This window comes from Elaeis guineensis, chromosome 9 (genome assembly GCF_000442705.2).
Source record: "Elaeis guineensis isolate ETL-2024a chromosome 9, EG11, whole genome shotgun sequence".
In the NCBI taxonomy this organism is placed as follows: domain Eukaryota; kingdom Viridiplantae; phylum Streptophyta; class Magnoliopsida; order Arecales; family Arecaceae; genus Elaeis; species Elaeis guineensis.
In genome coordinates, this window is record NC_026001.2 from 97,063,614 (window position 1) to 97,135,702 (window position 72,089).

The window sequence follows — 72,089 nt, forward strand, 5'->3', positions numbered from 1 at the left end:
AAAACTCCAAGGTGCCAAGTGGCCTGTTCGTAAAGTATGAATACAAAATCTGGAGCCAAATATCATTTTATTGAGAGTCCAAAGAGTTTAAAATAAACTTCCTTAGCGAGAAAAAGAAAAATCATGATGGATTAATTGCCAATAGTGATATGAGAAAACTAGCTAGGACCGAACATCATGCATCTTAACTACATATTTGGAGGTTACAGAGTTTGGGACAAATTCTATCAAGAAAAATGGAAAAATTTCGTGATGGATTATTGTTAGGTGTTCCATATTCACTTTTTTGACATCTAATTGTCAGCTTAATACAGAAGACACATGTGGAGAAATATTTAATTAAAAAACTATATAAAGAACATTTTAATTTGTTGCTGTCTCATTCAAAACCGGAACCAAAGCCGCAAGCAATGAATGGATCTGAAGATATTTGAAGCTTTGTCACCGGCAACCAGAAAAATGTGGGCGTGGTTTGCTCTATGATACCGCCACCTTTAACGCTTTATTTTCAATCACCGAGGCCATTAAAAAAAAGAAAGATTCTCTGTACTTAACGCATGCAAGAAAGAAAAAGGATGGTGCGTACATAGAGAAAGCAACTCCCCACTAATTAACTCAAGAAGCTCGTAACCATCCAAACTGAACCAAGAGGCCAAAAGGCTGGTTTTCTAGCTTGCTATTAAGGATCTTGCGGTGTACAGTATATGTAAGAATGTAAACCAACCGGCGAACAACAGAGGATCGTTATTAAGGATGACTCTATTGTTATGATAGGATATATCTTCGTGATTTTACTATGATCTCTATTCAGCATATTTTTCAGAAGATAAACAATGATGCTGGCTGGATTGTCTTCTATGTAGCTGAGCACACTAATGACTGAATTTAATTTTAAAATCAAATTTATTTACGAACTATACAGGATATGGGATATACTTATGTTAGATCAATGTGAGCACCCATTTATACAAAAATAATAATAATAATAATAATAATAATAGTTAGAAAAATAAAAGAAATTCGAACAAAAATGATCACTCTCACCTATATAAATCAAACAGAAGGAAAAAAAGAAAGTCAATTGACTCACTTATCTATGAAAAAAAAAAAAAAAGGGAGAGAGTGGGGGGGAGAAATTATATAAAAGCGACATCCTAACTTGTCCCAATAACACGGTCCCATTCATTAGAATCATCTTGTTTTGCCTCCTCGTTTGATAGACATTTTGAAAAATTGATAGACATCGGTATTATTATCCTAAAATCTGCATACATGCCATCAAAGCCTGATACTTCGCGTTGGTGAAGCGTTTATATATAAGGGATGGGTCCACATACAAATATTACATAGAGAAAATAAAATACTGATTGTTAGTGAATTTTATTGAAAAAAATCCATCTGTTTACTTGCTAAACTATTCCACCTATTTAGTTCTCTCGTCTGAGAGACCGATTTCTACGAATATTATAGCACATCAAAAAAAAAAGGAAAAAAAAAAATCTATTCAAACCACGTTTAACATATAATCTTTTCTTAAAGCCGGCCGCCAAAGAGAAAGATATGCCATCATTGGAGCAACTTGCAGGATATTTTCTATGGTGGTCGAACTTTTTCCAATTTGCAAGCAATCTATTTTTTCCAAACAAAATATCTTTGATGAAACTGCTTTGGAACACCCCTGGATTTGCCACATTTCACTTTGCCAGCGACCAAACACCTTTCCGCTATTCCTAACTTGCCCTATCGATCTTTTTCTTTGAAGGAGCTGGCTTCCGCAATTGACCTATAAGCTAAAGCTAAAGCCCCAGCCCCTATTTCTCACGTTTGTGCTCCCCGAATTGGCGCCTTTTTAAGTGGGTGGAAGAGGACAAGGATCTACGAAGCTCTTTTGCACGCACAACCACCCTTTAGATGGGAGCGTGTTCCGGGCGTGCGGAAAAAAAAAAATTTTTCCTTTTTGATGGAGACATGGCCGCGTTTGACCTGTCAATCGTCATGGCTAATAAATATTGGGCCCAAGAAATCCATAATCCTTCATTCCCAAGAGAAATTATATTTCGAATCCGAATGCACCGCCATGCACCATCCTAATCATACCATCTAATGCCTATGTAGTTATCCATCATGCACTCATCTCGGTATTTAATCTATAGGAATGAGATGGTGTAATTGGTGCAATGTACAGTACATGCGGTCAGAATATAATTTCTCAATCCTCAGTTTGAGGAAGCGGAGAGTGCCACACCAGCCCTGATGATATTTAACTAAAAGTCCGGTTTATGTTTTGCTTAACTAAAAGTTATTATATATATATATATATATATATATATATATATATATATATATATATATATATATGATATGCTAGTTGTAAATATAATACGTTTTTCCTTCGTGACTCCAAAGTTCAGACCTAAAAATATCAACACATAATAACCATAGTCTTTCAAAGCTTTTGTAAATATATTTACAACTAGCATATCATATATATATATATATATATATATGATATGCTAGTTGTAAATATAATACGTTTTTCCTTCGTGACTTCAAAGTTCAGACCTAAAAATATCAACACATAATAACCATAGTCTTTCAAAACTTTTTCCCACACCTTGAAGCCATCAAAAAACAGAGAAGAATCTGCATGCCAATAAATCCATACTTAGGGTTCTTATTATTAGTCATGCTATAGAACAATATGCTATTCGAGATAGATCGATTGTACTGGCCAAAGATCCTAAATAAGCATCAAACAAGAAAAATATTTATAAAGAATTGAGAGTAGAAAAAAATAATTATGAAAGAAAAAAATTTTGAAAAAAAATATTTCTTAAAAAAAAATAAGAAGACCAAAATATTAAATTTGGCTCTCCTCAAAAAAAAAACCTCACAAAAGAAGCTCTATACATTAAGTTAATTTGTCATTTTTTTTCTTCCCACACCTTCCACAGTACAAAAGAGTCATCGAAGATTTTTTTATATATAGAGAGTACCCTGTAGATGGGATGTTTAAATCCTATCTAAACTGAAAAATCAAAAACCAACTAAAATATAAATTTTAAAAATTTTTATAAAAAAATAATTAAATAAAATAATACTAAAAATAGAGTCTTATGATCATTAATTTGTCCAACTAAAAATAGAATTCTAATTAAAGTAGGACTTAATAATGAATCTCAAGCAAACTCTGGCCTTTGTGGAATCAAAGCTAAATAACCAACATGAAGTTCTCCAATAAACTATTGTCACGTGGTAGAAAACAATCACCAAAAAGTATGGCAGATCACGTCTGGTCAATTTGAGGGTTAAAATGTGATGGTAAAGTTTGTGTTGAAATGGCTGGTGGAGGCAAAGCAAATAGCTTCTTCAGATTAGAGAGCAACGGAGATAGCCCCCTATTGGGCCTTCAAAGCCCTAGTTTATATTTAAATGAGAAATGTTTTATGCACCGTGAGCGGTGCAGACACTTATACGGTGGTTAGGCCACGCATAAGGTTGGAGCACGATGTGCGAGTAAAAAAAATTTTTTTTTTCAATCTCGCATGCGAGCCAATTATCACAGGTGATAGGTATGATTCTGCACCACCCATGATGCACAAAAAAAATTTTCTATTTATATTTCTTTCTCTATTGCCCTAACAAATCATGGTAGGTCCAAAATCAAAATATTGGGCTAACATTTTAATGAAAACGTCATCTATTCGATTGACTAAGCATCGTGATGGTTCAAACTTTTTTATGTAATTCCTATTGTTCCTGATAAGGTGTTTTTGGTGTCAGGTCAGGCAGCTTTTTCTTGCTACTTGCGCCGTTATTTATTTCCAAATGATGTGGATGCTCGGGTTTTAATTAAGATCGATAAAATATAATCTCACCATTCGATTCGTGTTCGATCCATCATAAATAAATTTAAATTTAGACTAAACAGATTTAAATCATAAATGAATTGATCTATTTAACCGATTTAATAACTGAATCGAATTTAAGTTTTAGATATTTGACCCGTTTAACTCGTTAATATTCAGATTTGGTCAAATCAAATAATCCATTTAACCTATTTAATCTATTTTTGATCAATTTAACTCGATCTGTTTAACCTGTTTAATCCATTTAAGAACCATTTAATCTGTTTAAAACATGTTTAACATGTTTCTGATCCATTTAATCCGACTTGTTTAACCTGTTTAATCCGTTTAACCCATTTAATCTAATTTGATCTATTTAATAAATGAGTTAAACGGATCATATCGGATTACTTATTTAATAAACAGATTAGATTTGAGTTGATGATTTTTTGATCCAATCTGTATTGTTTCGATCCATTTATAATTTAATCTGACTCGATTGTCATCCCTAATTTTAGTAGTGAAATTTCCTACAGAGATGAAATATTATTATCTCATAAGGAAGCTCGATAACTGTCTCACTAGTTAAGCACTAAGCTGCTTTCTTTTTCACGAGTTCCCTGGAAAAGAAAACCTCCTGTAGATTCAATATTTGTGCCCATATATCCAAATTGGAAGCTTAATTTATTTTGCCAAAAGTGCACAAATTGATATTTTATTAAGTCATATCAATATCACATTTGATTCATTAATTCAAAATATCAGGATTTGAACACTTGCTATGAGGAGCTATTTGTAGTTTATGTAATGTTTAAAATGACTAACTAAATTCTAGAATGGTCTTGAGAAATTTTTTGAACAAAAACAGTCTTGAGAATTCATATTTACAGTTTCCGTGGGAACCCGCCCAATAACAAGAAAAAATATTAATCGAGTGCAAGAATAAAAAATTAAAATAATTATTGAACGTCGTCAGTGTTCCATGCAACTTAGCAAAGTCTACAAACCATGTGTTACCAAAAAAAAAAAAAAGTCTATAAACCATGCAGAGAGAAGAATATGGAAAAATAAGGATACATTGGAATCCGATCAAGAACAAGATCTCCAATGTGGGGATTATAAGTAACTATTTCTTTTGTTTTAAAAAAAAAAAGGGCAAATCAGAAGTGAGTTTAGAAAAAAGACAGCAAACTGGCATTGCAGTGGGAAAATACCTGGAAGCTACCAGAGGTATATATTAATTTCCATGAGATACTTCGATGAAGAGGGATGACCTAAACTTTTTCACGCCAGCTCTCGAGCGGGCCTCCTTTCCGACGGTCAAAACAATTGAAAAGGTCGCCTAACACAACTGTCACGCAAGGAGTGTTCCGAAACAAACCTTGAGTTCAGTGCCCAACCCCACCCAGACCAAGGCTGGCACCCATCATATGTTGACAAGTGTCATATATGACTACACTTTACCTCCACGTTGGTTTCCTTCTCACGTCGTATTGCCGTGCTCCTTCCGTCTTTTCCTGCTTTTTGGCTTTTTTACTTTGTGCTTTCAAGCTATTCCCTGCTTAGTCTAATCACCACTCACATGAGCTGAACTTGCGCACCACCTTCATCCCCACTCTCCATAAATATCCATCAATCCGCACGGGACGACCTCCATGCCAAACCAACCACCTCTTGTATCTCTCTAGTTTGCATTGACCCATCACCCCTCTTTCGCCTTGCACGCCAGAACCATATCTCTTCCTATTCCACACTAAACGATGGAACCACTATCACTGTCGCTACATTTGACATAAATTCAGCAAACTCGCTTTCTTGTCCTTCTATAAATATCACCACTACTCTTTGAGCCTCTTTTCTCATCCATATAAGTTTGTCATCTCTCTCTCAATCCACATTTCATGAATGAACACTTAAATTCTGGACTTCTGTTTGACAGACTTCATCTCTTCCTCCGTGCATCTTCTCCCACCTCAGTGCTGCAAGGATGAAGAACAAGGCTTCCACCTTTCTGAAGCAGGCATTCTCTGCTATTGTCGCCATGGTCAAGGCCAAGTCATTGGCAGTGAAGAGCAAAACTAGTGCTATGAAAAGCCGGGTCCTTATCTTTGGGATCCTTCGGCACAAGAAACTCCTGATGAGTGCAATCAACCACAAGATCCATGCACTTGTGGGCCAGGAGAAAGGTGGTGAAAGTCTCAGCAGCCCCGAGGACTACAGCAAGGCAATAGTGCTCTATAATGCAGAAAAGAATGAGGCTCTGCCAAGCTTCACTAGTGCCGAGTCAGTCAACTATGACTTAGATGATGATGACTATCCAGACCTCACACATTCACTATTAGAAGACGAGGATGATGATGATGGACTTGGTGAGACCACCGGATCGGTAATCGATCTGGTTAGGAATTCCAAGGAGGATGGTAAGGAATTCAGCCTCGAGGACGAGATCGACCATGTAGCTGATGTCTTCATAAAGAGGTTCCATAGGCGGATGAGGATGCAGAAGCTGGAGTCCTTCAAGAGGTACCAAGAGATGTTGGAAAGGAGTGCGTAGGAGATCAAGGGAAGGTTAAAAAGCCCTTTTGTTTCTGCAAGTAGGCCTTGGAGATGAGCTTGACCCAGAGACTGAACAAAGGAACTGTAGATTCTGGCCACCTGGGTTCGATCAATCCAGGTAGGTTTAATCGTCTGGCTTGGTGCTTAATCTCTGGTATGTTTCGGCTTCTAAGCACTCCTCCGGTGGAGCTGTGTTTAGTAGTAGAACTTTGCTGTTCCACAGAGAAAAAGACGCATGCTTCCATGCGTGGAATCATAATATAACAAAATGGCTATGTAATATTTATTTTTGAGGAATGCATGGTCCTTAAAGCTGTTTGCCTATCTTTCCTAAAAATGTAGTAATGGAAAGCAATGTTTCCTCGCAAGTTATCGGGAGGATCTGACATCTATTTGGATCCCAATAATCCTAAATTCTTAAGATACGATATAACTGAGTAAAATGTGTTGCATAAGAACTAGCATGTCACAGAAATAAATTTAATCTCCTAGTCAGGATCTGAAAATATTGTTTATCCATATCTATGAGAATTCCATCAAAAGAAAACAAATCTATACTATAAGAAAGCAATAAAAAGTTTTCTTCAGTCAAAATCATAACAACGGACAAATGCGAGCCTACATGAATCGCGTCCAGGAGTCCATAGCTTAACTCCTAAGGAAGTGCAGGACGTATATTTAACTTGTATCCTTTCCTTTCAGCATATAATAAGATGCCCAGCTTTCACAGACATCGTGCATCAGATTCCCGTGCTTAGTAACGTATCAGCTTTTTTACCTGAAGCAGAATATAAGAAGGTACTTAGATACCGTGCATTGTTAACAGGAGATACAGAGACAACAGATATGCCTTGGGCTAAAAAGCAACTCATGGTACAACCATAATGTTGGAATACCTTTAACAACCAGGCGAGGTACGTGCGATCCTTGAACAATATAATATCAAGCGAGGCAACTATTTTTGCAGGTTTTGGAATAAGACCATAGAATTAAGAAACTTCTTAATAGCATATACACACACTTCCACAAGAATTAAGAATCATGTCGGAAACCAAAGTACCATGACGAAAATATTATTTTCAGTCTACTGGAAACAAAATAAAAGCTTAGCTCGAAATAGAAATGGTATTAGACAAGTAGCATAAGGCATTTTACAGGATGTTTTAGTTGGCTGGTCAGTCTAGATCCTCTTGAGAACTCTGGAAATATAAATTTGGTGGCTCTTGTTTCGGATGACTCAGTAAATACAGGGCCAACTGCACTTCATCTGGCAAGTGGGTGTTTAATCACCCCACGTCCTTCATCAAGAATGAAGTTGCTATTTCTGAAATGTGTGCTGGAGAAGAATGGCTTCAAATCATAGATTTCATACTCCTGGGCCTGTCCAGACCAAAATTCAACTTAGAAGACAAGGAAATCTTCTCATCAGCTTGCAAGACAGACTGTATAGAAGGGGTGGTAATTCCATTACTCTTACCTTGCACCGCAGCTCCTCCACCTTCACCTCAATATGTGTGAGACGGCTAGTTGTTCCTGATACAATTTCTTCAAAATGCAATGCATCCTTCACAAGAACACGTAGAAGATGCAAGAGCAATTCATTGTAATCCTTCTTGAATGTCATGTACTTCTTGAAGCTCTGCAACAACCATTGAAACATGTCAGCTGTCCTTTAATGGTATCTTCTTTCTAAGACCAGCATCGAAATTAACAGATTAGTCAAACCTGTGCTAGAAGAAGCTCAATAAACTTGTTACAGAAATTAGACAAAGAACTCAGAATAGCAGAATGTGTTTGGTTTAGCGGAATGGATGAGCTAGTTGGTTTCTCAGTCTAAAAAAAATTATTTTATGCCTGAAGGGCTAGAATTTCAGGATGCATTGTGGCTGAAAATGGACTCGACACATTCTTTTTGGTAGGCAAAATCATTCCAGAATATCTGAGCTGCATAACTGCCAGGGATTCAATAACCCACATTCATCCATGCAATGATCCTTGAGCAGTTCCAACAACCTTGGGCAGCAAAAGATAGAAGAGGTGGCTTTAAAAAAAAAAAAAAAATAGTTTTTTCTCTTTTTTTAGTAGAAACCAGTAGGGATATCAAATGGTAGTCAACTAATTTATAAACAAAAATAAAAAACATAGGATAAAAGATGATCATTTGCATGTGATCTCCACCACCAGTCAGGTGCTTGCTACACCCCCCCCACCCCCAATAACAACCCAAAAAAAAAAGAAACAATGGGGTGCTCCAAATCTAGCAAATATATTCCCATTCAAGAATTAAGCAAAAATGGCCCACCAACCTATTAAAACTGGGAAAGGCAACCATACAAGGAGAACAACATAGGAATAACAAGATGACTGAAAATCAAGAGTGGTTGATTAGAAAATGCAACTCATTTATTTTAATCCAAAATGTGGCTTCGAAATTAACCAGGTTTATAGCCCTTAAAAAAAAGGAAAGAGTGCGGGTGCTGCGGGTATTAACATGTCTGAAGAAGAGTTAGGATTGAAGGAATTCAACTTCCACCAAAAAAATGCTTGGGGAGAACAATGTGGATACAAAGACTACAGAAGATCAGGAAGCTTACAGGTGACTTCATTTTTAAGGAGACAACTTTGATTAGTGACTTTTGCTCTTGAACAACTGAAAAAGGAAATAGAAGATTGCACTAGCCATACCTTCTGGAGAGCTTTCTGGACTCCAAATTTCTGGGTCGATATAAAAGAATCAAGTAAGACACGTATCGCCATGTCCACATCTTCTTGCGTCACATAACTTCTCAGGTGCATTCTTGCATGTGCCTCTGACATCCGAATCATTGATTCAATATGCCTTACGGCTATTGGAACCCCTTGCCCATGCTGCATCAAACATTCAACGAAAACATGTTTAGGATTAAAGAGACATGCTATATGCTGCTTTTAAGATATCTAACAATCCTTTAAATGGCACCATGAAAAAAGCAGAGTTGTCAAAGTTCTCACAGATGACTCTCGACGTAGCTCAGCATAAACATGTGTAAGCTTGTCCAGGTCAGCATCATGTAATTTGGGAAAGACATTTAGCTTGGCATATGTTATGTACTTCTTGAGCATGTCTTGAGAAAGTATCTAATCATAAAGAACATCATTAGCTCTGCTCAAATTCAAATGTCTTTTGTTTACTTAAGTGTAGAGCAATCAAATATGGCACCTCTGGGTCAGCGGATCTGGCAGAGGCCAGTAAGTCATCCTGCGAGTTGCTCGCAGGCTGATCTTCTAGATTAACCCCCTTTGGTTGTGATCTGGCATGACTATCCACAACAAATCTTGCAAGCATTTCATCTGTGACTGGATCAACAACATCCTGCACATAAAGATTCCCCATGCATATAGTTAATTCGATTAAATAAGACCAAAATCCATTAAGACAAAAAAGAATAACATAAAAACTCATAATATGCACGGTAATTTAAACAAAACAGGAAAAGAAGGGATGGAATAGTGACCTTAACAACACAGAGGACATCAAATCGTGATAAGATAGGATCAGTCAATTCCACATTTTGGGAGAAAGTCTTTGAGGAGTCGTATCTGATATACAAATTTGTCATACACATAGGATCAGTTACTTCCACATTTTGGAAGAAAGTATTTGAGGGGTCATTCTGATGTATAAATTTGTCATATTTCTATCTTACAAAAGAAAGATTCATACAGAGATAAAATAAGTGCATATCTTTACTTAATACCTTCCTCCTATTGGATTTGCTGCAGCAATGACACTGCAGCGCGCTTGGAGAGATGTAACAATTCCTGCCTTTGATATGCTGATGCTTTGTTGTTCCATGGCTTCATGAATACTAACCCTGCGATTAGGAAAATGACATCCTGAGTCAGAGGAAATAAGGTTGAAGGACATTTGGCAAAGAATCTGACAAGTAAAACATTCTCCAACCTATCCTGATCATTCATTTTGTCAAACTCATCTATCAGGCAAATTCCTCGGTCAGCTAGGACAAGAGCACCTCCTTCAAGGGTCCACTCCCTTGTCACAGGGTCCTTGTGCACAGCTGCCGTGAGCCCAACTGCAGAAGCTCCTTTACCTGTTGTATAAACAGCTCTATGTCCCGTCTTTTCAACATACCTATGCAACAAGAAGTTAGCACATTGGCACGTTTTTTCAGTATATGAAAATAGAACCAATTCCAAATCACGTCACTCTTACTTAAGGAATTGGGATTTAGCAGTCCCTGGATCTCCAAGGAGGAGAACATTTATATCTCCCCTTAGACGATGTTTCCCTTTGACGTTCTTCTCTTGTCCCCCAAACATGGCAAGTGCAATTGCTGTCTTGATGTCTTCATGGCCATAGATTGATGGTGCAATAGACCTGATAATCTGTGGATTCATCGTAGGCATTTAACACAATGGTGTTCCTCAGAAAAGGATAAAGAAAAGGCAAACAAAAAGAAAAGTTCAAATCAAACCCTTTCTCCGATCCTTGGATCCTTGGCCAATCTCTCAATCTCTGCCTTGTCCTCATCAGTAAGTTTATAGGCAGAGAAGAGGTCCTGTTTTTTGGTGACATAGTTGGCCTCGACCACTGTTGCGAACACAGGAAACCCATTTTTCGTATTCAGAGATAAGTCAAAGTTGTTGGTGTATATGCCTGTAACCTCCTGCAAAGGAACAGATGGAACAGATCAGGATAAATAGTCTATTTCAAGGACTAAAACATAAGGTACAAGTAATGAATTACAATTTCTTCTCCAGGACGAGCACAGTCAATCAGATCATTCAAAAGTATCACTTCCTTGTATCTTGGGAGTCTACCAGCAGGCACAATTCCAGGACTCTCCTGAAGGGTAAGTTTCTGATAATTCCTGTAAATTGTCTGTGCTGATGCATAGTTAGATAATCGAAAAGAAAATGTTTCCCAAAGAATCCAATTACATATAGACACTCACACATGCAACAAATGCCGACTAACGGAATTGGCATTCGAAATTCTCAAGCAAATGAGACTGACCTGTTCAACATTGATAGTGAATGGCCCCTTTGATTGGCATTCTGGGCAGGATCCCACTTTTACTTCTGAATAAGAGTTCTGGAAGAAAGGGCCAAGAACTGTTCCACATTTGTTGCAGTCATACTTCACCTGTTGTAACTGAGGGAAGACACCAGATCGTCGAGTTACAACACCTCCAATGCGAATCATCGTGTTTAGATGAATCTGCCTACAGTGCACCAAATGGTAAAGGCATTAACATGTTATCCACCCTCTAAAGAAAAGAAAAAATCCATTAGTTTTCCAAACTTTTCAGGAAAAAAAAAAATACCTGATGTTACGAATCTGATCATACACTGGTAGGTTGGTTATCCGCACATAGATCTTTTGATGAATATTCTTGTAATTCTTGTGAATATCAAAAACAACATTCTTGGCAACGTCCTCCATGACCTCAAGCACTGACTGAGGTGCATCAGCCAGCCATATAGCAATATTTGGATGAATGTAGATGAATTGCTTATAATCTATCTCCAAACTACACTTATTTGCTGCAAAAGAGGTTTAACTTGAAGAAATTAAAGGCAACCAATAAAGCTATTTAGCTATATAACTTTTTTAGAAAATACTACACAAGGGTGGTCGCTTTTATTTTATATTGCAAGATATATGTTAAATAGTGAGTAGAGCAATACCTAGGACCATCTCATTGATCAATCGAACATATTCGATATCTCCTTGCTCATTCTTAGGGTTCACATATGTAAGCAGGAACTCCTTGAATTTTTTGGCAATAAATCGTCGCACTTCATCTCTTGTAACCCACTCCCTCAGAGTTCCTTGGACACGATACATATTCATCTCGTCCTCATCATCATACTCATCCTATCCAAGGCAGTTCAATCAATTTTAATGTAAGAATAATACACATGAATTTATGTATATATGATATTGGACTTCTTCAAAGTCAGAACACTACTGTGTAAATGTGTCTTCAGTACTTATATCTTTAGCCCCAAGTTTTTAACTACTGCATATGGAAAATATAATACCTCATATGGGTCATCATCAGTTTGATCAGTCATTGGAACATCATCTCTTGAGTGTCCACGCTGGGATCTTCCTGGAGAACTTTGCGGGGCACCATCAGCATCATCATCACTTCTTGCCCCACCCGGTGGCCTGAAATCAGCTCTGAATCTTTTTGGACGCCTGTAGTTGATATCTTCATCTGTATCTGTAATGAAAGATTCGCTTGTTCAAAGCTAGAAAGACAGATTCCAAAACACCAGTCAAGAAAGGCAATATTAGTCAAATCAACATGGAAACATGTCTGGCGATTGTATTGACAAGATTCAAGAGCTTATCATAGTATGCAAGAAAGATAAAAGTTAAAGATACAAATTGCATTTTTCTACATGCTCTAAACTAGTTTTTTAAAAGTTTTTGAGCAAAGTCACCAAAATTATACACCCGAACAACGTATCATGCCCAAAATTATGCATAATATTTTAAACTTAAAATATTTTCACTTTTTCTTTCAAAATCTCTCCTTTCTCAATTTTTCCCTGAAATCTTTCCTCTTTTCCTTGCTTTTTTTTTTTGAAACAGAATTATTATTTGTTGACTAATTGCAGATGAAAGAGCTCAGAATTACAGAAACATTTATCTTTCCCTTAGACTGAAACCAGGCCTCCATGCCTTGCTCCTAAGACCTAACCAGGCAAGACAAAATCAACAGATATCGCCTTGCTAAACAATATGTCAAGTGGCAATAGTCATTTTTAAATGCCAAGCTTCCTTGAATCTTTTATCAAACTTAATTGCAGTAAAGGTTGTTCTATATTGCATTACAGTCTACTGCACAGAATAATTTTTAAACAAACCACAGAGAGGCGTGATAGGCTCACTGGTACTATTTTTCAGTACATGCAGGCTATTAAATACACACTCTCATGGCAAGCGGTAGAAAAGTAGAGACCATATTCCATATGAACGGTAAACACCAACAAATTGTCTGAGTGATCAGCTGTTAATGTTCAGCAAAACAGAACCACAACCATTTAAGATATCAATAAGTAATATAAGTTCAATGATCAAACTCTGGTTGTAGTCAGCATGTCTACCACACTTTTAACAGTAAGACCTTAGATCACAATTGCCTGTCACAGATGATATCGAGAAATCCACGAGGTGCATTGTTTGCCTCTGAAAGTATCAATCTTTCTGCGATCTACTGGTAATCGGCACCAATTCTTATCAGCAGCTTATGGTTTTATGCTGCCTCCATTAGAAAGGCTTCGCAGCCTTATAACCATACAAGTATACAACCATTATTAAATTATTCTGCATTTCCAATAAATAACCATATCGCAATGGCAACACAATTCGTTAACAAATTAACATTCATGGTACAAATGTCACTATAATAAAAATTTTATGGTACAAGAATAACAGAAAATGCATCTACTTAGCAAGGGTTTTGACAAGAAATTGTTTAGAGGAACAAAAATTAGCAGGTGGAACGCAGAAAGTAAGGGAGGAATTCTATTACTAAATACCCTGGTCATGGAGCAGGCGAGGCAACTTCCTATCGGCAGCACCAGTGCGAACATCCCTGGCATCGAGCTCAATCTCAGCAGCCCTCCGATCAGCCATGATCTGGTCCAGATCCCTCTCGTCCTCCATCGAATCATCCAGCCCCACCGACTCGTACTGGTCCTGCTCGTCCATCTGACGGTAATCCCTGCTCCCACCAAACGTCATCCACATCAAAAACGAAATCTTTGTCAAGAAATCAGAGAAAATAGAAGAAAAAGAAAAGGTTCAGGGTCCGAAATCGCACTCCATGTAGTTATCGTTGAAGAGATCCTCCCCTTCCTCGTCGTCATCGCCGCCATCGTCGCCGTCATCGTCGGGAATGACGTGGGGGTCGACGGCGGCCTCTTCCTCGTCGGAGTAGGAGTCCGTGGTCCGACTTGTGTTGGGAGGCAGCCGATCCGTGCTGAACCCCGCCGACGTCGGCGATCCGGGAGTCGACGACGGGTTCTCTGAATCATCCTACAAAAAAAAAGGATCGAGATCAAAGAAATTGAAGACAACCGAGAGAGAATGAAAGATCTGATCTCAACTTCGGATCCAAAGAAAGGGGAGAAAGCGAATGGATTGGAGAGAAGAGCGTTACCATCGGAATCGATCGGTTCTTCTTCTTCTCCGCACCGCTTCTCTAATCTTCCTCTCTTCGAGTCTGCGGAATGGCGGCCAGATTTGGATCGGGTTTTGTTAGGGGAAGGGAACGGGGAGATTTGGCGGGAAATTTTGGCGCCAAACTACCAACGTGGCGACCGTGGCCGCACTTTGGTCTCGCGGAGGAGAAATTATTGCCTGGACCACGCCCAAGTAGACCAGCGCACATCGCACGGTGGATTACGCGCAATCGGGAATTCGTGAACGACAAGGGTTAATGTGGCGTGTTATGCACCGTGGGATTTGGATCGTCTACCTAGGCGTGGTCTAGGCAATAATTTCTCGGTTTAACCCTAGCTCTCGCGAGATAAGATGTGCTCTCGGGTGCTTACAAGTTAAGCTAGATCACTGACGTGGTTTGGGTCATATTCCACCGATGCTCTTCACTGGGCCGGGTCTGTTTAGAGCCTGGTCACCTTCACAGCCCAAAAGGAACCATTTCTTGTTAATCAATCTGAAATTAATATAACATCCAAAAAAATAGTATCATTAGTTTCATATTAATTATGAATTGAAAAAAATTTTTATTTATAACAAAATGAGATCTTTTTTTCTTTCCTCCTTATGATACTTTTTGAAGGATAAAATCATGAGACCCCTAAGCCAAAACAGATATGAAGCCGATATGCTTTCGATGGACTATGATACACCTCCTGTCCATACTTAGGTTTCCTCTTAACCTGAGGGCTATAGTAATGGAGGGATGGCATCATTAATAGCCTTTGACTGCAACAATACATACATACATATATATATATATATATATATATATATATATATATATATATATATATATATATATATATGAGGGCTATAGTAATGGAGGGATGGCATCATTAATAGCCTTTGACTGCAACAATACATACATACATACATATATATATATATATATATATATATATATATATATAATATTCTATAAAAAAATATTAGAGTATTATCAATTCAGCTTCTCAAATAAATTTTATTGTGCCATCTAGAAAAAATACCTCTTCATATTAAATTATATTATTAATATATAATATTATTATATCCTTACAATTAAAAAATATTTATATAGGTAGTTGAGAATACAAAGTGACTTTAAAAATTTGAATAAATATTTTTTTTTTCAATTTAATTAGATCTAAACAAAAAATTATTTTCATACAACCTGCCCCACACAGTACACGGATCTTCGGCTAGTTTAAATTAGAACTATAATGAATTTTGCTTGATAATAGGATTGATTAGTAGCCCTTGGCTGCAACATATCCATTTAAAATTAGAACTACAATAAATTTTGCTTGATAATAGGATTGATTGCAGCAGGTCAGGCTGAAGCCTCAATTTGGTGCCCAACTCATAAACAAGCCAAGCTTGAACATTTTGGGTATAAAGAAATAAATGTTTGGCATTGATTTCAAAAAGACTCGATCATCTTATATATCAATTCAATGGGCTACGGCTAATCATACCCCTGTCCATATCATAATGCTATGCCCATTTAATTGGCGAGAGTCAAGTATCCGACTACTGCTACAGATTTTTAAGTGCCCTTGAGAATCTATCTTCTTCTTCTTCTTTTTTTTTCCAATTTTTACAATGCTTCCTTTCTTTATGCACTCTCAAATGTGTTTCACGATTATAAAAAATACTTATGATGCTTTAGATTTATTCTGTATCTGGAATCACAGAATGATGACCAAGAGCACTTCATGAACAGTTGCAAAGAGGATGATGCTGATGATTTTTTTTTTTGTTTTTTTACACCTGCAAATTATTAGCATTACTTTTAAGGAGATTTTGACGCCTGGCCCATTTGTGGGCCGGACTTTAACATTTAAACCCTATTGATCCAAAATGTAACTTCAGATCTATTAGAATTAGGTGTTTAACTTTAAGTCTCTCACGAGACAAAAATACCTTTATTTTTAATACGGTAACTATCCCATCTAAATCTCCTCCCCAAAATTTTCTTCTTCCTTCTTCCATCCCCACTGATTGCTTGAGAAGCATCGCTTCACCAAGCACAGCCAAAGAACGTCTCCAATCTGTTCACAGTGCCTCCCCAAAAATATTCTGCACACAGTTATAATCATGTTTCGTTTATTTTTTTGGGGGGGCGAACAGAGGTGCTAAACGAAGGGGACGGTCGGAGACGGTGCGGGCAGTCGAAGGGCTGGGGTGCGGTGTCAACGGTGCGGAGTAGCTACTGGAGGGTGGTGCAAGTGGCCAAAGGGCAGCATCGGCGATCGAGGGGGTAATGCGGGTTGCCAGGGGCAGTGCGGGTGGCCAACGGGCGATGCGGGTGGCCAGAGGCAGCGTCGAGGGCTATGAGAGGTCGTCATGCGGTGCCGGAGGTGCGACGAGACGTGGCATGCGCAAAGGAGCCCGAGGCCACCCGGGGGGAGGGTGGAGTCTGTGGCGTGCGAGAGAATGAGAAGAGAAGAGAAAATAAAAAATAATAAAAATAAAAAAATAAAAATAAGTATTAAATAATAATAATATTTTATTTATTTATTTATTTATATTTTTAAAAAATTTCTAGTGAGTCATCCTTTCAAAAAAAATATTTTATATATTTTATATATGTATATTTATTTATTTACATTATTTATTTATATTTTTAAAATTAATAATTTATTAATAAATAATTCTTTCAAAAAATAGTTTTCAAAAATAATTTCTAAAATAATTCTTTCTAAAAATATTTTTTAGAATAACTAAAAATAAAAAAAATAAAATGAAAAAATAAATTATTTAAAAATAAATTATTTTTTGTAATGAAAATAATTATATTTTTAAAATAATAAAAAAAAATAATTTTAAAAAAAATAATTTTAAAAAATGTGCAAGGGCACCGGGGAGCGATGGTCTATGCTTTTAAAATTATTTTTTAAAATTAATATTTTTAACTACAGCTTTTGCAGTAATTTTTGTTTAGTCAATTTGGTGAGAAGTTGATGCCACATAGGAAAGGCACAAGTATATCACGCATCTCAGTCCATAATGAGTTTGAGTCTGCTCCCGCGATTCTATATCGAACACCCACAACCTCCCTTCAGTGCCAAAGTCTGAGTCTGCTCCATCGATGATTTCAATAATAAATAAAAATTATTTTTTAATTTTTTTAAAAAAATAATAATAACTTATTTTTTTTAAATAATAAAATAATATTTTTAAAATTATAGTTCAATAATAATTAAATAATATTTTTATTAATCAAATAATATTTTTATTAATTAAATTATAATAATTTATTATTAATCAAATAATAATTTATTATTAAATCATATAATAATATTTTATTATTCTTAAAATAATAATAACATGATATACAGTTAAATTAATATGATGCACAAAAAATGAATACTATACATAGTTAAATAAATATTATACACAGTTAACTAGACACGATACACAGTTAAATTAACTATGTACATGATTCATTTAATTATGTGTAATGTTAAATTAACTGTGTACATAATTTATTTAACTGTGTACAGTATTGAATTAACTGTGTAGGATTCATTTAACTGTGTGCAGTGTTAAATTAACTATGTGTATGGTTCAATTAACTGTATGTAGTATTAAATTAACTATATACAGTGTCAAATTAACTATGTGTAATATTAAATTAACTATGTGCAAGGTTCATTTAACTTTATAGTGTTAAATTAACTGTGTGTAGTATAAAATTAACTATGTGTAGAGTTTATTTAACTATATGTAGTGTTAAATTAACAGTGTAGAGTGTTAAATTAATTGTCTGCAGGGTTCGTTTAACTGTATGTATTGTTAAATTAACTGTGTATAGTATTAAATTAATTGTATGCAGTATTAAATTAACTGTATACAATATTAATCTAACTATTTGCAAGGTTCATTTAACTGTATGCAGTGTTAAATTAACTATGCACTATATTCATTTAACTGTATATAGTATTCATTTATTATATATTATGTTAATTTAACTATGTATCATATTTAATTAAACATATATCATGTTAATTTAACTATGTACAGTATTCATTTAACTGTATATTATATTAATTTGACTGTGTACCATGTTTAGTTAATTGTGTACTGTATTAATTTAATCGTGTACAGCGGTTATTTACTATGTACTATGTTAATTAAATTATGTATCATAGTTAGTTAACTATGTACAATATTAATTTAACGATCATTTTATTTGGTGAACGAGTGGTCATAAAAAATAATTTAAATTTTATAATATTTTATTTTTTAAAAATTGATTGTAAAATCGATAGCTAAATTCCATCACAAAATCAATTGCTAAATTTATTAAAATATTTTTTAAATAAATCGATCGCAAAAATAGTCACTAATTATTTTTAATTTTTTTTATTAATAAAATCAATCACAAAATCAATCGATAATTATTATTATTTTTTTAATTAATTTATCGATCTTAATATCGATCACTAATTTTTTTAAAATATTTTTTTATTAATAAAATCGATCGCAAAATCTGTAGTTTATTATTTTTAAAATTTTTAATTAAAAAATTGATCGCAAAATCAATCATAACTTATTTTCTATAATATTTTAATCTTCAAAATCGATTACAAAACTGATCAAATTTTTATTTTATATTTTTCTTATTTTTATATTATTTTTTATTATATTATTTTTTATATATTTTTGATCAGTGAAAATAAATTTTTATATTATTTTATATTTATTTATTTTTATATATTATTTTTTTATTTGAAAGAAAATTTCACACAATCTATAAAGTGAGACGTGGATCGAAGGACATTTCCAACTTGTTTTTTGGGGCTTACAGTCTTCTCTGTGGATCGACGAAGGCCAACGTCGATAACAATAGGAAGTACAGCAAGGGAGGCTGTCGCTGACAGTCGCAAGGGAGGGGAGAAGGGCCATTACGAGCAGTTGCCTGAGAGAGGGGGTCATTTTGAGTAGTCATCGGGGAGGAGAAGAGAGGTTTCCAATGTCAGGGAGGCCGTCATGTCGTGGGCCAATGAAGAGAGACCATCATGGGTGGTCGCCAAAGAGATAAGTAAAGGCCATCACAAGCAATCGCCAGAGAAGTGAAGAAGGGTTTTAGGCACTGAGGGGAGGGGAGCCATTGCATCGCAAGTTGGTGAGAAAAGATCGTCGCAGGCGATCACCAAAAAGAGGAGGGCAGGCCAGGAGGGAAAAATAGAATTCAAGCACAATACCTATTGTGAATCTTCTTCATCTTGTCTTTTTTTTTTTGGCTACATGATAGAACTTAAGATTTGAAAAAATATTTTGGATATTATTTAAAATCATCTAGCACCAAAATTATTAGGCCATGGTAAGTAGAAAGTAAAAGTTATAGTTTTGGTCAATGAGAAACTTTTGTTATATCAGCATCAATCGAAAGATTGGTAATTAAATATCCATTAATTTTATTCACCATCCACACGAATGAGTGACTACTTCATTCATTGCATTGTCGTATAGAACCGCATTGAATGAAAGCAAATGGTGGTAAAAAAAAAAAAACTTCGTAGCATGGAAATATGGGATTCACTAAATGAGAGCATCTGGAACTAAGAAAGCTTTGCCGTTGTTTCCTATTGAATTCATCTTCAGTTCACCTTCCCTTGTTGCTTTCACAATCTCATCATCTTCTATTGAGTTCTTTACTTATAAAGCTTGTGCTCTGCTTCACTGCCGTGGAGGACTAGCTAAACCCTTTGGCTGGTTTGTCTAGAAGAGCGGTACTATTTGTGACCAGGCTTTTCTTGATCCGATGAACCGCTGCGGAGCCAGATGAAACCAAAAGATTTATCCCAGCGACTGAACAATGAATGATTCACGATGGAACATCCTAAAGGCCCAACGCCTCCGACGAGAGTAATGGCAAGTAAAACCTAAGGATAAAGGATACTTCATTAAAGGATCATTGAAAGTAGAACATCCAGCGTGAACTGTTACATTGCCCCAAACCAGAGCAGCGCTATATATACAGTATTAAGTATCCCAAAACCCAAACCACGGAACAAAAAACTCTTACCACTATTGACTACCGACTGCTATAAACGTAGCATTAGAAAGGAGAAAAAAAAAAAAAAAAGCAAAAGATTACAGCAGAGAAACTTTTAAGCCTTCTTCGGAGACTTTGTTTCGGGCTCTGCCTTGCTGGTCTTCTTGGGCAGCAGCACCTGGTGAATATTTGGGAGGACGCCACCATGAGCAATGGTGACACCGGAGAGAAGCTTGCCGAGCTCCTCGTCATTCCTCACGGCCAAGAGCACGTGCCTCGGAATAATGCGCGTCTTCTTGTTGTCCCTCGCCGCATTCCCCGCCAGCTCCAGCACCTGTTCCCACCAAAAATCCAGTAGAACGAAGTCAGAATTCGACGAATACAAACAGGTGACGGGAAAAATGTGGGAAAAAATCCATCTTTCCATAACATTTGGCATAAAAGCAACAGCATAGCCATCTACTTGAAAGGCAGTTCCAGATATAGGATCACAACGAGAAAAAAATCGCCTTTTGAAATGATTTGCAGCAAATAAAGAGAAAATTGTTATGCGATCGAAAGCCAACTCAAAATACTAGCAAAAATTAAAGGAAAATGTAACCAGTGAAGACATAACATGAACATCGAAGAGGGGAGGACTTTTTTAAAAAAAAAAAAAAAATTAATGACCTCAGCGGCGAGGTACTCAAGGACTGCGGCGAGGTAGATGGGAGCTCCTGTACCGAGCCTCTTAGCGTATCGGCCCTTCTTGAGGAAGCGGGCGATCCTCCCCACGGGGAACTGGAGCCCGGCCTTGACGGACTTGGAGACGGGTTTCCTCTTGGACGCGCCCTTCCTACCTCCCGCTGGCTTCGTCGACTTCGTTGCCTCCATTTTTCACTCTTCTCTCTTCGTCGGTTCGGCAGGGATGAGCGAGGGATGATGCTTGGCGTCTGGAGACGAGGGGCCCGGGAGAATTTATTGTTGATTGGCGATCCCTGGGAGAGAAAAAGGGACGGCTCAGACGAATGGATGGCGGTTCGTTTGGACGGACGGGATTGGAGATATGGGCCAGCGATCCGCGGCAGTCTGCCTTAGCCAATGGGACGTGCCTGAACAAAGCGGGAAATCACGAGCGCGGAAGAAAATTTCGTGCGCGAAAATTATGAAGCGATTTCCTAACAACCTCGAGAGAAATTATTGCCCAGAGCCGTTCCATGTTTACACCATCTAATAAAAAAATCATTACATCATCTATCTATTTATCTATTTATTATTATTATTATTATTATTATTATTATTATTATTATATAATAAAATGATTCTAACCAATATTTTTTTCAATGAGAAATTTTTCGTACACCGCAAATGGTGCAGGACCGCACGCACGATTTGTGGTGATCGGTTCGGATCGAAAAGAAAAAAAAAAAATTCTTTTTCACACGACGTGCCTCGGCCCTACATATGAGCTAATCACCGTGGGCAATGCGCACTTTCTGCGGCGCCCACGGTGCACAAAGAATTTCTCTTTCTCCAATTGCAGGTGATTAAGTTGAAAATTGAGTGGGCCATATCAATACTCAAGTCCGGTCCTGAAATATTTTTTGGCCTTTAGACCGATTTAGACACAAAAAATTTTAAAAAATACAAATTCGAGTCCGGCCCACATCCAAGTCAGAGATCGACCCGAACCTACAAAATTGATGGCATGGAAGAAAGAGGAAGGAGAGGAGAAAAAACCTAATTGAAGCCCTAATTCCCAATTTCTGACTGAGAGATGCCCCAAATGCCACCGGCCACCATCCTATCTCGAGCACCACCCAACCTCCTACCATCCCACGGTGATGATGGTGATCTGTTGGTACAATGTCGGAGGATCATTCTTGCCAAAGACGAGAATCTGGATCAACGGCGCCCATCGGAGGCCCTCAATAATGTCATGGCCGATGATGTGGACCCATCTATCACCTACCACCAAGACTATAGATGGTGCACTAGTGCAGCCATGCTTCGATTAACAATGGTGACAGATATTTTGAAGTTAGAGGTGAAGAAGGGATAGGCGTCAGATGGAATAAGGATAAGAGGTGTAGTGACTGTTGTGGCTGCGATGGGAGAAGAAGAAGAAAATAGAAGGGGTGGATGCCAGCGATGATTGGAGAAGAAAAAATACAAGGATGATTTTTTCAGAGACGGCATCAAAAGAAGAGGAGAGTTGTGTGGTTGCTCGGACATCCTTAGATGCAAAGTTCCATGCTAAGTTTAAGGACTCTGGTCGGCCATTTGATTGCTCCATGCTGATTGGTACTGTCAATCAATCGAGCAGCACTAAGAGCTATGGCCTCTCCTTCTCAACGATCTCTGCTTATCTTCGATAGATGAGCAGGAAAAGTTCATCCAACCCTTTGGCTGCCTGCTTGCCATTCATGACCGAATACGGACTAAAACTCTTCGAGATGAAGTGATGAATAGAAGACAAGATAAAACTTTAAATTTTAAAATTAACTGGCTGACTTAATTGATTAGAATCAGACTAACTCATGAGTCATGACTCATCCTAAATGACCAAATATATTTGACTAGAGATCGGGCTCGGACCGAATATTCAGACTATTGATCGGGTTTGAATTTAGATTCGAATTTAGATCGAATATGGATCATATTAGAGGTATATCTGAATCTGATTTGAAGGACAAATGAATCTTATAATTAGATTCAAATCTGATTTAAATTGTATCGGATCTATTCTGAAGTTCGATTTATTGCCAGGCTGATCTAAACCCAATTTCAGACCCATAGATGATGAAGATCAGATATCTTCACGTCGATATCCATGTCCATTTAACATTTATTTTAGGTCTCGTTATTGAAATATCCGATTATTAATTATTGGGTACCTTGTTCTTTTTGCTGTTAAATCTCTGCTTCTCTTCTACTATAGCTGTGCACAAAAGTGATGGGATGGCTTTGAGCATGCGTCCCAGGTGGTATCATGCGCGAAAGGAGGAAGTTTTGTCCCTTGAATTATACCTTTTTTTTCTCTTCACGCTCCCGAAACCCACCCATCCTTTCGCAAAGCTCAACCAAATCATTATGACTGCAGGATTCATGAACCCTGCCACTTTTTTTTTTTTTTTAATCATATGAATTTATGTAGCTTAACAAGCATGCCCAAGAGTTTGTCATTGAAGAATATATTATTACGTGATTTTCAGTTGAGCTGTAAATTAGAGATATGATTGTATTAACTGTATTCCAATTTTTGATGAGATTATTCACTGAGATTTCATATCACCACGATTTCATTTTACTGATGTATAGCAATCAGGATTCCTGATGCATAGCTGAGTGCATCTTTCTGAGAAATAAATAAAAAAAAATTATGATAAAGAGCAAATTTGATTTTGTTATGGTCATGAGTCAAAAGATCGAATGATTCAGATAATTAGCTTATATCTTCGCTTGAGGTATTATCTGCTTTGACTCATCATCATCTTTAAATTTCACTGGGCTTTGATCATTTAGAGCCTCACGATTTTGTCCTTTAAAAAACGTCTCACATTGAAAGAGAAGGTTCTAATCCATATAAGCCATATTCCCTTTTGACTCATAACCAATTTAGGACTAAAGAAGTCCTCTCTACACCATAACACAGTCCCTCAGTCAAGAGGAAGCATGCGTAGATAAGAGGTATTCTCACAGATAGCGCCAATGTTGTGGTCATGGGTTAAGGGGTCGAATAGCTCAGATGGTTGGTTTATGCCTCCGCCTCCGCATACGTGGGGCTGGCAAAATATGATCCGACCCACCAACCCAACTCGTGTTCGACCCGCCATAAGCAGATTTGGGTTTAGGCCAAACGGATTTGGATCATAAATGGGTCAACCCATTTAACCTGTTTAATAAGTGGGTCAGATTTAGATTTTAGATATCTTATCCGTAACCTGTTTAATATTCAGGTCGGATTGAGTCAGATAATCCATTTAATCTGTTTAACCTATTTTTGACCCATTTAATCCGACCTGTTTAATCCATTTAAGACCCGTTTAATCTGTTTCTGACATGTTTAATCTTTCCGACCTATTTAACCCGACATGTTTAATCTGTTTAATTCGTTTAACCTAATTTAATCTATTTAATAAATAATCTAATTTGATCTATTTAATAAACGGATTGAACGGATCGGATCGGATTACCTGTTTAATAAACAGGTCGGATTCAGATTTGAATTTTTAATCTATTTAATAAACTGATCGGATTTAGATTGACGATTTTCTGAACCGATCCGTTTATGATCCGATCCGATCTGATTGTCATCCCTATGCATAGATGAGGTATTGTCTGCTTCAGTGAACCTCGATCATTTAGAACCTCATGATTTTATCTTTTAAAAAATATTTTATATTAAAAAAAAATAATTTATATAAATTATATTTTTTTTTGATTGATAATCGAAAATTAAAAAAATTCGCTCTGCACGGCAACAGATTTGTATCAGTGAAAAAGAAGAGGCGTGGTCAAGAATCGACAAACACCCATCTTTTCAGTGCCGCAATATGACCGAAGGAAAAATCGCTGAAATACCATCGTCCTTTCACCTAAGTTCCTCAGACAATCCGAGAACACCATTGATATCTTGTCCATTAACGGGGGACAATTACCCGAGGTGGGCGAGATCAATGAGATATGCGTTGAAGATTTGTGGACGGATCGATCAGAAAATCCAACCCCTCCTCTGCGAATTTTGGAGCCTAGGATGTTTGCAACTCTACCATCAATTCCTTGGAGAAAAATGTTCAGGACAGTGTGGAACGAATTTAAAGAGAGATTCTCTCAAGGTAATGCTCCAAGAATTTTTCAAATCCAAAAAAAAAAAATTCTCTCTCCACAAGATGGACGCACTGTGGTGGACTACTACTCTAAACTAAAGGGACAAGCTCGATAATTATTCAAGAATATTGGAGTGCAGGTGTGAAGCGGCCCGTGAGTTCGTCAAGGAAAAGGAAATTGAGAAATTATATCAATTTCTCATGGGACTTGATGAGGAGGAGCCTTACTGCACAGTTAGGTCGCAAATCTCGACTACCGAACCATTTCTGTGAGTGGGTAAAGGCATATTCCATGGTTTGTCAGGAAGAACATCAAAGACAAGTCGCGATGGGAAGAGAAGAATGCACTGAATCTGCCGCCTTCTTTGTTGCAAGATAGAGGAAAGGGGCTGGTGAACATTGCAAGATGTTTTATATATTCTTGGTTTCCAATGCAATTTAATTTCAATTGGAAAATCAACTGCAAATTTGAGTTACATGGTGACGGTATTCCCCAAATTTTGTCTTATGCAGGACCTCACCTCGAAGAAGTTGATTGGTCTACATGAATTGCGGGGAAAGGTCTATAATTTGCGATCTGAAGCATCAAGCGAGAAATTCATATTTACTTTTTCGATATCACAAGTCAGGCAACTATCATTTATGGCATCAAAGATTAGAACATCTGTCGAGCCAAGTTCGTAATTTGATCTCAAAAATTTCAGTAGATAAATTTGATAATGAATCATGTGATATTTGCTTATGTGCGAAGCATTCTAGAACACCTTTTACCACTAATATTTGGAGTCCTTGTAATACTACTTCTTTGTCTGGTACATGTTATTTTCTTACCATTGTCGATGATCGCAGTAGAGAAACATAGGTATACTTTATGAAAAAGAAGTCCAAAACATACAGATTGTTGGTGAAATTTCACAACTTAATAAAAATACAATTTGGATGTAATATAAAAATACTTAGATCAAATAATCTTCAAGAATTTCTTTCTGGAATGGCTCAACATTTTTATGCTGATAATGGGATAGTACCTCAAACAACTTGTGTTGATACTCCTCAACAAAATGAGAGGGTTGAGAGAAAATAATGACACATCCTAAATGTAGCCATAGCTTTAAAATTTCGAGCGAGATTGCCGATCAATTTTTGGGGGAAATGTGTGTTAACTGCAGTACACTTAATAAATCACACACCAACACAAGTGTTATCTAGTAAAACACCCTACGAGATGATATATGGGCACAAACCGAGTTATGATCACATTCGGATTTTTGGGTCTATCTATTATGCTCATTGGAGACCTAGAATCCGCGATAAATTTCATCCAGGAACTCAAAAATGCATCTTCATTGGCTATCCCCATGCCTAAAAAGGTTGGAAGTTGCATGATCTCGATACCCACGAAGTATTTATCTCTCGAGATGTTATCTTTAATGAAGAAAAATTCATGATTTTAGAAGACTCGAAGAATGATAGGCCAACTGTGCCTTTGCCGAATATTGAGTCTGATTTTAGCTCTGTATCTAATGAGGCCGAGCACTCTATAGTGCCAGACTCACCAATGGATCATGGCCTACACAACGAGGGCCTTTGGGGGAACAGTATGAACCAAAGTCCAACTCGTGGACCGGATGATGAGGACGTCAATGAATGTCTGCACCATGGCCCACAAACGACCTCTCTTCCATCGGATCAGCCCACCATAGAGAAATGCCCCCCAATACAAACTTCTGAGAATGTCACGCATGTGAAAGAAGCCGATGGTAATTTAGTCAGGGGGAGCACAGCAAATTCACATGTAGGAGAATCATGATTGGGCAGAAACAGAAAGCCACCTGTTTATCTTGAGGATTATATATATATATATATATATATATATATATATATATATATATATATATATATATATATATATATGCAATGCAGCAAACTCCTCTCACCCATAAGTAAGGATAAAAATAGTATGGATATTATCTGTATGGATCTATTTTCGTATCCGAATCAATCCGAATATAGATAAAAATTTGAAGATCCGACTAATATCTGTATCCGTATTCATATCCGTAAAAAAAAAAGATATAAATATGGATAGACAACTATCCGATCCGTATCCAAATATCTGAATCTATATGTAATCGTATATAATTTTATATAATATTTATTAATTTTTTTAAAAAATATGTGACTATATAAATATATTATTAATTTGATTTGTCATTTATTTAGTAATATCTTTGATTCTGTAGCCATAAAGTTTAATTATCTAAGTAATATTTATAATGAGATCCATACTTTCAGTATCTAAATTGTATCCATATCCATTTAAAATAAATACGGATATGAATTTTTTCATCCGAATAATATCCATATCCATATTTGTATCCGTCAAACAAAATAAATATGGATATAGATATGATGGTATCCGATCCGGTTTCAGTCGTATCCATAATAACGGCAACTTCAGGTATGGTCCACCTCGTAGAAAGATTTATTTTATATGATAAATTATCTTGGACTCACAGAATGTTTATCACATCGCTCGAGGAGCACTTTGAGCATACCACTTATTCACAGGCCGTAAAAAATTCATGTTGGAGAGATGCCATGACCAATGAACTACAGACTCTCGAAGAAAATGGTATATGGACCATGAAATCATTACCACCTAGGAAGAAAGTCATTGGATGCAAATAGGTATACAAAATCAAATGTCATGTCAATAGGAGCATGATCGCTATAAGGCGCATCTTATTACTAAAGGCTTCACTCAAATAGAGGGGCTAGAGTTCTACGAGACCTTCGCACCAATAGTTAAACTGACAAATGTCCGATATCTTTTAGTTATTTCCTTAGCTAAAAGATGGAAATTGAATCAATTAGATGTGCACACTGTATTTCTTTATGGAGATCTTGATGAGGAAGTCTTTATGCATATTTTATCTGGTTATCATACCACTGATCCAAATAAAATATGTTGTTTGAGAAAATATTTCTATGGTTTACAGTAGGCCTCACACAACTAGTTTGCAAAATTCACTTCAGCATTACATGATTATGGTTTTACCCAATCTGGCGTCAATGATTCTCTTTTCATGTATAATTTCGAAGATAAATTTATGACCGTGTTGATCTATGTTGATGATTTAATTTTGGCTGATAATGATTCTCATTAGTATACACGTTTCAAGACGTACTTGGCCATATGCTTTCACATCAAAGATCTAAGCCCTCTGAAATTTTTTTTTAGCATAAAAGTTACTCGCAGTCCGATTGGGATATTCTTCTCTCAACGGAAATACACATTGGATGTCTTGACAGAATGTGGCATGTTGGGGGCCCGATCTTCTATTTTTTCTATGGAGCAGCAACATCGCTTATCTTCTGACTTTGGTAATCCGATTGATCATCCTGGACAATATTGGTGTCTTGTCGGATGGTTGATCTATTTAACTATCATGAGATCAGACATATATTACTCTGTGTACATCCTTTCTCAATTCATGCAGTATCCATGCCAACCACACTGGGATGTGGCCATTCGTATATTATGATAATTGAAACAAAGTCCAGTTCAGAGAATTCTTCTACATACACCGTCTTCATTACAATTAACGGCATATTGTGATTCAAACTGGACAATGACCAAACGATCTGTTATTGACTATTTTATTTTACTTAGCGGACATCCAATTTCATGGAAGACTAAAAAGCAGACCTTCATATGTCGCTCGTCTACGAAAGCAGAATATAGAGCCATGGTTAGTACTATCGGTGAGCTATTATGTTTGTCAAGTTTCCTTCGGTCACTTGGAATTGAACATCCTCAACTGATGCAATTTTATTGTGATAATCGAGCGACCCTCCACATTGTTGATAATCTTATCTTTTATGGAAGAATTAAACATATTGAGATCAATTGTCATTTCATCTAAGACCATCTCAAATTAAAAGATATTGTCACCGCACATGTTTCTACTAAACTACAACTTGCGGACATCTTCTTTACTAAGGCATTGTGACGAGATCGCTTTCTGTTTCTATTGTGCAAGTTGGGCATTCTTGATATTCATGCGCCAACTTGAGGAAAGGTATTACGTGATATTCAGATGAGCTGTAAATTAGAAATATGATTGTATTAGTTATACTCCTACTTTTGGTCAAATTAATCATCAAGATTTTATTTTACTGACGTATGGCAATCAGGATTCTTGATATACAGCAATTCGCCTTGTATAGATGAAGCTGAGTGCTTTATATATTGTAACCTTTCAGAGAAATAAATAAGAAAAAGGTTTATCACTAATAGCAAATTTGATTTATATCGTATGGGAACTAAGAGAGCAAGAGTATCTAACCTCCTTGCGAGTTATTCAGAAAAAACAAAAAGATGATAGGAGATGAGGACATAAAATTCAAAGGAAAAATGAGAAGTTTTCTATATATAATTCGAATGATTTGAATTTGTATGTAGTTATCAAGAAAACACTGCAATTATCGATAAAATTATACAACTTTCTTGTATCATGTAAGTAATTCATGAGAAAAAATAACAACATACATGAAGGGCAGCAAAAGCACCATATAAACCAATACTAGTGCGATAAACATCATATGTAATGCATAATCTATCTCCAATTATCGAGCATAAAATAAGTAAATCATGATGCTTGTAAACAACAATGCTCTTGGCCAAACTTGGTACCAAGGAAAACACTACATAATTGAGGCCTGCCATGGGACAAAAGCTAATTGTTGTCATTGAACTTTAAAATGAAGTAACCTTCCATTTCTTCCTTTCTGCATTATCAAACAAACTGCAATCACTAGACAATTACATGCTATGTTTGATATGTTTATGGGGATTTGATTTCGCCTCTCTTTCATAATTTTTCTATGATTTTCGGGGTACAAGGGAGTTTTTATTTTGGCTATTACTTGTTGCTAGATTTCCACATTCCTCTATCGTGAAAGTTTCGGCAGATCCCCACTTCCAAACTGCCATGTATCTCTTATTACTGAGATTTACATTACTCGGTTTCAATTCTGAGAGTCCGAGCTCTCTTTTCCCGACTGTACCTAAAGTATCTTCGGACAAATTTTTCTTCTCTGTTATTTTTAGTGCTTGGGCGACCGGGGTCTCTGGGTGGTTAGTAAGAAGGCATGAACCTAAGAGCCCATCATAGAATGGTTTGTCGCTAGTCCAATGATCATGCCAACATGATATATCTATGCTGTTTTGGTATTGAAATGTAATGCTGTGTCTAAAAAACTGGAGCACCTTCAAGACAGTTCTCCATACCACTGAGGTGACTCTGCCTTTCTTATTCTTTGTCATCCAAGATATTAGTGCCGCCCGTGATAGAAGGAGCCAACGTCCCTGTGACACAAGAGTATAAAGCTTTTGTTGGCACTAAGTTTGTGTCCCAAAATATTTCCAACCTATTGCCACTGAACTCTGGGACTTGGTCGGAAAAGCTGCAACTGTGGCGCATTCTCCAAGAAAAGAGACCTGCAAGATAATTCTGATTGGAGTTGGCTCTGGGCGGGATTCTCTGACACTCAAGTTAGATCTCGGAGAAAATAGAAGAGAAGAAGTGCTGAGAGAGATTGTGCGTGCATACTTTAAGGGTCTTCTAGAGGTCATTTTGTAGGCGAAGGCTAGAGAGCCATTTTGGATAGGTTACATGTCCGATTTATGTGCAATATGATGAGATTTTCGATCGAAATTTTCGAGATCAGATGGTTATATCTGTCTTATCTATTCTAAAGCTAGCTAAGTGTCGTGGATGCTTTTGAATTTGAAATGAGGACACATGTTGGATTAGATCGATTTCAATTGAGGAGGCTTCGATGCGATCTGATGGAGATGGATGTCGAAGGAACGGAATGGCTGGGACTGATTGTACTCACGATAATAAATATCGATCATATCTGAAGTTTATCTGTTACCAAAGTCAAAGATTGGTCTATCCAGATGTAAGCTGTCGTGGAGACTAGAATCGGTTGGTGGAGTCTAGGTTTGAGGCCGAAGTTGGAATCAATCGGATTCTGATGTTCTGGTTGGGAAGATCATCGAGTATAAGGATTACCAAGGGCCGAAGTTAGGATCGAAGATGTTTGAAGCTATGTACTGAACGACTTTCTTCAGAATCCTTCCAGGGGTTCGGAGAGGCATATCTGTCTTTGGGGCTGGATATTCATCCAATGGCGGAGCCAGAAAATTGAGTTAGGGGGGGCCAAAATAATACATAGAGAATATAACCTAAAGTCTTTTATTATTACAACTTAAAACTAAAATTGCAAACAACATTCTTTTAATCCCTCAATTTAGGAGTTTTCCTCGCTGAATCACTGATGCCTTCTCCGACCAGTCGACGCAATGATGTCCGATGGTGGTGAAGGGCCAATGGAACGCTGGCACCAGCTTCTGACAACTGACGTGATGGGCATGGCAATGGCAGTGGGAATAGAAAGAAGAACCGAAGGGGTGCAGTGTGCAGGAGGGGATTTGGGGGGGCTGATATGTTTGAATTGAATGAAGGGTTTATTTTATGCTTATAAAAAATGACGTCATTTTTAGTTAAGAAGGTTTAGAAAGGACTTTTAATGAAACGATGTCATTTTATTTAATTTGTTAAAAAAAATAAAAAATACTGATGTCATCATCTTCTTCGATTTGAAATCGAAATAATCTTAACAGCAAATTGCAAGCGAGGCTGGAGAGCGGTGCCACCACATAGCTCTACCACTATTGCCACCATCTGATCGATGGACGAGGCTGTGCCTCATGTCTAACTACTTACTGCTTTCAATTATTTTTAAATGTCAAACTGATGAAGTCCCCATCTACTTCAGTCCAAGCCTTTATCTTGAACTTAAGACACATGGCCCAAACCTTGTAGAGCTAGATTTACCTTCAAGTGCCCATCTCTAGCTAATTACATACGGTCCAATATTTTCTACCCCTCGTTCATTGTCTGGGGGGAGTTTCGGTCCTTTTTTTTTTAAGGGGGGTGGGAGGGGGGGCCTATGGCCTCCTGTGCCTCTACGTAGCTCCACCACTGCATTCATCAACAGTGCTATGACATCGGTCCTATAGACTTCATCATATGTCTGACTTATATCTTCAGCATAGGTAATAAATTAAATTAAATTATTATATTATTACAATATTATTTTACTATATATTATTATAATATATTATAATAATATATAATATATAATATATATATATTAATATCTTATATTAATATAATATAGTATATAATATAATATTATTATATATAATAATATAGCTTATAATAATTTATTATTATATTATCATATAATATTATATATTATATAAATATATTGTAATATATATTATATAAATATTATTCTATGTAACAATATATTAATTATATTGTTATATTATTATATTATGATATATTGTAATATGTTAATATATGAATATTATAATATATTATAATAATATCTTTTATTAATATAACATAACATAAAATATAATATTATTATATATAATAATATAGTATAATATATTATATTAGTATATTATATTAAAAATAATATAATATAATATAATATAATATAACAGTTTATTATAATATCATAATATAATATTATAATATACTATATTAAAATATATTATTATATTAATTATATAAATATCATTAATATTATATTATTATATATTATTATATTATTATTAGTATATATAACAATATATTATATTATATTATATTATCATATAATATTATATATTATATTAATATATTGTAATATATATTATATAAATATTATTATATATAATAATATATTAATTATATTATTATTATATTATATTATATTACAATATATTAATATTATAATATATTATAATAATATTTTTATTAATATAATATAATATGTAATATAATGTTATTATATATAATAATATAGTATAATATATTATATTATTAATATAATATAATACAATATATTATAATAGTTTATTATAATATCATAATATAATATTATAATATACTATATTAAAATATATTATATTATATTATAATGATTATATAAATATCATTATAATATAATATAATAATAATATTATTATAAAATTAAAAAGGTATATTAAAAATTTAATTTTATATTATCGATAACCTGATTGTCATACCAAATATATCAATCAAGATTTTCAGTAATTTTATTGTAACATTATCTATATATACTAAATATAATAATTAATATTATTAATAATTTAATAATAATAATAATTTATTTTTAAAATAATTTAAATTATCTTCTAAAATTATCCAAAACGCAACCCTAAAGTTTTTTTTTCGTCTCACCGTCTATCTACCACATGTTGCGACCATGGCATACGGTGACAAACCGTTACGGCTGCAACAAAGTCTGGGACTCGGAGCCGATAAGGTTTTCGCCAAATCATGGTCGAACCGGTCATTTTATTATTTCCTACAAACCTTCCGGAAAGTCTATTAGATCTTGATCCTTGGTTTCACCAACCCTCCCAAGTATATACAGCGTCGCCTGGAGAAGGCCACCAGTAATCTGACGTGTCGTGTTTCTATTGGCCAGATCAACGTGTTCTCTGGTGTGATTGGACGAAACAAGTCACCAGCGATGTTTTATTGCGGTCGCTCTTGGCTTCGCATGAGGGTGGAATTGGAAGGGATAGCAGCCGACGAGCGGTTTCCATCGGCCCATCTCCGCCGTTGGTTTTCTCTCTTGATATCTCGCTCCGTGTCTGGTTCCGATTCTCTCTCCTTTCTCCTCTCTCGAATGATCCAAACCTCAGATCCCGAACCACGGTTAGGGTTTCACTGCGATCCGCTCCTGTGATCTCCAATTCTCCTCTCCTACCTGGTCTCCTTCCACGGCTACGATGGGAGGGTGGCAGATAGCGCCGCGGCTCCTCCTGCTTTTGATTGCGTCTTTCGTGCTCCAGATTTGGGCTGCAGATCCGGTATTTTTTTCCTCACAATGGCGATTTTATATATTTATTTATTTTTTTGAGTGTCTGGAGTTATAATCGGTGAAGATTGATGGGTTATGCTCCAGTTGTTCTATGAATCGTTCGACGAGGCCTTCGAGGGGCGGTGGATCGTGTCAGAGAAGGAGGACTACAAAGGTATAGCTTCCAGATCCGATCCATATCTCTACCTTAGCCAAATGCCAGCATTAAGTTCTTCTGTTAGGAGTAGATAAGTTTCAAGTTCTTATCTTTTTGGTCTGATCGACTCGGTATACCGATCTTTTGACGGTCGCTAGTGTCAGTTAACGGATCTACGCCAAAATCATTATCAGCTTCATCATCATCATTTATTTTTATTTACGGTAGTCGGCCTTCCAACGTCTACGGTTGAAGGATATCTTTTCTTTTTTCCCCTTTTATTATAAATATTTTGATCCTACTTTAGACTTCAGTACTATTTGAATGACCGCTGATGTGTTTATATGGAAATCAATTAGGCAAAGCGCACCAATACCAATCCGAGGAAAATCTTTGGAGGGCCTTCATAGTTTGTAGTTGTCTCCTGACCATTGACCCAACGGTTATTGGCGTGCATGTCGCATAGTTTTCATTATCTGTGTGTTCAGATAAGCAAACTATATATTTATAAAAGCTAGCATGCCATGTGTAACATTGGGATTATCATTGCAGTAAAAACTAGTGAACTCTATGATCGAGAATTTAATGGCTCTAGATTGCTCTCAAGTGCTTACAGCAGTTAGATGCCTATACATACATCTCTGTGTGTGTGTGTGTGTGTGCGAGGGAGAAAGACTTATCAAAATAAGTTATCTAGGTATGGCGCTGTATACAATATAATGGGTTTGATGTAAGCATTGCGAACTATTACTGGTAAAAATTATTGTGCACCTTACCATTGCTTTGATCAATTAATGAAATATACGAACATGCTAGTTCTCTATACCAGTAACAATTTCTATGGGAGCCTGAGATAGTTTTTATAAGTGACATGAACCATTACTGATAAAATTGTGGTGCACCTACCTTTGCATTTGATCGATTAGCGAATGTATCAACAAGCTAGTTTGCTACGCTGGGAACAATTTCTATGTGTTGTAGTGCTTGAGGTAGTTTTTTTTAATCCATCGTAAGGGGTCTGTTCGTTTAGGTTGATCACTATCATGCTAATTCTACCATATAAGAAAATGTGTTTTTTTTCCCCAAGGACCCAGACATTGTTGATGCTATTGTGAGGTCTGGATGAATTTTTTCAGAATGAATGCTAGGTTGTGTGCTGGATTGTTTCTAGAAAGAAGAATGCTAGTTTGAAGATGCCTATGTGATGTATGGACGTTGTATACCCTGTTCAAGGCAGTGTGACCCCATTGTTAGCTGCACAATTTAATTGAACTTGGGCAGTAAGTTGTCATCTATTTTCTAGATGTCATATTGTCACGTGAATAAAAAATTTGTGGTCAATAAAGTGCTTTTTACCTTATTGCATGGTCAATTTATGACAGTTTTGTTTTATTAAATTATCAGTTTTTAAGGCTATACTGCTTGCTACACCGGCTGTTGAACATAAATTGAAAATAAAAAATCTAGCTCACTCAACCACATTAACAACCACCGCAGTGTTTTTTCTCTTGTTATTGGAAATGAGCTTATTTGGATCTTGACAATGTTGAAAATGAATTTATGGTCCTGTTGGAGGATGATAGTCCTTTTCTTTTGACGACTGTATTAGCACTGGGTCCTTTTTGGTGTGCTAGCACTTCTTATGCTTGAACATGGAAAAGTTTTCCCTGTTTGGTTTACAAATAAGCCTCCCCCCAACTCCCCCCAAGAATCTTTGTTCTTTTGGTTGGCTGGCACTCCTTTGGTTCCTTAGTTTTTTTCAGACAGGATTCTATTGATATCTTCAGGCTGACGGAAAGTTGTCTAAGCTTATTGACCTATGTAATTGAGGTTTTACTGAGTTCTATGGATTCCTGGGTGGGGTTAATTGTTTTTAAACATAATGTCTTTTTTCGGGCCAATGTATCTTCATATTGTATGATGTGCTAATGCAAAATATAGAGTTAACGTATAATAAGCTAGCAATATAAAATGACATGTAAATCTAGAAAATAATTAACAAAAGTCTGTTAACCTTATTAAGCTAGAAGCCAAGGAAGCTAGTCGTCAAGCAAGCATATGATTGGCATAACAAGATCTTTCCTATCTGTTATTATATTTAAACTTTAATTAATAATTTGGGCTCTGACATATGTTATTATTGTCTGCTGCATCTATGGAAGCTAGTACCTAGTATGTGGTACATGCAATTGAAGAAGTGACTGTTTCATATTTTATTTACCAGTACTTAGTATCTAATAAATGGACGAGATCTGAATAACTCATGAAGTTTTGGTTTTCTTTTTTGTTTCCTATTTAATGAAATTCACATGGATGATAAATATCCACCATTCTGCAGTTAATCTCTCTCTCTCTCTCACAATTGCACACCTCCTCCACTAGGAATGTATACACACTTAAGTAGGCATTTATGGAAGTAGGGTATCACATGCAGTGGCTTATTGGCTTCATATGCTTAAGGTAAATCTGTAATGGGAGTCAACATAAGTCTCACAACTTATTTCAACAATAATCTGTGCTCAAACTTCTGTGGGTACACACACACATATACATTATAGTAAATGCATCCACAGAAATGCAATTGACCTATGCTGTTGCCTTATTTCACATAGCAGTACAGTTGTTGCCTGTTGAACAATCTCTACCATGAATTATTTTCAGCCGTTGAACTCTTGCATGTTATCCACAATCCTCATCTTGGTTGGTGTATGCTCTTGTTGGTAGCATGTTGAAAAGAATTAGTAATGGATGCATTCTAACAAATTCACGGAATAGGATAGCACGTTTGAGTAAGAAGGTTTAAGAACTGTTCTGCATGCATGCACAGAAAATATTGTAGTTTTGCAAACGGTGCTATTTTTTTTTGCTTAAAATACTAGCATTGCATACATGTGCAGAATTTATTTCTTGTAGCAAATAAGGCAACAATCGAGTCTACCATTATTAGGTGAGCTTGTAATAACATGAATCCTTGATGCTTAAACTGCATAAGCTGCTTTGTGTGGCTTTCCCGCATTACAAAAGAAATCAATGCTGTATATGGTATACTGTTCCATTATTTTTGTCTTCCTAACATCTTTTCTTCCAACATTATGTTTCTAAGACAATTTGTTGGCATCCAGCTGTTCTGTTCTGCATTGATTGATGTTTTCTAGTTCAGGTGTATGGAAACATTCCAAGAGCGAGGGACATGAAGACTATGGTCTTCTTGTGAGTGAGAAGGCAAGGAAGTATGCAATAGTCAAAGAACTTGATGAGCCAGTCACACTCAAGGATGGAACCGTTGTCCTTCAGTCTGAAGTTCGACTTCAGAATGGACTTGAATGTGGAGGTGCATATTTGAAGTACCTACGCCCTCAAGAGGCTGGATGGATTCCCAAGGCATTTGATAATGAGTCTCCCTATACCATTATGTTTGGACCTGACAAGTGTGGATCCACAAATAAGGTGCATTTCATCCTTAAGCACAAGAATCCCAAGAGTGGGAAGTTTATCGAGCACCATCTCAAATACCCTCCATCTGTCCCATCTGACAAGCTCACTCATGTCTACACTGCTGTATTGAAACCTGACAATGAGTTGAAGATTTTGATTGATGGCGAGGAAAAGAAGAAAGCGAACTTCTTGTCTGCTGATGATTTTGAACCAGCACTTATCCCACCTAAGACAATTCCTGATCCTGATGATAAGAAGCCCGAGGACTGGGATGAGAGGCCTAAGATTCCAGATCCAGATGCTGTTAAGCCTGATGACTGGGATGAGGATGCTCCACCAGAGATTGAAGATGAGGATGCTGTTAAACCTGAAGGTTGGCTGGATGATGAACCTGAGGAAATTGATGATCCTGAAGCCACCAAACCTGAAGATTGGGATGACGAGGAGGATGGAGAATGGGAGGCACCTAAGATCGATAACCCAAAGTGCGAAGCAGCACCTGGCTGTGGGGAGTGGACAAGGCCAATGAAGAAGAATCCAGCTTACAAGGGGAAATGGCATGCTCCTTTAATTGACAACCCAAACTACAAGGGAATCTGGAAGCCGCAGGAGATACCTAATCCTGACTATTTTGAGCTCGACAAGCCTGACTTTGAGCCGATTGCTTCTATTGGTATCGAGATCTGGACAATGCAGGATGGCATTTTGTTTGACAATATTCTTATAGCCAGTGATGAGAAGCTCGCTGAGTCCTACAGGGAAAAATCATGGAAGCCCAAGTATGAAGTGGAGAAAGAGAAACAGAAGGCTGAAGAGGCAGCTGCTGGTATTTCAGATGGGCTTTCAGGTTTTCAGGTGATCTCTCTCTTCTGCTCTATCATGCTGTCTGATATTAGGCTATTGGCTCTTCCCTTGTTGTTTCTACCCTGTCATCTCTTTTATGCTCGGAATCAATTTATCTCTAACACAATTTTTTTGGTGTCCCAGAAAAAGGTATTCGATGGTCTTTACAAGATAGCCGACATTCCTTTCCTGGGGGCATACAAGATCAAGATAATTGTAAGCATAAAATTTGATTTTCATTAATTTCAAAACTGGAAACTTGTCTGAGTTCCTTGTGCTGTTCATAAAGTAAATTTGGAAAAGTTAAAATGTTTGACCTATCTTATAACTTGTCCTTGTGGGTGAATTTTTTTGCTCTCGGTAATATCTTCTGAGTAATTTCTTGGAACTCAAACCTTTTGTCTGGCAGGATATCATCGAGAAGGGAGAGAAACAACCAAACCTGACTATTGGAGTCCTGGTGTCTGTTGTGGTGGTTATTGCTACAGTCATTACCAAGATTCTCTTTGGTGGAAAAAAACCTGCGGTAAGATCTTTCATCGTTGCCATTCAACCTCTCAGTCTTCCACTTCGTGAGATGGGACTCTATTTGATACAATTTTTCACTTGGGCAGGCTCCTGCTAGACCCACCACGGAAACCAAGAGTGATGCAGCTACTGAGGCTGATGCGCCTGGAAGCAGTGCTGAGAAAGAAGAGGAGAACGAAAAGGAGGAGGATGCATCAGCCCCACGCCCTAGGAGATCGACCAGGAGGGAGACATAGGGTAGATAGGTCCAAATTTTGAATGTGCTCCTTATCTTATGTGCACTTTTTTAAGCTTTAGGATTCGAGTGGATATCAGATTCTTATCATCCCTGGCTATAATCGATCTCAGGGGAAGTTTTTCCTTGCATTCTCTGCTTCTGCTCAAAAGTTTGATTGGTAGTTTTTGCGTGTGGGATTGTAATTTGAGACCGAGCACCTTATTACCTAATCATCCCTACAAATATCTCCTTAGAACATTCCAAGTTCAAAAATTATGTGCCTTTCATCTTATTGATTAATGGTAATTAGACCATTGCTGAATGTGATGCTTTTTGTTGTTTTTTTTTTTCCCCCTTTAAATGGTTTATTTGTAGTTGTTGACAGAACCGAATTTGTGGTCTCGGATTATTCAGTTTCCAGTATCATGTTAATGAAATGTTAGTCCGTTTTTACCAAGAAAAAAAAAAAAAAAAAACGAAATATTAGTCTGCGATCTCAGGCTAGTGTGGTTTCTCTACTGTTTGTTTCTTTTGTTCAGATGGTTAATCTCTAGGCTAGGCGTTTCGTGTGTTTCTTTGTTTGAATGTATCTTTGTCTTGCATTCATTTACTCTGTTCTCTGCGTTCATGTTGTATCGGTAGAAACTATGAAATTTTTCAGCACTGCTTGGACCTGTTTCTTAGGCTGACTCTATGCTCCTGCTGTCACTGTTGATCCGTTCACTGATTAATTGTTTCATCAAATATTAGAGCATACAAGTCGATATTAGACGAAAAAATGAAGTTGCTGATTTTTCTGGTGTTTTCGCTTGGTCCATGGACCTTACGCTAAGAGCCATGACAATCCTATCTTAAGATGGCCTGTCATGTGGATGCGACTCATACACCCGAATTAGCTTAATTTCGTGATCTGTCCGGACGATGTGGCGAGTGGAAGCGCCAATTTCCGATTATCCAATGTGGGCAGTGCTGCACGGCTCCCGCTATGCTCACAATACTGTTTCTTTTGCCATGTGTTAAGAGGTGGTTGGTCCCCAATTTATTCAGATAACGTGGGCCTGCGCCAGCTTCATATAGCTGCTAGATCCAATATGGATCTAGCCTAGTTTTGGTCAGGCCGTCCGGCCTGTTCTTGGTGGCAATGCCCATTGGAAGCCCAATTGCTCGACATGGAGGCATCGGGAATATTTTAACATTTGTCGTTTCGGTACGAAAAATTAGAAGTATGCACACCTGATTCGTACGAAACAAACCCACCCACCCACCCGAGTTGGGGCCCATTTGTTGCCGAAGAGTTCCGGCAAATGAATGGAGGGGACCAGTACCAACATTTGTTTTAGTACCAACATTTGTTTTAGTTGAGACTTGAGGGTGAGCTGTCAGCTGACACCAGCCCCTTTCTCCCGTTGACGAAGATCAGACGTCTACGGCTATATTTGAAATAAAAAATAATTTTTTATCAAAAAAAAAAAAAAAACTTTCCTTTTGATAGCTACCTTTCTATTAAAAATTAGATGAATTAGAAAATTAAAAATTAGAATTCTTGATTTTCTCAATATAAGAAATGGGAGAGAGGAGGGGTGGAGTACGTCAGTTTGTGACGCCTTCTTCCACTCTTTTGATTTTTTCTTTTTAATCTTTAACTTTATTTTATTTTATTTTTTAACTCGTGCATCGCCCTTCCTTCTTTCAATAGAGATGTATCGCTGCACGTAAGCTGATATAGAATATGGAGATTCCCAAAGAATAGACGAGGCCAAGCGGTGTGATGAGACAGCCCTCTGGTTTTCATCTCTGTGGTTAAACCCACTAAATTGCATAGCAAAGAAGATTACCAAGGAGAATAAAATAGGCTTTGTTTTAATAGAAAAGAAACCAAATGAAAAAGTTTTAATTATGTATACTAATTAATTTAATACAAAAGAAATATTAAGGTGAACCATTTACAACTCTACAAAACCAAGACAACGTAATTATGAATCGAATAAGATTTCTACATTCAATGTATTCAAAGTAATGACTTTAAATTTGTTTTTCCCATCAGTTTTAGACATTACGAGCCCAATTTTAGAGGTCCCAAACTTCAAACAATACACAAGCTATTGGTGATATGAGCTCGTCCCATCATTTAAACCTATTTGGACCTGAGCCAAGTTCACACTAGAATTCTTCTTTAATCTCTATCAATCAGGCTGCACCATCCAGCTTGCAGACAAGCGCGCAAAAATGCATGCACATGCTAACACTGGAAGCTGAGAGAGAGAGAGAGCTTTTCCAAATATCACAATTCACAAACCTAATCGAGATATTCCCGCTTTAAACTTCCCCTTGGAACCCTACTTTGTACATCAATCACTTTGCACATTCTTTACAATCCTAAACCATCTGCAACTATTGCACACATACACAAAAAAAAAAAAAAAAAAAAAAAAAGAGCAAAAAAAAAAGAAAAAAAAAAGAAGGAAAAAGAAACAAAATTAAGAGGAGCTCCTCGACCCCCTTCTCACAGTCCGCCTGTTTTTCCTTCTTTTTTTTTTTCTTTTGTCCTCTACAAACCCCCAACTTTGGCTGGTGTGCGGCAGTGGGACCTCTTCTGCCGCCTCCTCCTCCACCACCCTCCAAAGCCCACCATCCCCGCTCTCCTCCTATCCGCCGCAGCCTCCCTTATCGTCTCCAGCTTCGGCCTCCACTTCGCCGACTTGTACCTTACCAGCCGCCGGTACTCCTTCTCCAACGCCTCTGTCGTACAAACCCTCTTCCCCTTCTCCTCCGTCTCCTCTTCTTTCATCTTATCTGCAAGAAAGAACTCGTCGGAGACCGTTATCTGGAGCGTCCCCGCCGCCGTCTTCTGGACGTCGAACGGCCTAACGATGGTTCTTTTCTCGACTCCGTTGAGGCTGGGAAGGGAGGAGAGGAGGGTGACGAAGGAAAGGACGGAGTGGAAGAAGTGGGAGGGGAGCAGAAAGTAGCTGTGACCGGGCTGGAGGTGTTCCCCGGCGGCGAGGGCGGGAACCTTCTGGCCGATGAAGAAGGAGTCAGACCGGCAAACGAGGTGAAGTGGGTATTCCTTCATCAACTCCGCCGCCGCCACCGGCCGGTGGTACACCTGCACCCGGCCATCGGAGCCGATCAGCCGGATCGGCGCCGTGCTGGGCCGGCAGGTGGCCCCAACCACGTGGAAGCACCACGGCATCATCTGGAGGCTTAAGGACTTGAGCCCCATCGCATCTATCTATCTCCTCATAGAAAGAATAAGATATTGCTCCTCCTTTGAACTCTTTTAGAGAGAGAGAGAGAGAGAGAGGTAATAGAACAAAGGAGGGGAGCTATTAAGGGCTTGAAGTCGTACTTATAATATGTGCATAGAAAGAGGGAGACAGAGAATAATAATAGTATGCGTTTCCTAAAACCAAGAGTGAATATATAGGAAAGAGAGGTGTTGGGAGGAGGGAGGTTGAGATCAGAGGAAAGGTATTGTTAGATCTAAAAAGCTTTACTATTCTATACAGGAGAGAATTTTTAGTATATCTTTAGCGCATATATTATGGACCTTGCGGTGGATTCTTTTTATAAGAGTTTAGTTTTGTGGGTGGAGGTTCAGTTTTCTTTTATCTTTTTTTTTTTTTTTTTTTCAGACCTCTGGTTTTGTACCGGTGGCAGGTTTGACGGTTTGACTGAGTTTTTCAAAGTCTTTCGGTGTCTCAGCGCCGTCTGATCTCCTTTTTAAATGTTTTGAGGATCCGAATCGCTAGAAACATGTCCGTGGTCTTTTCTGCGACGCCGGATGACGCCCGGAGAATAGCATTGTTTGGTTTCCCACCATCTCTATCCACGTGTGGGTGGTGGAAAAAGATGGTAGATCGTTGACCCGGTCCACCTGGTCTGGTGCACGTTGGGTCAAGAATTCTAGCCTTGTTAGACCGGGCAGGGTTTGTATCTTCACGCGAAAGAAAGATTCACCTTCCTTCACACGAGTCCACGGATAGATCGCCATCATCCTTGCAGCTCGATGAATTAGGGAGTCGAGGGTGCTTTGTGATTTGTACGAGGCACGATCCAATATATGATGTCATAAATTAAAGAAGATTAATCATTCTTTGGTGCTAAAGATACAATCCAAATCAGGTTAGACCAAGGGTTAGGGGTGTGTCTTTCGTGCGAAAGAGGGTTTTGTCTCTCTTAGCATGGATCCACCATCGATCATCCACTACATCGATCTCAGAGCTCTCCAAAGTCAGCCATTCTTTCATCTTTGCACAGGATTTGAAGCAACCAATGGATGATCCATTGGTGGATGATCCTGAAGGAAGGTGAAATTTTCTTTAAAGATATACCCCTCACCCATTGGACCAACTCCACTAGACCATGCTAGCTAGGTCATCATCTTATTATCGAGTCACACTAGTTTGATGATTTCTAGCACCCTGGGTAATCAAATGGATGGCCACCCGAGGGCCACACAATAAACTAAGTTGTTCGTGAAAGGAAGCTAGCTTGCTAAAAAAACCTTGTTCGCATCTGTCTGTTTAGCAAGGAAGCCAACCTCAAGCTTCAATCGAAGCTCAACTTATGAACAAATCAAGCACAACTATTAGTTAATTCACAAAAACTATTGATTATCAAGATAGGCTCATGAATTATCAGGATCGCTAGCTAGATTCATGAACAGCCAGGATCCATGGATCATTAGGCAAGCTTCAATAGCATTTGAATTGGGCTGATCAACGAGACCAGGATAACCTAAAGCTTGGCTGAGCCTAATTTGATCGGTTTGAAATGTTTGAAAAGAAACATGGATTTACTGGAGTCTTCCCTTCTTATTCCCAGTTCTAAAGCTGGGTCAAGCTCGGTTATTCAATTTTAGATCTTTGACAGCCACTCGAGACATGGAGAAAGTTTGGAGCAGTGGAAATAGAGCAAGACCCGGATGAGAAACTTTATCCAGCCGTTGCGTTGCACGAGGGGCCAAAGACCCTCGAGGAACGCACCAAACTTTCTGCAAAGGACTCGATCACGCATACGAGACAGAGTCCAAGGTTTTACCCCAAATCCGTGCGTCCAAAGCGTTCAAACTTCCAAGCTAGAGGCATCTTTTTGAATCCCCCTCCCCTCCTATTTTTTTAACCCCAAGCTTGCATGTTATTATGAGGTATGTGGTCGTGGACAACCGTGCTAGATCCGACTTCTATGCGTACAAAAGGAATACCTCTTTTTACTTAGCCGTGGTCCGACGGGAGGGTGACAAATTTGTCGAGTCTCTACGATTCGCCCTCACCTATATCTTGGCGTAGAAAGATTTAGAAATAAGGAAGACCAAAAGAAAACAGAGAGAAATATAGTTTAAAAGTACGGAGAAAATACATTCCTGATCCTAAGGTTCATATACGTACAAGAGTACGAGCATGGCTTTTGGTCCATCTACAATATAAAAGTATTTATTATTAACGGAATCTTATGTCATAAGACAAAATGCTTGTTCGAAATTATAAGATATGTGTTTTCACCGCTCTATGTGCGTATCTTGTGATTGATTTATTCGGTTCTCAGGATTTTATTAGCTTCTAGTGTCTGCTGCGGTGGATTAGCATGCACTAGATCACGTGACGTGGAACGTACACAACAAATGTAAAAATGACCAGTACATCGATCAGATATTATCATGTCGTATATATAATATTGGATGGAAAATACACGCGTCAAGCAGCACTAAGAAAAGGAAAGTCCTCTCAAAATTAAGGATCATCTTTACGTGAATGCACGGGGGGTCATGCTGGAAGAAAATAGCCATGGTCAACATTTTATCAGTTTTAGAAGGATATCAGCATGTCAAGTTTAAGAATCTTATATTGCAAATATTTTGTTTTGGTTGGTTGGAGCAGGAACTCCTGGACCCAAAGACCATGGAATTGCAAACCATGGGCATCAACAGTGACTGACCGCCCAAACTAGCTAGGCTGGAATTTGATCTCTCCTATCTTAGGCATAATGTCACCTTTGAAGGTCTTGGAACCTAACCAATTTGGCAACTTGATTCCCTTCCCTAAACACATGAGATGCTTTAAAATCCAAAAGATTGTTTTCAGCAACGAAATATCTTTTAACAGGAAGTTAGTAGAAAACCTGAAGTTGAAAGAGCTATTAATCCAAATAATTACTACAAGAGAACCTCACTCCTTGTCATGCTCCTAGTAATTCAGCAAAAGGAACTAAGCATGATGGAAACTTTTTAACCTATAACTTGAAGAAAATATGTCACGTCCTGAACCCAGCATCCGAATCAAATATGTGATGACCATACACTCCTTAGGACAAGATCTAAAGAATATATAAAGCTTGTTTTTTTTATCAATCCATCTAACTCAAGCAGTGGGAAAAGCAAATTTACTAATTTTTATTCGACAGAATGATAAATTCTCCAAGACTAGTAAAAAATAGAACAAAGATCCAAAAAATAATTTATTCAAAGGCAACTAAGCAAATAACACATAAATCCTTGTGTTTCTCACTAATCGGTCCCAAGTCCTACAAGATCTTTTATCTCTATATTTCTCACTAGTCGGTCCCAAGTCTTATAGGATCTTTTGGATATGAAATAAAAGAAAAATAGAAAAGAGAAAATGAGCATTATGTGCTCAGTAAGTTACTAATTCCTCTAATTTATTTAAATATTTATATAAAAAAATATAATTTTATAAGTATAAAAATATGCCATAACCTATTTCTGACCTATTTAATTTGATCCGTATAATCTGTTTAACCCATTTAATTTAATTTAATCTATTTAATAAATAAATTAAATAGATCAAATTATTTATTTAATAAATAGATCGGATTCAGATTTAAATTTTTGATTCATTTAATAAATAGATTGAATTTGAATTGATCATTTTCTGATCCGATTCATTTATAATCCGATCCATTTATGACCTATCCAATCCGTTTGCCTCCCAGTGTGGTGTCTCTGACATAGTGCCTCAGACCCTCCTTTATCAGCAACGGCCTCTGGTAGCTTTTTGAACGTTAGTTACACCACGACAAATTCAGAAGTCAGCTCTAGTTGGTTTTTGTTGGTAGCGCTTATATAATTTTCTTGCAACAGTGCCTATCACAATTGCTATAACTTTATGACGCTATGGCAAATTTTCTCAGAGAACAACACTAAAAATCTCATTGTTAATTTCAGAAGCAGTAATACCCGAGGTTCTTTCTCTAAAAAATAGTTTCAAAGACTTCTAGCCCAAAGTCTGTTGTATGATATAACTCCAATTTAGCATAATAGAAAAAACATGAATCTATTTTCTACAATTATATTATTTATCATACATCACTATTTGAATAAAAAATATTTTATACTAAAATAATACATAAAAAAATAAAATAATGATATTACATGATGACTAATGCTAATATATTCTTGAGAAGATAGCATGCAGAGAAGATCCTTTCACCTTCAAATCAATGATAGATCATCCAAACTTAACACATAAATGGTTAAACATTATCTACACTATAAAAAATCTAAAATTTGAAATTCATACATTTTGATGATCTTTGACCATGCACTAGTTTGGTAGAAAAATGAACAATTCTAATTACACTAACATAATAAAACATGTTAGAGCATATAAACTGAAAATCTATTTTAGGGAGTATGATCAACCTAATTGATAAATTTAAGTTTGTTAAATTTTGATGATTAGATCATAGTAAAATATAATATCGTGCTATTAAAACCATATATATTAACACCTACTTGTTGCATAGTTTAGAAACTGCTATGACTTTTGATTTTTAGATATTTTATGATATAAATCATGTCCAATGGTTTGAATTTTTTTTTTTTTTTTATAGAAAGTTAATGATTTGAATTTTGAGTTTGGTGGAATGTAATATTGATTTTAAAGATGAGAGGACCATCTCAGCTGTCCTTTCAAGAGTATATTAGTTTTATATGACCAATTGACCATCTCACGAAGTTTTACAGATCTTGTTATTTGGTAATGATAGGCAGTAGAGTAATATTCAAAAAAAAAAAAGAAAAAAAAGAGTCACAAGACATGTAATATTCCATGAACTGTTATTTGAAAATTATTAAACGAACCCATTCTTTCTGTCCATGAATGGCACCATACACTGATGTTATTCCATTGTCGTCCCACCAAGAGAATAGAGGGAAAGGTGGATGAAAGATCCGAAATACGCATATAAATTAACTTGCATCCACTTATGCGGAAGATAGCTTGGGAACCTGGCACCACTGAGAAAAGGGAGAGCCATTCCGAGCTCATCACGAGGCATGATCGATGATCCCCTCATCATGCCTGTTTGACGCTTTGATGGAATACATGCCTTGGAGGCTGGCTGGAAGAAAACACGACGGCAATACTTTTCTCAGACCCTCACAGGCTTGAAGTCAGCTTCAACGCGAGTAGGTCCAAGAAGCACCGCCATGCAAGTAAACAATGACCCATCAAACATCAATAATTAGAAATAGCAGACGGTCTTTCTTTTTTTTATTTTTACATTTTTTAAAGAACAATGATAAGAACATCATCGATCATGTCAAAGAAAGGATGCGTAAATTATGGAGAAGCCTGCCTACGTTCAAAAATAGAAACGACAGAAAAATGATTATTTGTGAATTGATGTGCATCACACCTTCAATGCATGCACATATATGGAGCTTTCACTCCATTCAGTTCCTCACAAATTCATATGAAGTCAAATGGAGATCAGGGGCCCTGAATTTTATGGAGCCGCTTGAATTCAGTTCCTCCCCAAGTTGTTAAGTTTTTCCATCCAGTTTCCATTCCTTTCCTTTTATCTAATAGCTGGATATATTACCTAACGAAAAATCCTTTAATATATATATATATATATATATATATATATATATATATATATATATTTTTTTTTTTTTTTTTTTTTTTTTTTTTTTCCTCAAAGAAAACAGGATATCTGTTAACTTTTGGCTCTTCTTCAAAATTCCAAGTCTACGGCAGGAGAAAAATATAGAGGAGTGAGAGAAATGGATGAATAAAGGTCTGCAACATCTTCAGTTCTACCTTCTATTTTTCATAGTAATTTATTATTCTTATGTTTTATTAGACGGAGCAAAGAAATTGTTGAAATAATTAATACAAGAATGGCCATAATTTTTTTTCATCATATAGATGAATACAAGAAAGACTCAGATAAAAAATATATATGTAGCTTTTATGAGTTAATCTTTCACATCTTAAAAAGATTAAGATTATCCCTACCAAAAAAAGAAAAAATTAATACTATGAATATATGCATTGATCGCCAAAAGAAATATACATCCGTCACAAATCCATCACTCAAAATAATAAAAAATTTATATATTTTTTTTCCATCACAAATTCGACCATTGAAAATAATAAAAAATTTGTATATTTTTTCGTCATAAATTTGTGATGGACTGTTTTACAATGGAGACGTTCGTCACAAATCCATCATTGAAAACAATCAAAAATTTGTATCTTTTTCCATCACAAATCTGCCATAAATTTGTAATAGATGGATTTTTTTATGATGAATACTTTGGTCATAAATCCGTCACCGGAGATCCCAAAAAAATAATTTTATTTTTTCTTCACAGATCCATCACAATTTATGACCAAATTTTTTCGTCATTAATTTTTTATCACTAATATTCTATTTTTTTATAATATTCCTAGCTCCACTCTCGTGGAATGGCATACAGCATCTCCATTGAGCTACAAATTTTGTTGTGTATTCACCCCGTTTAAGTTGATGATATATATGCTGCAGAAACTCACACATGCAGTGTTAATGTGAGATCCATGAGGTCAGGCTGATGGGTCGTGCATGAAAGCTTCTTGTAACTAGCTCTCAAACAGACTGACAACACGCAAGTTATTAGCTAGGATGGACGGATGTGGAAGTGCTTATCCTGAAACCTGTAGGACCAGTTAGCAGGAGAGAGAAGCAAACTCCACATCAAGTCGGACAACGATTGCAAGCAGAGAGAAAGCATCAGAAGTGCAAGTATCATGATAAAGGAAAAGCCTTCTGGCTCTGACCAAAATTTCTAACGTATTGTCTTTATTCTGAAGCTTGCTTATGAACCTAGTTAGCGTTTCCCATGATCATATGATCAATTTGTCTAGCTTTTTATTTAAAGCTCGATCCCGTCAATTAAATGGTACAGTGAACAAGAGAAATGGCTACATGCTTTGTAGTCGAATCTTTTCCGCATCACAGAGGTGAAATAAGGATTACAGAAGCAAGCCCTCCAGTTTCATTAAATTGCAAGCACTTGTCCACAAAAACCCAAGTCGTAGTGGCCTCCCTTATGATCTAAAAAATCTTAATCATGGTCTTATGTCAGTTAAACTTCAAAGCAGATATATTTTATAATTCTATTCATGATAAGGCATTTTTCATGATATGCCTTTTGTAGTAAGGCATTTTCCATGATATGTTTTGTAATTCTATTCATGCAGCGGATGATTCTAGCTGCAGCTTCATAGATGACATGATACGCTGGTGAGGCCATAAATTTGAAGATGATTCGACAAACCTATTTGAGGTAACAAAATATTATGGTCATAGGTCAAGAGGTTAAATGGCTCAGATAGTTGGTTTATACCTCCGCCTCCGCATATGTGAGGTATTGCTCATTTTAGCTTCGGTGGGTCTCAAGCTTCAATAGCTCTTGATCATTTAGAGCTTCACGGTTTTGTCTTTTAAAAAGTGCCTCACGTTAGGAGAGAAGGTTCTAATCCATATAAGCCATAGTCCCTCTTGACTCATAATCGATGTGGGACTAAAGAAGCCCTCTCTACACCTCAACACAGCCCTCCAGTCAAGAAGGAGTATGTGTGGATAGGAGACAGACGGCACCAATGTTGTGATCATGAGTCAAGGAGTCAAATGGCTAAGATAGTTTGCTTATGCCTCCGCATCCGCTTTGACTCATGACCATTTTTAGGCTTCAATGGACCTTGATCATTTAGAGCCTCACGATTTTGTCCTTTAAAAAGTACTTCACGTTGGGAGAGAAGATTCCAATCCATATAAACCATATTTTCTCTTAACTTATAACCGATGTGGAACTAAAGAAGCTTTTTCTACACCACAATACAAAAAAAATGAGATCTCAATCATTCTTATCTTGATAAATAAAATTTTAAAATCTTATGAGATAAAGCTGTCTCAAATTTTTCATGAAATGAGATATGACTGCCATGTCCCATCCCTATAGTTAGAAGAGGATATGTTCCAAGATGCACCAATTGGATAAAACCACAATAGTGAAGTAATGAACATAAGAACTTCTGGCGACCAATATATAAATGGTCCGGTGAAAAGTTAGCAAAAATATGATTTACAAATTTGGTCAAAATGATTTTTTATAATTATTTTTATACAAGGTCAATGTCACAGATTGAAGACCCGTCAGAGCTGAGTTTGGGACAAAGGTATGTCTTAAGGCTTGTACATTGCTGTGTTCCTGTCACGTGGAGTGCTCAACTTTTAAAACTTCCTTTCCACCTCGACCCAGCCCCAAGATGGCAGACTGACTAATAAGCGTAGCCAGATGACTCAGGAGAAATAAATAGGAGAAAAGCTCATCGCTCTTTTAAGCTTTTCATGAGACGGGGGAGACAAACCAGCTGATCGACTGGCATATTTTGCAGTTGAATTAAATATTCAGACACGCTTTAAGAAAAAAATACTATAAATTCACACTTATTACATTGATACAGAAAACTGGATAAATTGAAAGTTGCCGTTCATACATTTTCAGGTAAGGTATTCAAGCTTCCAATTTTTTCCAGATCTTTTAAAAAATAAAAGCAGTATAAATTCTAGTAGGCATTCTTAATGCCCCAAAATTAGTAAGCTTGACAAATGGAAACTAGAGATGAAAGATACGGAGTGATAAAAGATGACTCTGGGTAATAAAATTGATATAGAATAATAAATTTTATGAAATAGCAGATTAACTCGTGAAGGCAGCAAGGGTTCAAGCACTAAATAAGAGTTGGAGAGTAAAGCACATTGATGAGTTGTTTCTGCTCTGTTGGTACAAGATTTAATCTTCTATGTGACCGACAAAAGGGCATAAAACATTCTTCTTACCTGACCACTTGGAAGAAAGGGAAGCATTTGCAATTGTTGTGCAACATGCAGAGAAACTTATCTAAACTCTGTTACATCATTACATGAGACAAAACTATCCAAAATTTTGATTAATTTCGAGTCTTCTCTTACATCATTCACTGAGACAGAGCTTTAAATTTTGATAAAATGCTGCTCTATCAATAGATCTCAAGTGCTATAGCTTCTAACCATAAATAAGTTTACAAAACACCCACATTCATAAATTATGAAGTATGGGGATTGCCTTATTTAAAGATGGGAAAAAACAATGTCGCTTAAAGTTTAAAAGAGAAACAGGTCTAAAGCACCTAAAGGTAAAAGTATCTCTCCCAGTAAGCTCTAGCAACCAAAATTTCTGCCATATCTCTGAATCTAATATCTTACCACCACCGGTCATTGCGACCTCTACCTAACGACGACCTACAGCTTTTCTTGGAGGTGGAGCTGACTCTTCATCATCGGACTGAACATCCCCATACCGCCACATCCCCAGCCTCTCACGTTTTGCTTTAGCTTGGAACTCTTCCAGGTTGTCAAGAGCGGTTCGTCTTTCCATAGTTTCCCACCTCTTCCTTCTTTCCAGTCTAGCAAGTCCTTCCTATGTACAAAAACTGAGTCATCAGACGAGCTCCAAAATAACTTCAGCATATAATGGAAAGTACACACATTCAATTTGAATATTCATGCACTAGTGAAGACCAAAGCTTGAAGTTAACACAAGCTCCAGTAGTAACAAAAGCTAACAATGTTTGGATGCACTTTCTAAAGCACATACAGCAGCTGTCTGACAATCTGATAATCCAATTTGATAGAAATGTTTAAATTACCATCACCTCAGGAAAAACCCTCAAAAAAAAAAAAAAAAAAAGGAAGAAAAACCATCACCTCAGGAAGGAACATGCATATAACAATTGGTTATGAAGTATCGTGCAGTAGGAAAATGGTGTCGCTGGTTCCTAAGTGAATCAAAACTGTTTCTTTTTATCTTCACTCCTAAATCTGAAAAGCTGCATATGAGGCTGACTGGAAATAAATTCGACCAGAACCCAAGCATCATTTCATCTTCATAGAAGAAGGGGCTACATGCAGACCCCTAAGTTGGTATCTACCCCCTGCTTCAGGTTCATGGATTTTCATCCAGTATATAACCATGTACAACATGAACATTCTACAGCTTAGTGACCTATTATATTTTACCAGTAACAAGGACATGAAATTGAATAATCAATGCTTTTGTAATTAGAAGATCCGAAAACAATTCGACAAATTAAAAAAATTCTTGCTAAAACATTTCAAGAAAATGACACTAGTGAAGTACCAAAACAAGGAGAAGATGTGAAACAGAACATGGTTACCAGAAAATCTCTACCATATGGTGTTTATTTAAATAACTTATCAAAAGAAAGAATCATATTAAGCCGAATCAGAATTTTAAAGGCAAAGGTTTCCCCATTTTAATGGAAAATAGATTGACATCTGATGGAAAATTGATTGAAATGGTATGGATATGTAGAACAAAGACCTAAGGGGCCTCTATCAAGGAAGGTTCTTAAATTTGTGCCGAAGGATGCAGGAAGAGGATGGACAGAGCTAAGGTAAAATGGACAGATGTTGTGAGAACAGATAAAGAATAAACTTGAAATAATATCAGAGGTGATCCAGAACGAGAATGCTTGGTGAATATGGCTCCATCAAGCCATAGGATAAGATTGGATGGTCATGATTATGATTTCTTTGAGAATCAAAGATGGATAACAATTTCTTCTCTTGCTTCTTGTTAGATGAATATGGTCAGATGTTCAAACCTGCAGCATGGCAGCATTGATACTGGATCCAGCTTCCACATCAACTAAAGTCACAAAAAGAATGGTCCCAGTTCCCTGTCCTCTTACTTTCCCACCTGAAGTATCTCTTTCCTCGATCATAGCCCTGAATTCTTTTGAACCGTTCAGAGTGCACTCACTCAAATACTCTGCAGCTTCCTGACCAAAATCATCCTCTAAATTAGGGACTTTAATGTGTGCGAGGCCACACAACTGAGCCAAACCAGGTGCTGAAGAGACTGCAGGATCCAGAGGTCGTAAGTGACTGTATGGAACCATTTCTTGGTTCCCATAGTCAATATAGAAGACTTCAAACTTGTCCTTTGGTGATTCAACAGTTCCTCGTGGTCCATTGACAATCTGTACATCAAAGACAAACACCATGATGATCTGAAATTATATTCTTGATTGGTACATGTGGAGGAAAACCTATATAAAATGAGTATAGCAAATATTTTTTCCTACAGATAATGTTCGAAAATATATTTCTTAACACTACACGATGCTGTATGCAGAGTGACACAAGCTATAGAATATTCAGTGACCAAGAATCCATAATATTGATATGCTGCTTTTGGATATTAAATGTGAGATGATTGTATCTTCAAATGGCATGTCTGTTAAGCAACAGGAAAACATTTTCATGGAGGAACTTATCATTTTCCTTAATAAAGAGTTCAAACTGTGAAATTCACCAAAGCACTAACAACTGCAAAAAAATGCACAATGTAACTGAAGTAAATAAAAAGTGCAACATAATTCATAGCTTAATCACATATTGGCATTGTTTATGTGGCTGTAATAGTTCCTGAGATGCAGTTTATAAGTCAAGAAATTGGATGCTTGCTTTAATATAAATTATAGGCAAAGCCTTAGCAAGACTTAAGTAATCATTTCATGAACATAAAACTTCTATCACAATCTGAACCCCATTGTCCGCTAGGTATAGATATTCCAGGTGTTGAATGGAGAAAGAAAAGAATGCCAAAAAAGACACAAGCCGTGGAAAGTGTTGGTGCCTGCCAAGTAGAGGAAAGAATTTGAATCTGCTAGAGCAAAGATTCTTAGTCTTTAGAAGAGGAATAGGAGTGCTGGATGGGTTTTGTAACATCTTCTAGTAGGGCTTGGGTTTCAGGAGAGTGTTGTGGACTTGTGTTTGACTGTAGTTTCTTGTTTTTATTCCACAGTGGACAGTCGCTGTCATTTTGTATTCTTCTGATTCATGAGCTCAATAAATCAGTGGTTTGTTTCCTCCCTTTACAGCAAAAGAAATTACAAATATTAGAATATCAGGTAGTGGTTTCATAGTTATGATATTTGGAAGTACAAGATGTTTGACTTTGACACATACCATAGCTCTGTTCCAGGAGTTATCTACACTGAACTGAGCAAGAACAATGTCACCCTTCATGGGATTAAAAGAACCAACTATTGGAGGTTCTTGGAGGTTCAAGGAAGCAAGTTGTTGCTGTATAGCAGCCACCTTCTGTTCACCAACTGTTTGGACATAGAATCTTCCACCACCCAGGACTTCAGTAACCACCACCTGCACGCAGATACCAAAAAGATGAGGTCAATTTTTGAAACTAAAAGCATGGAGCAGACATCGCATTATTCTTCGATGTACAGCACCTTGAGCACTTCCTTCTGTTTTGCTGCAGATGTGGAACCATTAGCAACTTCTTGTCCTTCGACATAGTTCTCCCATATCTAGAAAAAAAAAGAAAGGAAACAATTAAGAGCCATGACTAACAATCTGCAAAGCAAATATTCTGTTAATCATAGCTCACTTTCAGCTTCTGTCGCTTTGCAGACTGCTCAGCCTGAGCAAGGAGATTGGCATCTGGGATCCTGTCAGAACCAAAAGAAATTTGGAGCTTTGCCAGTCCAGCTTCAAGAAGAATTGCAGCCATATTGGTCCTAGACTCCCATAAGGAGCCTAAGAATGTGCCTGTCCTATCAACTGCTTCTATTTCTATCTGCACAAAGGAAAGCATAATTTGGATAAAATGATATTAAAAGGCTTATCAGAGGGTGAGCCTCAGCAACAGCAAGGTTCTCTATTATGACCCAGAGATTATGGATTCAAAGTACAGAAACAGCCTCTCCACACGTAGGGGTAAGGTTGAATGCATTTTGATACTCCCTAGACCCCAAAATGGTGAGATCCTCATGCACTGGGCCACCCTTTTTAATATTAGGGGGTTTAAAGAGAAAAGATATGCACCTCGACATCACGCTGCAATATCTTCCTCCTCATTAATGCAATAGCTTCATCTGAAAAAGGCTCATCTCGACCAGGGCACCTAACACCAGAAAAGGAGAAGGCAATGCTGCATGTTTCTTTAGGTATCAGTAATTTAAATCGGTGGCCACTGAAGACATATTCAACAACAGCAGTAAGTCTTCCACTTCTCTGCAGAAATGGCAAGAAATCTCTAGCTTTTTTGGCTGAAGCCTGGATTAATAGAATCAGAAATTAATACACCATATGATTCAACACTACTCAAATGCATTAACAGGTGCTTTAACTTCTAACCATTGTCAGATCTGTTATGTGCATCACCGGAGGATCCTTGGCAGAATGGATCCTTTCTTTCCATTGATGGCACGTGATTCAGCTGCCAGCAGAGCATCATAATAGTTTGACCTTTCTTCAAAATCTCGGTGTCTGATTACAGTGCCAAAACCACGTGAAACAACTATCTCGGCAACATTTATCCCTGATGATTGGTTTCTAGAAGACAGGGCAGAAGAGGTATCATCATCCTCAGCCTTTGGTGAAGAGACAAGGAAGACCGACCCAAAATCCATAACTCTAGAATCTGCTGAGCCAGATACGGCTACCGGATTGAGTCCATCAGCCAGGTTGACCTTCCTTGAATATTCCATCGAAACATTCACCTGAAAACAAATGAATTAGAATAAAAGTTGTTCAAAAGTATTTACTAAAATATTCCAGTATGAAATTACAAGCTCAGCTTCATACTTGATGGCCTATAAGACGAGAACGCAAGAAATCCCTAGCCTCACGGGCATAGGGTGCTGGCTTTTCATCCCTGCGAGGATTCCCCATCTTTGGGGCTCTGATGCTTGAAAGATTGACTCGTCGCTCAGCTGAAGGACTACCATAGGGGACAGCATCATCAGCAACAATAATGCAGTCCCCACTCACGACCTCTACCACCTACAGAAAATTAGATGCAAGCATAAACAAATCGTTGTAAGATAACATGACCAAAGGAATTTCACATCAAATCATTCACTTACTTTTCCTGTGAAGTTCTGACCATGGATTGCCTTTGAATTTGATGCTGGGGGCACATAGTTCGTCCAGATTCTCAAGCGATCCTTTTTTGCTTGAAGCTCAGCAGCCTTCAGCTTCCGTTTGGCATCATCCTCCATCATGTTGGCACTCCATTCCACAAATTTAGCTAAACCCTGTGCAGGAAAGGCAAAAATGTTACTCAGCATGACTATTTAGAGAACATACAATTTTAAAAGACAAGGAATATTAATATTAACAAGAGTCAGTAGCAAAATACAATTAGATAAAAAAGTTTGATAAAATACGGCTAGCTACCAAATATTCATTTGGAATCAACATTTACCAAGTGACTAAATATTTAATGATGCATAGTCAGATTCAAAACAATAGCACATCACCCATAAGATAATGACAAAATATAGACCAAGATGGAACATGTGAAAAGATGGACATAACTGTAGAACTTTCCAAAACAACATTGCAACCCAAAACATACTATATAAATAAAGGACAGAATTTGATCTTCTTAAAGGTGCTCTGTCAAGCATTTAAACACACATAAAGAACACAATATGTCTTTTCTTAAATGTGCATTCTTAAATACGAAAGTGCACATGGGAATATTAGGTGCAATAAAACAACTCAAGCATGAGTATAAAGCACAGGCTGTGAGCAATAATGCAGTTCAAAGTCATGGACATGTGAAGTATTCATTAGAACTACAAAGCTTTCATATGTCATCAAGCATAACTTAGCAGTTCGTTTGAGCAGTGTGTATATATAGGCTTTGTAAGTTTCATAATTCTTCATCCTTCAGGAGATGTCAAAGCAGTGCAAGAGCTCACCCACTGTGGCTGTTGATAAGCCAGGCTTGAAGTAAGAAGATCAAAAGTTTTGAATAGGCCCAACCCAATACATGGCACAGAACAGTAGTTTTGCTCTACTACACTGCCCCCCTCCCCCACCAACCAAAAAAAAAAGAAAAAAGAAAAAAGAAGGAGAAAAACAAAATCCTTCAAAAAAGGAACAAAATACAACCAAAAAAAATCCAATCAATTATAAGAGAAGTAGAGGTAAGCATCTCTTTATATTGACTTTCAGAAAGACAAGAAGTACCATGTGGTTCTGACATAAATACATTATGTGTTTCATGTCAGATAAACATTTCGTAAGGAGCTTGTATGATGGTGCATTTGGAAACACACTAACAGGTAGGCTGTTGAAAAAGCAAGAGTCCCATGGGAACAGAAGTCAGCCATACTTGGACAACCCTGGACCGTACAGAATCAAAGATCAAGGACTAAGTAAAGCACCAGTTAGGTATCATGAACAATAGCTTGTTTGTACTTCTAGGAATTGTTATAAAGGCATACTTTTGGATCACGAATTCAGAGTCCACATTGGTGCTGCTTAATAAGAATATGTCAACTTCTTATACCCAATAACCATTGGCAATTTATGTAGCAAGGTGATAATGGTTGGCCGGGGGGGGAGAGTATCATGAATAAGCTAAGCTAGAATAAGGCATGGACCTTGTTTTATAATGAAGTGAAGCTCAAACGACTACATTTGGTTGAGCTGTTTACAGACAGCTTATTTAAGATATCTAGTGAGAGACTTGAGTTTCCTCAAGCCTTCATATACTTTGAGCTATTTTCCACCATTATACCTCAATGTTGTAGATAAAATAACATTCTACTAAATACAAATTACAGTCTTTGGATATTATAACATAAAATTGATTTTCCTTATTTACATAATGTATAAGATATGCGAATAATCCATTTATTCCTAATTTGAGCTTAATCAAGCAGAGGTCAAGCAAGCCAATCCTAGCTCTAGCTCAGCTATTTTAGGAATTAAATAGCGAAATTTCAACTAGATGTTGAGCCAAACATGAGCTTCTTATTAACAGCTCATTTGTTTGACAGTCCTACATGATACACACTGCATTCTGATAAAACCATCGAGCCAAATTAACTTTTCTATTATGATGTCTTTCTGCATTTATTTTTGTTCAAAATATGGCAATGTCTGGATCAGTTTAGCATACATAACTACATGGAACCATTGTTCGTAAAGCCATTTGTGACTTGTGAGGTAGCATTCGAATATGATGAACTTCCTAACCAACTCAAGCTTTTCTCTCCAGGACTGTGACAAAAAATTATTTAGAAAAGATCAAACACCTATATTTCCACCATGGTAGGTAAAATTACAGCTAGTACTTAGTAATTACTGAAAGGAAAAAAAACTAATACATGAACTTTGGAACAACAAATGTGAGATTAAGTCTTGATCAACTATTCCTTTCTATTTTCCAAATAAGCAAGCATTACTGCTTGTCTGCATTAATTCTTGTTTAACATATCATCCTAAAAAAACAAACCATACATTTTGCACAAGCTCCAGAGCAAGGTCCTTGGCAGTGTCACCATCAGGATAATATACTGAACCAATTAGGTTGCTGAACTTGTCCACACCCTCTAGCACAATCCTTACCTGGCATTTCCAAAATAAGCTGAGAGCAAGTAAGAGACAATAAATTATGCAGCAGAATGCACCAGTCACAGGAAAATGGCTTACCTCTCTATTTAAAACACGAATCTCTGTGAAGTGTTTGGCTTCCCTCCCAAATGGATCTGGTGCAACTTCAGTAGATGATGCTGAAGAGGCAGCAAGTCTCTGTGCTGATGTTAGTGGCGGTCGAGTTTCATTCAAAACTTCTCCATTTGCATCATCTGTGGTAACTTCAGTTGCAGGAATGATATCATTCACAGCCCGTCTTCCCATGGAAGGAGCCTAATTGTGAAGAGTTTACAAGATTCTGTGAGCTTTTAAGTATTCACATAATAAAGAAGACTCCAATATAAGAACAGCATCAAGAAGAATATTTTCATCCAGTCGTGGAGCACTACCTGGATTCCTGCAACAAAAACTTGAACAAATAGGAACCCTGGGAGTAGGTAGACACGCACAGTGCTACCATCACGGACCTGCTCAATGATGCCTTGCATGGGTCTGCCTTTGTTTGCAGCTAGCAACCCCATTGCATCCAAATTACTAGGATCCCCAATGGCTGAAGGAGGTAGGTTTCTAATTGATGCCTCGGAAGCACCAGGTACCTGCAATGGTTTGTATATGAATTTTTTTAAAAAAGAATTACAGCCAGTTGTACATTCACTCTTCATCACAATGTCATAAAGCTTGCTTTTTCTGAGCAAGGAGCAGAACTGAACTAGCTTGATTGTTAGACTGCAACAAGCTAGTTTTCAAGACAAAAAGAAGACCCTCGAAAGTCAAGAATTGTTAGACCACATTAATGTGCATGCTTGGATAAGAAAGGAAGCACATGTATACTGTCACTCTTTCCAAACTAGCACAAGCATGCCTAAGGCTATCTATTGAGGAAAGATGAGAATAAAGAAATCCCTTCCTATATAGAATACATAGCAATCGTAATGATAGAAGAAAGCATACTAGCCTTGCTCCAACGACCTAAACCCTGTTGCTTAGCTTGCTCCTCCAATCGCTGCAGTTCTGATAAGTAGGGGCTCGCTTCACCTTTCTGTTGGCCCTGCTCTCTTACCTGATCAGAGTTGTTTATGCAAGCTCGTAGAGCACAAAAGTTGAATATCAACCATGATACTGGGATAAAGATCATGAGAGCAAACCAGTTGTACACTAGTTAGTCTTACCTTCGCCCATCCTTCAGAAACAACTAAAAATGCAACATTCTTGTCTCCAAGAAAAACAGAACCAAACTCTCGTCCTATTGATGGAACTGAATAATCAACCTTGAAGGTGACCTCCTATAGAAAATTAAGACTATCAGTTGGATGTTTCTTCTGAAAGAAAAATGGAAATGCTTGGAACTAAATAAAAATAGATATGCTTCAAAAGAAAAAACCTTTCCTATGCAGAGCTTCCTTAAATACTCCCTGCTCTCCCATGCAAAGGGTTCATCAACTCCACCTCGACGGGCCTACAACATGATACCATATAAAACCAAAATATTTGTGTCAGCAGAAAAGGATTCTCTGATGAAATAGAACAAATTAGTGCATGGCAGTCCATAAGTGTAATAAAAAGAAATACAAGAGACATGGGGATTTGAAATTTGAACAGTACAAATTTACATTTTTTAAAATTTTTATCATATGGTATTGCCATTGTTCAAAAAGTAGCCTCTTCAATGCTATCTTGTCATATGATATATACACATTTCCATGACAAGAATAGTCTTCACCAATAAATCCTTGTCTGTAATCTCATATGGTAATGTAATCATGACTTTGTCAAGCCAAAATGGCCACAGGAAAATCCAAGCTTCCATCTCTGAAGAAGTTCACTTTCGTTCAGTCAAATTCAATTTCATCAATGACTCAATTTTTCTGGAAAAATTACTTGATATTTGATGAGAATGTTGTGCCATTACACCTACCAATCTAGGAGCAATGAGAGAAGATAAAGTTATGGTCTTCTCGGGTGGGATCTCTGCTTTCGTGCTTCCCATGATCACTAGGCAATCCCCAGAAGGAACAGCTTTTACTCTCCCTCTCAGCCATCCTGTTGCGCCAACTGCTGATGCCATGTCAACAACTACGACCTGTTCCAGATAAACACACTACGACATCAAAAAAAGGCAAGGAATGTATATCCGTATAGCTTAACTCCTGTTTCAAGTTTCCAACTTCCTGACACAAAAAAAATCACCAGAGAAACAACCAAAACTCCATCTCATACATTACCACGCACTGCATCGAAGTAAAAGAGAAGAATATATAAACTGTTTTTTTTCTGAAATAAGAACATAGAGATTGTTACACATGACCCTTTGTTGTTTTAATTCTTCTATGTTTTGAGCAATACTCTTTTCTTTTTCTACAACTAGGAGACAAAAGGCTGTGAAGTTCCAAAGGCAAGAAAACAAAAGGAAGGTGGGGAAAAACACACACACAACTTTAACATGAACAACTTCTTACGATCGCCAAAATTCTTCCCCGAATCACCAGATCGCATACAGCCCCAGTCTTTCTATAGATGTACAAGAGTCTACCGCAATCTGAGCAAAAAATTGCAAGTGATCTCAAGTGAATTGAAACGCAGAGGCTTCAAACTAACCGACCCGAATTGTTGGATTTGAAGAAAAAAAGGCGGAAAAAATCGAAACAGAATGAAGTAGATCGACCACCGGATCAGAGATCGATGTATAAAGTCCGATCCGGAGATCACCTCGGTCGGATAACCTAGATTTCGACAACAACGCAGAAAAGAAATCTTTTTCATTATAAAAGCACAGACCCCAATTGTATCCGACATAGATCTGGAGAACGGCTTACCTCAATCCGATCTCCAGTAGAGATCGGATATTCAAGTGAACAGAAGAGCAAGAACGAATCCGATCAAAGCCTGATCTCCCCAACGTGTCGCTTATTCTCCGATTTCTACTTCGATCGCGACCGTATAGAGAGAGAAGAGGAGGTGGAGGAGGAGTAGAAGTCCTCGGCGTCGGAGAACACCTCGTGGAGGACTCCGCCGGAAACAGCCAGTCCAAAGTCGAGAGAGAGAGAGAGAGAGAGAGAGCGCGAGGGAGAAGGCAAACAAGTAAGGAGCTAAAGCAAAGAGATGCCCTTGATTTGCCACGAAATTACTAGAATACCATCAACGGTGCATTGCTACTATTGTGCCGGATTCCGAATATACCCTTTCTGGGTGAGCGTAACCGGGCACGGCAGGTAAAATCTACGTAATCCAACATGGTAGCAGGTAGGACGTGGGATCGATGTAGCATTTGCCACCAGATTCTTTTCTATTTCTCCCTTGTCAAAAGTTTATTAACGAGAAGTATAATCACCCAACAAGCGATGGATCTTCAATTCTCGCTGTATCTTTATTCAAGTAATGCTTCTTTCTCTTAATACAATTTCATTTCAAATTTTAAAGATTACCAAAATATAAATATCATTGAGTGCCGACTTGCAAATATGCATTACAAATGATAAAAACTTCAGTGACTATTTAGTTAATTTAACTTGTCCTTCATGTGGCAGTAGTTATCTTTATATATCTCAAAAATACAAGTCATATCAATATCTTAAGTTATACTTCTTCCTTTTCGCAACATTTTATTATTTTTTATAGTGGAATAGATGTGCATAATATGTAATATTTCAACAGTTGATTTATATTAACATACTTAAGATAGTTATCTAGAATATAGAACATGATCATGTACTTGAAATTTTCTTGATATAGCTCAAAATATACATGTGCATAAAAAGAGAGTAATCTATCATCACTTTAAAACAAAGATGATATATATGTTATAGTTCAAAAATATTATAAACAATCTTTATCAACCAACTGTAAAATGTTTGGCTCTTTAAGTACTTCATAACTTTTCAGTTATTCTTCTACAATACATGATGTTAATGTATTTGATGCTGCTCCATGTTGCATCTTTATTTTATCTTTATGGAAGCAATATACTCATTTAGAAAAATAATCAATACAAATTGCAAGTGGAAGGGAAAGTTATGCTCCAGCCAGTATATATTTACAGTAGAAGTGTCACCAGGCTTTTATTAAAAGTGAATTATTTACAAGAATCCAGTCAATGTAAATGGAACTTATGGGTCAACCTTTCCAATATATAATTGTGGTACCCATAGATCCTAATTCAACACCTTGTGGATCTCATATTTACTAACAGCTATAGGGCAAGAATGCAATAAAACCAGTAGTGATAGTCGAAAACTATGTCCTACAACAATCTTTCTTTGATCTTTATATTCATCAGTATTATAAGAGAACTTTATGTTGTGGCATTCATATCATTGTTGAGAACTTTTCTTAACCTAAATTAAATATATCGTATATGCAAATCTAATATCTTTTTCATATAAAATACGGTCCAAAAATTTAATTCACTCCACTTTTATTCATGTAATATCAAATAATGTATCAAGATTTTAATCCATATAAGTGAAGAACTAGATAATCGTGAAACTTATTCGCTTTATGAAATTCTTAATTGAAGCCTTTGGATATTTACAATTTATATTTTTTAATCCGATGAGAACTATGGTGAGAGGTTTGGATCAAGAGTGGATCAATGGCATCTGCCAAATTTAAGGGTTGGTGGAATTCTACAGAGAGAGTTGGGGGTGTAGCTCCTATTTTATGATGGCGGGAAGACCATGCTGGCTTTCTGCATGTTATTCGATTTGAAGGAGTTTACTATGAATATTGTAGAGGAAGGTGATGGAACAGGGTTACAAGGTTAGGTGGTTTATTCTTATCATCTTGGTCGATGGTAAACTGTAGATAATAGAATGATGACAATCTAAGAAGTGGATTGAGGTTATTATCCCCAAATTGTCTCATCCCTTGTTCTCAAAAGGGTGTTTCGATGACTCAAGCACATGAGCAACATAGGGTGGATGGAGTAGGATGGGGGCCGCTACTATTATGGAGCACCCTCTGGTTCATCCCCTCCCTCTCTTTCTTCGAGGCCCACACTTACACCATTATTGTTATCGTGGTGTTTGTAACTTCAGTAACCTATATACCCTTGATAAGGTTTGATCCCGAATGCCGATATAGTGGGCATTCGTGCAATGTATAAAGTCGAAGCAATATACAATAAAGAATAAGAATCTTTTATATTGAAGATGACGATATTGATCAGACTGAGGTGTAAAAATCTCGCTCTCTTTAAGGAGATTCAAAGTTTTTGAGGTGGGCAAATCCCACATTAATAATGCCATTAGTGATATATATTCTCATGGTATTGTGTTTTCTCCTTACGGATCTCTGAATTTATGTTATAATAATAATTTTGTACTCTATCAATTGTAGTGGTGCTATCACAATGGATCAAAATAGGTGAAACTTATTTCTTTCAAAGTCAGATTTCAAATAATAAATCTCTCAACCAATTTGCTTCCTCACATGCTAAAGCAAAAGCAATAAACTTAGCTTTCATATTGAATTAGCAATAATAATTTATTTTTTTTATTTCTAATATATAGCACCACCACCTAAAGTAAAAATAAAATATATAGTAAAAAAAATATCACTTGACAACGTATTCCAATCAGCATCGTTGAAACATTCAAATAATTGTAGGATACTTTTTTTAAAACAAGCCATAATTTTTGATACCAATTAAATATTTCATTACTTGTACAATGCCGTGCTAATGTTCTTTACTTAGCTTGCTAATAAACCTACTAAATACTCCAACTACATATACGATGTTAGATCTAGTACAATTAGTTGTAGATCTAGTACAATCAGTCACATAATGTAAGCTACCAATCAAACTAGCATATTTCTTTTGATTTGTAACATCATTTTCATTTTTAATAGAAAACAAATGAATACTTGAATCAAAGTAGCTATATGCTTGCAATCAATATAGTTATATTTTTTTCAAATTTTCTCAATATAATGTGAACGATCGAGAGAAATACCATCACATATTTTTGTAATTTTTATATCTAAAATAGAATTTGCTTTGTAAAGATCTCTCATGTCAAAATGGCTACTAAGTATATTTTTGGTTTCTTTAATAATATGCAAATTAGAGTAAAAAATCAATAAATCATTCGAGTAAAGACAAACAAAAATATGTGAGTTTTTTCAAGATTTATGATAAATATACTTTTCACACTCATTTGACATATAGCCATGATTAATTATTCAAGCATCAAATCTTTGTGCTACTGCTAAGGGACCTGCCTCAAATTATAAAGAGATTTAGTCAATTTGCACACTTTGCTTTCTTGGCCAGGCTCCATAAAACTTTGGGTTGGTCCATTTAAATTTTTTCATCTAGATTTTCATTTAAAAAAGCTATTTTAGTATCCATTTGATAAATTTTTAAATCATGAAGCAGCAATTGCAATTAGCAATCTAATGGATGTCACTCTAGTAATCGGGGAGAATGTGTCGAAAAAGTCTAGGTTTAAAACTTTTAGCAACGAGTCTGACTTTAAATTTGTCAATAGTCCCATCCAATTTGAGCTTCTTTTTAAGGACCCATTTGCACCCTATGATTTTACAAACCAATGGTAAATCAACTAATTTTCATATTTTATTAGAAATTAATGATTCCATTTTATCATTTACAGCCTCTTTCTAAAAAATGGTATGAGGTGACGACAAAGGTTCCTACAAAGAAAAAGGATTTTTCTCTATGTTGTGAACATAGAAGTTTGGGCCAAAATCTTTTTGCACTCTAGTTTTTTTTTTTACTCTTTGATTCAAACTCAGAATTTACCTTTTTTTCATAAAGTTGGTGTAGAAGAGCTAGGTGTAGATAAAATATTTTGTGCAACTGCTTGGCCTCCACTATTTTCAGATTTAGAAAAAAATTTCTTTTTATCAAAAATAGCATCCCCCAATTCAATTATCACAATATTTTCAATGTCCAAAAATCTATAGACTATACTATTTATTGCATAATCAAGAAAATCACAAGTATTTTATGGTTTATTAGTCTTAGCTAAACAACCCCAAACTCTAAAGTATCCCAAATTTGATTTATACCTCTTCCACAATTCAAATGGTGTAATTTTAGTTTTTTTATACGGCACTCTATTTAAAACATGACAAACAATTAAAATCATTTCACTCCAAAGATTTGAGGAAGCACCAGATTCAATAAGTATGCTATTAATCAACTCAATCAAAGTTTTACTTTTTCTCTTAGCTATACTATTGGAGGCAGATGAGTAGAGAGTAGTTTCGTAAATTATGTTCAATGATCGAACAAATCAGTTGAATCCAAAGATTCATATTCACGATCTCTATTACTTCTAAATTTTTAATTGATCTGTCCAATTGAATTTCTACTTCGTGGAGGAATTCTTTGAACTTAGTGCATCACTTTTATGTTTCAGCAAATTTATATTTTAAAAAATCATCAATAAAAATAATAAAATATTTATTTCCTCCATGAGTTAAAATATCTTGAAGTTCATAAACATCAGTGTGAATCAATTCTAATAATTCAATATTTCTTTCAACACTTCCATGAGACCTTTTTATAATTTTTGCTTTGCTATATGTTTCATATTTTTTCATTTTTTTCGTCATTGGATTAATCCTAAATTACTCATGATTTGCACATATTTACTATTTATAGGACACAAATAAGCATGCTAAAAATTAGTAGAAGAAAATATATAAATAGAACCAGTCGATGATTTATTGTTCTCAACATTCAATTTGAACATTCTATCATAAACATAACACTTGCCCTCAAAGGTGCCCTTTTTTGTGCTAACAAGTTGATTAAACTCCATAATTTGCTTAAAGCCAGCTTTATTGAGAAGAAAACTTGACATCAAATTCTTTCTCATGGATAGAGTCTAGCACATCAAACTTGACATCAAATTTTTTCTCATGGATGGAGTATAACACATCTTTCAAAATTAATACTCTTTTAGATGTGAATTTTGACTCGACCTCTCTATTTCTAAGTACTTGGATGATATATGAGTCACTAAGTATAATAGTTTGAGGCTCAAAGAAAGTATAAATTTTGAACTAATTTTTATCATTGCAAATATGCTAGTTAGCACTAGAATCTACCCACCACCCATCAACATATTGAACCATGCTTATGTTTGTTATCACCGCCACAAATAGCTCCTCGATTACGATGGCTGGGGATATAGGTCCACATTTCTGAAATTTACAAATTCGAGTAATATGCCCACTCTTGCCATAGATAAAACATGCATTAAAATTTTACTTATTTTGTGTTTGGTTTTTGCCATTATTATACTTTGGGGGTCTACCATAATTTTTCATATTTTTTTCCTAAGCTTCAATCAGGCATATCTAGGTAAATTTTCATTGGGCAAATTTTTATTTATAGAAATAAAATTTACCTTAATTATGATGGATTATTCATTGCTCTCTTGTACCATAAGTGCCATCTTGTCCTCTTGCCTCTTCTTCTATATGGATGCGAGGAATTAGCACTTCAAGAAATATCTCCTTTTGTTTGTGGCATATCATTTTTTGAAATTTTCTTTGTGAAGATGATAACTTATCGATGATGCCATAGACAACAAGATTGTCCCCAATCTTGATGCCTTTGGATCGAAACTCTCTAACTATCATCATAAAGTCTTAGGCTGGGTCTACTATGGATGTTCCATCCATCATTTGAAAGTAAAAAAAGTGACTTGCAATATATTTCTTTGCACCAATCTCTTCAGTATCATACCTATTTTGAAAGGCTCTCTAGATTTTTTTTGCAGAAGAATATGTATTATCATAAAATTCTTAGAAATGGTCTGCAAGGCAATTCAAGAGATAATATCGGCAATTATATTCATTTATTCTATATTTTCTCAACTCTTACTTGATGTGCAACGGGTTCTTCATCAGTCATATTGGTGTTGTTCTACCTCAATCTTCTCAAAGTTATCTATGTCCTCTAATCTGAGTTATATTAAATCTTATAATAATCTTGTAGATTTATTAACCAAGGCCTTGACAAGAGAAAAAATCGAGAGCACATCGAGGGGGATGAGATTAATGCCCATAGAATCATGAGCCATGTATGAGGACACCCAATCCAAAGATCAGAGATCCTGTAATTAGGTTGAATAAGAAGAATGAATCATATGGTGGCCATAAGAAATGCATTGTTATTTTATGTTAAACAATTTAGTTATTTAATTTTTGAATTCATCCCTATAGTGTGAGTGCATTTATCCTGTAACATTTTGGAGCATGAGTTTTCTAAAACTCTAAATAAAAATCTATAGTTCTTGTGAGTGCAGTGTTAAAGTTACAGGATCATTCTTGATAAATTTCACCTATATGAGCGTGGGAGTGGAACCGCTCTCTATGAGAATTGGGCTTGTTTTCAAACACGCTCAAAAAAAATTGGGATAAGTACAAGGCTGTAACATACTGGCTAATAAAACTCATGTCATCATCTGGATCGTTATGTATGAGCAATGATACTTTGTTTCTCCTAAGCAGTCATAGTTCAAGTCTGAGACTACTACTGACTCTGAAGTAGAAGATGCTGTTTTACTAAATGAAGATTCAGTGCAAAGCATATCTTTATGAGGCATAACAATCCCTCTTTGACTGAAAAACTCTCTTCTTTCATTTTAATATTAAAATTAGCAAAAAAATGTTGGTGCATTTTATTATTAAAATGAGAATAATATTTTAATAAATTTTGAGATAATAAAAAATATGAATAATTGAAAGTTTTTTTTTGATACCATTATTTATTTATATAAGAGTTTCATATATTAACTCCATTATTCATGTGTTAATGAGGTCATATTCCCATTATCTTTTGTAACAGAATATTCCCTTTCCCACTAAAAGTCTAATTACTCTTATATTTTGTTATATAAGAATTTATCATTTCCTCTCTCTAGCCCATTATTTTGGTTAATAATGGACCATATTAACTTGAGAATGCTTTATGAGCCTGTAAAAGGACCCCCACCATTAGCCTCTAATACACAGCACTTAACACACATTATCCTTATTTCACTTACAAAGAAGTTTTAAGAGTTTTCTAGCTAAAGGAAGGTGTTTATTTGGTGGAAGTGTAGGCTCAACCTCTTATATAGAGTTAGTCTTGAGCTATACAATGATCTAGTTGGGCTGTTATATCCTGAAGAGAATAAATCAAAGAGGTCTGCTGCATTGGTTTGTAGGTTTTGCTAACCACAGAGGGTTTGAATCTCTTCAAAGAGAGTGAGATTTTTATGCCTCAGCTTGATTATTGTTGTCATCTTTAATAAAAAAAAATTTATTCTTTATTATATTTTGCTCTGATTTTGTACATTGCACCAAAAGTGGGTGAAGATAGTTGTTTTAGGCATGACGTTAACAATATTATTGTGCTGATGAGGGGAAGGGTCCTATTGATTCAATTTTCAACTTTGTGGCCCTATGTAAATTTTTGAAGGGGGACTAATTGTCATCATAAAGCCCAAGTGAAGGGGCCGTTAAGATCAACTTCTAGGCATCCTTAAATCCTTTTAAACCATGGCTTTATGTAAAAGACATGCATGGAATTGAATCCAAAATTAATATATCAAAATAAAAAATGATTCAAAGCCATGAATCTAATATAATCAATGTTTCAACCCAGATAGGAGAAGGCTTTCGATACAACCTGAAATTATCATTTTATTTAGTTTGGAAATAACAAAGAAGATGTCCCATAAATAACAAATGTTTAAAGTTATACTTGTTGACGTGGAATTCTAGGCCCTTCTTTCCTCTCCAACCAAAGCTTTGATGGGGAATAACTTTAGGGTTTCGTTGCTACGAGAAGAAAGGGGCCCTACAATAACATATGTAGACTGCTCTTTATGAGTACAACTCATCATGGAGCTCCAACCATATTGATAACGATGTGCTAAGTTTAAATTACTATGTAGGCTAACCAAGCATAAACCATAACCACTATATATGCTAAGTTTAAATTACTGACCTGGTGACTAGTTAGGTACACCTTATAAATCGGGTCGTGTCTTGGGCACCTCTGCCATGAAGGTTGTGCTTTCCACATAGGGCTGAAAGTGGGCTCGGACCAGCCCGAAGCCCATCGGGCCGGACAGACTTTGGACCAGGCTTCGGTCTCGGTCCAAAACTATCAGGCCGGGCTCGGATCCAAAAAATTGAGTCCGATTTACTTTCAGACCGGGCTCGGACAGACCTTTGGTCCGATCCGAGCAGATCTTTGGCTCAGACTTGGGTCCGAAGTCAGGCCCAACCCTTCCCTGCTCCTCCCCTAAGGTCAGGCTCGACTCAAAAAGGCCCGAAGTAGTTTTAACCCATTTCTTATTCAATAAGGACCACCTTTGCCTGGACTCCAATATAATCAAATCGGAGTGGGAAGTCTCCTTCAGTTCCTCTTAATCGAAGGGAGCCGCTGTCGGGAAAAGATGACGCGCTGATGCCGGAGATGGAGGCGGCGGTGGACTTGACTACGGGAGACAGCGGCTATGTGGGAGGGAGTCGGAGGCATTGATGGTGGTGGAGCTCTTCGATCATCAGCCCCAGAGATCCCAATCCTGGAGCGCTTTGTTCGGATCCTCCCGAAAAGGGTTCGGAAAGACGATCAACTTCAGATTGCTCGCGATCCGCGACAGATCCCGTCGGACGGTATCCCAGACGAGCTCCGTCAGTGTGTTGGGCGGTGACCCGAAGCCGTCGGCTGCGATGCCACTGTAGGAGCTCTCGACGGAGGGAATGCTCGGCGGCACGATAGTGGGAGCTTTTTAGTAGGTGACATTCTTCGATACTCCTCCATTTCCCTCGCCGACCTCCCTCTCGTCCGCTCCTCCCTCCTCTCTCTTGCCTCCGATCATCTCCTCCTCTGCTCATCCCCTCCTTCTGCAACAGGCTCGCTCAGACCCGATTAGGTCCGGGCTTGATTTGAATTTGGATGCAGGCCAGTCCGATTGAGTTCGGGTTGGGCTTGGATTGATATTTTTTTAAAAAAAATCAGATCTAAGATCGGCCCAAAGTTCGAAAAATTATTTCGGACCGGACTTGAGCAAAGTAGAACCCGGCCCGGCTCGGCTTAGTTCCAGCCTCTACCCCAATCCAGTCCGGTCTAGTTCCACCCTATTTCCTTGTAGGAATGGTTCGAATGAGTGGCATTCTTGGTAATTTATCACCATATTGTGTCGTATATTTGAGGCGACGGAAGGGGTATTATCGGTATTTAGTGCTGAAGCCGGGTACGAAAAAAAAGAGACGGCAACGGTTTCGAGCCAGGGGTTCGCGTTGTCAGCGTGCCGTCAGATCCGACGACAAGGATTGTTACGAAACGATGGGCCGTGAAGCCGTGACGTCCGGGACAGGGGTTTGGACCCGGAACGGAAAATTGCGGCGAATCCGAGGCGGAAACCCATAAAAAACAAAAAATCCGCAAGCGTCAGAAAACCACGCGAACACAACGACCAAACTCTGCAGATTCTTTTTCTCCCTTTTCCCCCCTCACATCACTTCCATATTTTTCTTAGTCAGTACTATCGTTGTTGATGTCTAAGGTTGGAAGAAATTTTTAGTTAATATTATAAAAAAAATAAATATTTTTATTTATTTTTTTAAAAAAAATTAAACTGCATCAACCAAATACCTACCGCATTATTAATTATGCTAACAGTATATTTTTTCTCTACTAAAACGGTAGACAAGGAATTTCTCCAAAGATTAATAGGCAATGGGCTGGCCTATGCAATAGCAATT

At 36.8% G+C, this 72,089-nt stretch overlaps 5 protein-coding genes and 1 pseudogene across 6 annotated transcripts; 2 read left to right on the forward strand and 4 right to left on the reverse strand.

The window, feature by feature from the left end:
- The first annotated feature begins 5,458 nt into the window (after window positions 1-5,458).
- Window positions 5,459-6,755, forward strand: LOC105050976 (uncharacterized). Its single transcript, XM_010931211.4, has one exon. The coding sequence runs from the start codon at window positions 5,836-5,838 to the stop codon at window positions 6,400-6,402; it is 567 nt and encodes a 188-aa protein (XP_010929513.1). The 5' UTR covers window positions 5,459-5,835; the 3' UTR covers window positions 6,403-6,755.
- A 289-nt stretch (window positions 6,756-7,044) lies between these two features.
- On the reverse strand, window positions 7,045-14,736 carry LOC105050977 (DNA replication licensing factor MCM2). Of its 2 annotated transcripts, XR_012134513.1 has the most exons (19): window positions 14,585-14,736; window positions 14,246-14,460; window positions 13,962-14,146; window positions 12,453-12,637; window positions 12,096-12,285; window positions 11,732-11,951; window positions 11,422-11,629; window positions 11,152-11,286; window positions 10,880-11,071; window positions 10,618-10,790; window positions 10,348-10,536; window positions 10,142-10,258; window positions 9,899-9,983; window positions 9,604-9,756; window positions 9,396-9,521; window positions 9,090-9,272; window positions 7,882-8,043; window positions 7,560-7,784; window positions 7,045-7,182 (listed from the first exon to the last, which is right to left on the reverse strand). XR_012134513.1 is itself a non-coding variant. In XM_010931212.4 (18 exons), the coding sequence occupies exons 1-18, from the start codon at window positions 14,585-14,587 to the stop codon at window positions 7,668-7,670; spliced, it is 2,838 nt and encodes a 945-aa protein (XP_010929514.1). In that variant the 5' UTR covers window positions 14,588-14,736; the 3' UTR covers window positions 7,298-7,667. The 2 variants fall into 2 exon arrangements, 1 of the variants encoding a protein (XP_010929514.1); XM_010931212.4 differs by lacking the exon at window positions 7,045-7,182 and having other exon boundaries at window positions 7,298-7,784.
- A 5,787-nt stretch (window positions 14,737-20,523) lies between these two features.
- LOC105050979 (histone H2A.1) lies at window positions 20,524-21,561 on the reverse strand. The gene is made up of 2 exons (XM_010931213.4): window positions 21,302-21,561; window positions 20,524-20,966 (listed from the first exon to the last, which is right to left on the reverse strand). Exons 1-2 carry the CDS (start codon window positions 21,503-21,505, stop codon window positions 20,748-20,750), a joined length of 423 nt encoding a protein of 140 aa, XP_010929515.1. The 5' UTR covers window positions 21,506-21,561; the 3' UTR covers window positions 20,524-20,747.
- Window positions 21,562-34,100: 12,539 nt separating this feature from the next.
- LOC105050980 (calnexin homolog) lies at window positions 34,101-39,903 on the forward strand. The gene is made up of 6 exons (XM_010931214.4): window positions 34,101-34,411; window positions 34,507-34,576; window positions 37,719-38,848; window positions 38,981-39,052; window positions 39,246-39,362; window positions 39,451-39,903. Exons 1-6 carry the CDS (start codon window positions 34,331-34,333, stop codon window positions 39,598-39,600), a joined length of 1,620 nt encoding a protein of 539 aa, XP_010929516.1. The 5' UTR covers window positions 34,101-34,330; the 3' UTR covers window positions 39,601-39,903.
- A 1,664-nt stretch (window positions 39,904-41,567) lies between these two features.
- On the reverse strand, window positions 41,568-43,026 carry LOC140851664 (uncharacterized). Its single transcript, XM_073243640.1, has one exon. The coding sequence runs from the start codon at window positions 42,802-42,804 to the stop codon at window positions 42,130-42,132; it is 675 nt and encodes a 224-aa protein (XP_073099741.1). The 5' UTR covers window positions 42,805-43,026; the 3' UTR covers window positions 41,568-42,129.
- An 8,771-nt stretch (window positions 43,027-51,797) lies between these two features.
- LOC105050981 (ribonuclease TUDOR 1-like) lies at window positions 51,798-62,395 on the reverse strand (annotated as a pseudogene).
- Between the last annotated feature and the right edge of the window lie 9,694 nt (window positions 62,396-72,089).

What these genes read in the sequence shown, in the direction of transcription:
- LOC105050979 (XM_010931213.4), bottom strand. Translation starts at nt 21,505, where the DNA reads ATGGAGGCAACGAAGTCGACGAAGCCAGCGGGAGGTAGGAAGGGCGCG. An exon ending in TTGAGTACCTCGCCGCTGAG is followed by an intron (nt 20,967 to 21,301) that starts GTCATTAATTTT and finishes TGGTGGGAACAG; the next exon opens with GTGCTGGAGCTGGCGGGGAA.
- LOC105050980 (XM_010931214.4), top strand. Translation starts at nt 34,331, where the DNA reads ATGGGAGGGTGGCAGATAGCGCCGCGGCTCCTCCTGCTTTTGATTGCG. An exon ending in AGATTTGGGCTGCAGATCCG is followed by an intron (nt 34,412 to 34,506) that starts GTATTTTTTTCC and finishes GTTATGCTCCAG; the next exon opens with TTGTTCTATGAATCGTTCGA. An exon ending in AGAGAAGGAGGACTACAAAG is followed by an intron (nt 34,577 to 37,718) that starts GTATAGCTTCCA and finishes TTTCTAGTTCAG; the next exon opens with GTGTATGGAAACATTCCAAG.
- LOC140851664 (XM_073243640.1), bottom strand. Translation starts at nt 42,804, where the DNA reads ATGGGGCTCAAGTCCTTAAGCCTCCAGATGATGCCGTGGTGCTTCCAC.
- LOC105050976 (XM_010931211.4), top strand. Translation starts at nt 5,836, where the DNA reads ATGAAGAACAAGGCTTCCACCTTTCTGAAGCAGGCATTCTCTGCTATT.
- LOC105050977 (XM_010931212.4), bottom strand. An exon ending in CTCGTCCTGGAGAAGAAATT is followed by an intron (nt 11,072 to 11,151) that starts GTAATTCATTAC and finishes GTTCCTTTGCAG; the next exon opens with GAGGTTACAGGCATATACAC. An exon ending in ATCCAAGGATCGGAGAAAGG is followed by an intron (nt 10,791 to 10,879) that starts GTTTGATTTGAA and finishes ATGAATCCACAG; the next exon opens with ATTATCAGGTCTATTGCACC.